We start from the raw sequence: 72,089 nt of genomic DNA, 5'->3' as shown, positions 1-72,089 counted from the left end.
ATTCAAGAGAGAGAGAGAGAGAATCCTTACGATCCCATCATCAGAAATAAACACAGTGAGAACGGTTTATAGAAAATAAGGCGGTAATACTCAAGAATACCCATGAATAAACCAAACGATGGATAGACAGACGAAAATATCTGCGGAATAACCGGAAGTCAATCGCGAACAGAAATGCATATGGATAACCCAAAAATAAAGATATACCTTATAATCCACCACAAAAAAGGAAGAAGAAACTAAAATACCAGATGATTATGCTTGGATAAACCTCTAAAGTAAAAATCTGGACAAGCCGGGCAGTTTGTGTACAAGAATCAGCTGACTGGCGGGGGACTTCCTCCTTTCATAGTTCACTGCTAATCTAACACTCTTCTGCCGCTCTATAATGCATATAAGCAAGCCCACGACATCTGGAAAACTCTATGGCTTTATACAAGCGACTCAATTACCTTGAATTATGTTCCTCTGCAGCGCCATGACCTGCTGTTGTTGACTGCTGGCTGGCTGGCTGGCTCAGATGATCGGATCCTGCTCGGCGCTCCTCGCCGCTCGGCCTATTCAGCTGTCCGCTCACCGCCAGTCCCAACTCGGCTCACCCATACACATATCTTGTTTTTTATTGGTATGCTTTTTATGATACCAGAAGGGTTTCTTTCTAGAATCCTAACGGGTGTTACTATAGTTTTCCTTTGGTCTAACACGAAAAGGAGTGCATGAAATAAATTTTTATAGTTTAGCTCAGCGGAGACGATACTATCAGGTAGTTATTATTCAAGTTAATTCTACATTCCTCACTGCGGTTGCTTGTTTGATATTTCTATTGTTTTCTTTTAGCTAGAAAAAAAAGCTTTAGTTACACATGTACATGCAGACGGCTTTTTCTTTGATAAAGGAGCTTCCGACTCCTACTTTTAGCTAAACCTACAAGGGATTTGCTTTGATGAATATTTTAGCAGAAGCTGAAATCTCACTCATGCAGATATGATTACTTAATCAATTATACGATGGAGACGAGTCTTTACATAAAAGAGCGAATTTACTAACAGTCACGTGTGTGTATATTCACCTACCTACTATTGTAAGCACGTACGTACATAGTTCGAGCGGGGCTCAGGTCCTGTCTCCATGTCTCCATTTGTCAAATTTTTCCTTAAAGTTATGAACATTATGTGCTGTAACAACTTCATTATTCAATGCATTCCACTTCTCCACCGTTCTGTATGGAAAACTGTATTTTCCAATATCCTTCACACACTGCCTCATCCTGATCTGCTTAACATGTCCTCTTGTCCTTCTATCTTCTGTCACCAGCACCAGGTCTTCCTTATCTATCTTTTCAATGCCATTAACTATCTTGTACATTATTATTAGGTCCCCTCGTTCTCTTCTATCTTGTAAAGTTGGCAGTCCCATTTCCTTCTGTCGTTCTTCATAAGTTAGGTCCTTTATTTTGGAGTCACACTACAGTTCTTTTTTTTACTTTTTTTTTTTTTTTTTTTGCTATGACGCCTCCGACTGTCATACAAGCCAGTTTTCTGTGAGTGCATATGACTGTCGTAACGACTGGGAGCATTTCAGTGCAAAAAGGACACGCAAAACGAAGGATGTCCACCTTCGTGGAGGTCTGACGGTGGATGTTCCCTCCTGGTGTTGGAGGCGGCCCCTCCATACTCATCTCCAATGGGCCTGTGATGTCTGGGACATCATACCCATCATGCCCTTTCTCTGTCCCATTGTCTTCGGTGGGTAAACCATTTGAGAGCACGGTGTGAACTGGGGCTATTTATTTATTTATTTATTTATTCTATTATTATTATTATTATTATTATTATTATTTCTTTCCTTTTTTTTTTTTTTACTGGCGGCAACGCTCGAGCGGTCACACTGGTCACGACGATTCTAGCGACAACGTTTTCGTACGTCAATGCCAAACGTATGTTGAAAGACCAGTTGTAACTCAGTATTCTAACGATTTTTTACTCGTTCGCTGTCGAACGACGTCGTTAGCAGCACGTACGACATCGTATTTCTCTATAACATCATCCTACGTCATTGTACGCCCGATGAAATGAATTTGCCTGTTGTGAATCTCTTCCCGACAGTCGAATGCAGCGCTCGATTGTCGTAATGCTTTTACGATGTCGTGTGACAACAAGGACATCTTACGACATCGTACTATATCGCCGCGTTATCGTACGACTTGACTCACGATATCTTACGACAGGTCAAAAGCCGTTAAAATGATGTCATTACTGCCGGGGACAGCCCTCCTACGACCGCCAGGGACGTCGATAGTATTAAAACAAAAAACTGTAGTGTGACGCCAGCATTATCTATATCGTGTGAAACTCGTGGTTATCATGGTAGTGTCGTACTGGAATTGTGAAAAATTATTGATAGTGTTGCGGTGACGCTGAGTAGTGAAGATAGCGTTGGCAGCGCTAGCACTTTGGTAGCGTTGCCTTTGCTGCAGAGGTGGTATTACCCGGGTGTGACAGGTGTATACTCCAGCTGTGATTTGCTCGTGAATGAGCCAATAGGAGTGGAGCAGGGGTTATAAAAGCTGGCTGCAGCCTTCCTTGCAGCGACAACAAGTTTATGGGAGTTAAAATGGCGCATCCACTCTCATCCCGAAAAATCTAAGGTCACATATTTAAAAATCAAATCCAATCCGCCCCGCCAAATTTCACTCTATAAAGACTTTCCAAATCCTGTACCCATCCCAATCAGCAGCAACAACACTGTCCTTGGCCTCACCATCGACAAAACACCAAAAGTCGGCATTGCCTCAAGGGCCATGAGCAACTTGGAACGTTTACGCGACAGTACCACTAAGACGAAACTTCACCTCTATAAAAGCTTTTATTCTTCCCCTACTAACATACTGCCCCCTTGCTCTATCTCTCTCCACCCCTTCCAATCTTCTAAAATTACAAAGGGTCCAGAACCGGGGAATTCGTTTCGCTCTTGGAACGAAGTGGTTCGACTTCCGGACCTCTCTATCTCTTCACGAGGAGTCCAGCATCCCGCCATTAAACGTCACACTCTACAACAGAATAGACAAACAACTAAGTACATTTTCAGACAGATACACAGACATATATAACTTCCTGAAAACCTTCCCCCAGCATACAGACATCTACCCCACACCACCCTCCTTGACCCTTCAGACGAACCTCCTAACCCCATCTGATAACGGACTCCTTTTCTCTTTTCTCATATTTGAATAACGGAATCGATTCCCGTATTCACCTCTCGCCTCTTTCGCCCATCTTTCTCTATACTTTTTTCTCCCAATCACCATCTTCTAACACACTTTCCTGCGGCGTGTGGGGATCAGCTGGCGTGCCATCCGACCGATGATATACCCTTGCGATCCCGGTATCCTCGGGTAAACGGGGAATCGAGTCCCTTATTCATCTCTCGTTCTGGCGGCGGCAGCAAACCCCATTCCGCCCATCTTTTTCTATACTCTTCCTCCCAATCATTATCTCCTGTATCCTTCTCACTTCTCCCTTTTTTTTCTTTTCACTCCCTAACACCTCTTACCCCTACATATTAAACTAACAGCACCACTCCAGGTGTCAGAGTGGCATCACCCCTTTCCCACTAACCACCGCCCCCCACCAAATTGACCCATTTAATCGTTCTTCTTATCTCCATAGCAGGTTGATAACTCCAGGACGAACCAGAACATCAGGATCTCCACCGCGAGCCAGCCAGCAAAGGAGATAGCAGACACCACCACCTTCACTCATCACATTCATCTATTCACAAATAAAAGTTGCACATCCCCCTTTCACCAACCTCGCAAATAAAGTTATATCATTATCACTCACCAAATCTACTACTATCTGTTGTTCGGAACCCACGTAAAATTGTATAGGTCCCTCCGCTATACGGATGTACTTCTCACTCCATCCTCTCTATTTTTCATCCTTTTCCCTTCTACTGCACCATATTCATTTTACCTCCTTCATGGTGTTTTGGTTGTTGAGGGACACTAGTATTTCGCTGCAATTTCCGTAGAAGTGCGGAGCCCTCGTTCTCTGCGTGGGCGCTTCGGCGCTTGCGTGTTCTCGGTGTTGGTGCGGTTTCCTGGCACGGCTGACTTTTTTAGAGGGTTCTGGAACGTCCCGGAAACCCGGGCCGCCCGGAGCGCGCTCTTCAACGCTTTTGGGCGCCTCCCGCTGCGTAGGGGGCTCATGTAAACAAACCTGTGCGGGCAACTTAGACGAAATGGCTCACGCACTGTCTCCTCCTGAATTAAATTGTTTACAGCTCGCTGATCTTCTCGACGTGTTTCTTGCTGGAGAGGAGGAATTGCAAGCTGCTATAATGATAGCCCAAGGAAACAATAACTTGATTGAAATGGCCCTAGAAGAGCAAGAAAGACATCAAGAACCAACTAGAGTTGAGGGATATGTGGAGCAAGTCGTTCCATTCTATAGTAACCAAGAGTTCAAAGCACACTTCAGGATGGCACTTGTAGCTATCTACTTGGGCAGCCATCTTTGTTGACATTGTGACGTCACAGCCACAGAGCGCTCCACCTCGCGAGCTTGGGCGGCCCAAAAGGTTCCGGACTGGCAGCCCGGGCGGCCCAACCCGCGTTTCTTAGGGGTCCGGGCGACCCGGGGCGTTCCGGAACCCTCTAAGAAACTCAGCTACCGGTCTCCACCCTGATCCAGCCCTCAAGACTCAAGAAGACCCCAAAAAAATAGAGTGGTACATACATCACAGAAAATCATCTTGCGCCTGGGTCAAGCCCCAGTGACTTTACTCTCCTACTAAAGCTCTCTTTTTATCACCCACCTATTCTTCCCCTATCCCCACTTCCCCTCCGCCTTTTCTATCTATATTCTATTCTATTCTATTCTCCCTTGCAGTTAAACTGTCGCGGCTTCTAGAACAACAGACACCACGTTTCAGAAGCCATACGTTCTATCGATCCAGACATTGTTCTCCTCAATCACACAGGTCTTCCACAAATCCTATCAAGCTGTATGGTTACAATACACGCTACACAGAAGGAACTCGCTATGACGGCGTAGCTGTCATGGTTAAAAGCACCTTAAAATATATTCATATTACCGACTGGCCCTCACCTCACTTCCTGGCAACCAAAATTCATACACAGCACGGACACTTTCTGGTTGCCAAAACATACTGCAGACCCGGCACTGGGCTCCCCCAGAACAGCCTCATTAATCTATTTAATCACACAAACTTTATGGGCCGCCGTGGTACAGTGCTTTGGGATCAGAGGGGTCTCCAAGCGCACGGGTTCGAATCCTGTCCACGGTCTGAGTGCAGGTTGGGCTTCCTCACTCAGAGCAACGGTTTCCTAGCGGGTGGGCTTTGAGATAGGAGGTACCCTAAAAAGTATCCCCTTTAGCCCATAAATTCCCGTGAAAAGCCCACATGGTATATATAAAAAAAAAAAAAAAAACATTCCTGTACGTGTACATTTTACCAGACATACAGCTTTCCGACACACCACCAACAACCAGCACGAACATCAACTACTACAAATAACACAACAAAAACGTCTCCGTTTTCTTGACCCAGACTTCCCTACCTGCTTTATCACAATGGGAATGGCAAGCCAGACCTCATCCTGTTCAACCGCCAATCCTTACCATACCACCACTTCATCGCTCCAGGACATCTCTGTGGTTCAGACCACATCCCCTAATCCTAAAAATATCCTCCAACCATATAATCATCCCTTCCCCACCTATTCCTGGAAAAATTTCCAAGAAACACTCACAGACATGCACCAACCAACACAGCTCGAAGGCAAACCCTATACAAAAATAGATAATGTTGCGGAGCGACTACACAATGATATACTAACATCAGCCATCAGACACATACCCAAGAAACACCACACGATCCACAGAGACTTTCGACCATCTATAAGAACACAAAGACTTCTTATATGTTATAGAACACGCTTCCAGAGAAACATGCATAATCATATACCATGTGTACAGGAATCTTCACTTTCTACGCACACATATAAACTAACATCAGCCATCAGACACATACCCAAGAAACACCACACGATCCACAGAGACTTTCGACCATCTATAAGAACACAAAGACTTCTTATATGTTATAGAACACGCTTCCAGAGAAACATGCATAATCATATACCATGTGTACAGGAATCTTCACTTTCTACGCACACATATAAACAATAGTCTTCTGCCCAGCTGGAAGATCACGACGTATACTGGAGGAATCTAGTCTGCCGCATGGACGGAACCCGCTGTAGCAACCCTACTCAGTTCTGGTGCATGGTGCACAGGCTGAGGGGATGCCAGCGAGAAAGATTTGAGTATCTTGTCCTGGTGTGGTTGAAGAAGAAACACTGGGGGCCCAGGGTTCTCAAGCGCACATGTTCGAATCCTGGCCATGGTCCGAGGTTAGGAAGGGCATCCACTCGGGGTAACAGTTCCCAAATGCCAAAACCAAAGTCCTCCTGACTTTTCTGTCAGGAGGCACCGTCCTAGCTCTAATGTAATAGGGGAACCGGACGTAAAAAAAAAAAAAAAAAAAAAAAAATATATATATATAATATATATATATATATATATATATATATATATATATATATATATATATATATATATATATATATATATATATATATATATATATATATATATATATATATATATATATATATATATATATATATATATATATATATATATATATATATATATATATATATATATATATATATATATATATATATATATATATATATATATATATATATATATATATATATATATATATATATATATATATATATATATATATATATATATATATATATATATATATATATATATATATATATATATATATATATATATATATATATATATATATATATATATATATATATATATATATATATATATATATATATATATATATATATATATATATATATATATATATATATATATATATATATATATATATATATATATATATATATATATATATATATGTATATATATATATATATATATATATATATATATATATATATATATATATATATATATATATATATATATATATATATATATATATATATTGCTCGCTGAGGCATTGCAATTATATATAGATATAAATCAAATATCCACAATTTTTTTTATCTTGATTATTTTTTCACTTCAGAACAAGCCCTAAGAAAATAATACCAACTCATATCTCTCTCTCTCTCTCTCTCTCTCTCTCTCTCTCTCTCTCTCTCTCTCTCTCTCTCTGGTGTTTGCTGGTGATCGCTGTGAAATTAGCGCGACTCATATCCTGATGTTAGTCATAGGTTTAAAATATCCATTAAGGAGAATAATGGCAAGGTAAATACACTCAGATCGATGTTGGTCACCTAGCTAGTGCAAAGTGTTGTGAGTCGCGTGGGACAGGGTAAATTATGGCTGGGAGTGCATTTGTTAGTAAGTGCTTTTAGCGTTATTTGATGGAAGAGGCGTGCTTCAGGAAGGAGGGATGGAGGGAGGGAATGTGAGCGACTTGTAAATTCATAAGAAACTTCTACAGTCACATTTACGCAGGCGACGCCAGTCCAACACTACTGACTGCTGCACACAGCTTGTTCCTGCCCTATACAACTCCATCATTATAATGAGAAGTGTCGTTGCAGCATTCTGGACTAGTAGGGAAAGTAAGGTCAATGGGATGTCGATTTAATGATAGCAATTGCACTTTCGTTTGATTTGTCCCTGATGCACACACACACACACACACACACACACACACACACACACACACACTTGTGAGTTTACATATCCGACTCGTCTTACGTTTGCAGATGGGACTTCTTTCTTAGTTTGCTTGTTTGCTTTAGCAAGTAAAATCAAATATTCTACCGTTGAACAAAACATCATTACCGGTGCTGTTTTTTCTTACCCACCCTAACATTTTAGGCACACTATAGGTACTACTTACAGCTTCCCTCACACCACATTTTAAGATAGGTCACTTTTCATCTTCCATTGCAAACTAGAGAGCACTTTTCATCTTCCATTGCAAACTAGAGAGATCATTAGGAAAGCTACGTATAGTATGTATGGTAAGTGTGTACTCATCCATAGAGGTTGGAGGAAGTTCAGAGGCGAGATTGTGGCAGGTGTTAACTAAAGTCTTTGTGTCTTCGTGTCGGGCGGCAGCGTTTCTGCTGGCAGTGGCAGTGATAGCCGGAGTGTTGGGAAATGATTCGATTCTTGTCTATGACCGGTACGTGAAGCAGGAGATTCACCCGAAAGGGGAAATCTACATCTCACTGGTGAGTTATGGTAGATATACAAGAAAAAGTTGCTAATAGCTGCTTTGTGTCCAAAAATCCTTATATAAAACTTATTTTTATTTCACGCAGCAAAGTAATGCAAAAAACCTCAGATTTGTATCCACCTATCATTAGGCATTATGTTTTTGTTTTAACCCACTACTATTCTTGTGAAGAAACAAGGGCTCTGTGAATAATGTGGCTGCATACACATCAGCAGGTGTCATCTGTGGTGCAGTGTTCCGCCGTGTGTCTGGTGCTGTCACCGCCATGCGAAGCTTTTCTGCTGCGTAATGAAGACAGCACCGTGGAGAACCAATTCGCTACAAAAAAACAGGTCTGCATAGTGTACAAGACGTTCGAAACTAGTGATGAATCTACGGCGGGACAGGGGGAAGCTGTCTACATCCGACCTCAGATTGGTAATGTTATCAAAGCACATTCCTTGATTCTTGAAGAGCTTTATGTGATAATTATAAATTATAGATTATTATGACAATTATGATAGTGATAGTGATTTGTAATGATTATGAATAATGATGAGGAGGATAGTGATCATTTTCTCTCTTGCTTGTTATAACTAATGCTACTGATTAAGCAATCAATCAATCAATCAATCAATCAATCAATCAATCAATAATAATAATAATAATAATAATAATAATAATAATGATAATATTGATAATAATAATAATATTATAATAATAATAATAATAATAATAATAATAATAATAATAATAATAATAATAATAATAATAATAATAATAATAATAATAATGATGATAACATTAATAATCATAATCATTAATTATTATTATTATTATTATTATTATTATTATTATTATTATTATTATTATTATTATTATTATTGTTATTACTATTATTATTATCATAACTATTATTATCATTACTATAATATCATTATCATTATTTGTATTATTATCATTATTGTTATCATTAGTATCATTGTTATCTATAATTGAATAGATTAATTATTTGTAGTGACTATAGGAACAAGAGGAGGGGAAATTGCTACCTATCTTGTGTATTGTATTCGCTGTCTCCTGCTGGCCATCCAGTCAGCCTTCCCCATTACGGAGCGAGCTCAAAGCTCATACTATACCGATCTTTGGGTAGAACTGAGTCCACACCATACTCCACACACCGGTAAAGCGAGGCCACAACTCCCTGAATTACACCTAGCGCCTGCTTGCTGCTAGGTGAACAGGGGCTACACATTTTTGCAAAGCCTCGCCCACTTACCTTGTCGCACCCGGCACTCGAACCCAGGCCTTCTCGGTTGTGAGCTCGATTGGTTATTTTTGTATGTAAGAGGGAAGATCGGTCAAGGGCAACAAAAAATTGTGATGGAAAAAAAAAGCCCACTGGGATGCCGGTCCCCAAACATTTTGATTTGATAATGATTAAAAGGGGTCTCCAAGGATGGTATAAAAGAGGTCATCTTTTTTTTTTTTCTATTTAATTTTTCTTTTTCGATTTTAATTTTTGCGTGAAGAGTGTGTGTGTGTATGTGTGTGTGTGTGTGTGTGTGTGTGTGTGTGTGTGTGTGTGTGTGTGTGTGTGTGTGTGTGTGTGTGTGTGTGTGTGTGTGTGTGTGTTATTCTAATATTGTGTTTAATAGTTAATAATGATTTTTTCCCACCATCAGTAACACAAACTACGACCACGCCAGAGCCCGTAGTGACGACCACGCCCATGCCTCGCAGTGAATATGAAGAACTCGATATAAGGGAAAACTTCGACAAGACTGAAGATGACTGCTCCTCGGACAAGGCCATTGCTGCCTTGGTCCTGACATCTGGAGACGAGACTATGTCCAACTTAGACTATTTTGAATGTCGCAGAATCATCTACCCCGATAAGATGAACATAGACAATAAAGATGAGGAGTTTGTGATGACAGAGGTCCCCAATGACAAAGTCTGCACCGAAAATAGAGTGTTGGTAGCATTTGAGGCATCTGACATCGACGGTAACAGTCTGAAACGGTGGGAGAATCCTAAGAGTATGAAAGGCATCTGTCACAAGATCACAAATTTCAATGTTTCTAGTGATGCTTGTGAAATCGTGGGTGTCTCGAGCGATCCATGGATTGGAGCCGATCACTTGGACTCGCTTACTTGGAACACGACCATCTACTGTCCTCAGGGAACTCTTGCTGTGGGCATGACTAGGGAAACGCTAAGTGTAGACTCCATAACCTTCAAGATAACAAGTCTTAAGTGTTGCACTATCACTTTTATCCAGTAATATTTATTTTTCTGTGATTATCAAGGAACCATGGTATCAATAATGAAATATATTTGAATACCCATTCTTTTTATCGCTAATTTTCACTTATCCTAAGCTCAACGACCTCATCTATCATTTCTAAGTGACCTAGATTATCTTAAACACATTACTTAAACTGAGTAAGTTATTTTTTTACATGCTGACCTCAAATAGAGTAATTACATATTTGCATATTGGTTATTGACTTTATGCAAATTCTCTCTCTCTCTCTCTCTCTCTCTCTCTCTCTCTCTCTCTCTCTCTCTGCCATATAATAGATTTAACTTTTCAGAGCACTTATTTAGAATTATGTGAGGTATCATGTTATTGTAGAGTTAAAAGCATCTAATTATAGATTATTATTATTATTATAATAATATTATTATAATTATAATAATTTCACTTTTCAGAGCACTTATTTAGAATTATGTAAGGTATCATGTTATTGTAGAGTTAAAAGCATCTAATTATAGATTATTATTATTATTATTATTATTGCTATTTTCACTGTCTGTCTTGTCATGCAATAAACTGCAGAATACGATCTTTTTACTAAAACTTTTTAGAAACGGCTAGCTCTCCTGGTGTATTTTTTTCGATGTTGCGATTATTTGACATAAATACCATTGATAATAGGTCGTCATAACATACTTAGGAAACTATAACGTTGTTTGTGTAAAGTTTACACAAACAACGTTATAGTTGTTTACACTATAAACCATCAATTCGTTCTTATTCTTGTCCAGTATGCAAAAAGTGATTCCTTATGGCAAGACATAGCTCAACACCCAAGATCACAATGTTTTGGGTGTATCCATCAATCCGTGAGTGATTAGTTAAACCTCTTTCTCCTTGGTAGGCGGGGACAGACCCCCCTCTGCGACACGGTGTGAATGCTCTCATGATACACGGTTATTAACTATAGGTTGCCAGGAAATAACTTTTTACAAAACCTGGATTGGCGAATCAATCGTTTACTGAGATTCCGTCGGAAATCGGGGACAGGGAGGAAGGGGGTAGAGTGCTGCACCTGTGACTTCTAATTGCTATACCCCCCTGCTCATATCCCTACACCTCCATACCGCCACACTTGCATCAAGTATCTTCGCATCACACGTTATAACTCTGACATGCTCAACATCACAACTCCTCCACCAAAACACCCCAGAATCTTTCGCCTTATACCCTTGCCTCAAGCCAGAGATGTTTCTAACTTTGTGGGGGCCCTAGGCAAGATGCTGTCTGGGGGCGGGGGTCCTAGATTTCAACTTTTCATCGGGGGCTTGGGAAATTTAAATTTTCCAAGCTACCATGGGGGCCCCCTGGTGACTGGGGGGACCCTAGGCAATCACCTAGTCCGCCTATAGCTAGAAACGGCCCTGCCTCAAGCACTCCATTAACCTTTGCCATCATCCCAAAAGCCTCCAAAAGAAACCTACATCACGTCAAAACACCTTGAAACATCTAAAACATCCCAAAACACCCGTATACGACACAGATCAAGACGGTTTATTTGGATTCAACCTCCTTGGTGCAGATTACTATACACCCACTATAGACCAAAATCCAAACTACTGAAAACCTTTATAGAATACCCAATAGTGGCGCAGGCCGGCGGGGGCAGAGGGGGCTGCCCCGGACCCACTGTTGCATGGGGGCCCACCACCAGACTGATGAGAGAGAGAGAGAGAGAGAGAGAGAGAGAGAGAGAGAGAGAGAGAGAGAGAGAGAAAGGAAAGTCCGAAAGTCACAATGTAGGACTCAGGCAGCTGTATTTGTAAAGGTGATAAAATAAAGTAGAAAAAAAAAAAAAAAGTCCTCTTCCTGTGTCTCAATCTCTGTGCGTGTGACGTTGAAGCGCACGGGCGAGTTTCGCGCAACTGGCACGTTTAAATAACGATCACATAGGCCCATCACGAATGTTCCGCCCCGTCTAGGCCTGAAAATACCCTCAACGCACCAAGACGTCCCTTAAGAAAAAAATAAATTAATAAATAAATAAAATAAAATAAATAAATAAATAAAATAAATAAATAAATAAATAAATAAATAAATAGCATATAACAATAACAATAATAAAAAAAATCCATCACCCACAAAGCATCCCAGAACAATACAATAAATACAAAATCAAATAAATACGTATATATATATATATATATATATATATATATATATATATATATATATATATATATATATATATATATATATATATATATATATATATATATATATATATGACTTGAAAAACAGGGCGTCTATAGCGCACACGGTACAGGAGAGAGAAGACCCACAAAAGGACGGTTATCTTCATTATATCCACTTCACAACGTTTCGGGAAAGTACATATCCCATCTTCAGGTTTTACAGTGTCTTATTGTACCTGAAGATGGGATATGTACTTTCCCGAAACGTTGTGAAGTGGATATAATGAAGATTACCGTCCTTTGTGGGTCTTCTCTCCTGTATATATATATATATATATATATATATATATATATATATATATATATATATATATATATATATATATATATATATATATATTTACTTATTTATTTATTTATTGTCACGGTGTGACTTTTAGGAAGTTACCCCTTTATTTCTTTTGTCCAGCTCCGCTTTCTTTGGACCACAGTGAGAGTGGGCAACTAGTAATTATGCCATATTGTACATTAGTTTAAGTTCCTTTATATTCATTATTAGTTAATAAGAGTGTGTTTCTTTAGCATGTTATGTGTTGTAGGTAAGGATGTTAGTGAGTAAGGACAAAATTCTTTATATTTGTAGCATTAAGTATGTATTTGCGGGACGATATGTTTTCCGGCCGAGGCGCTGGCAAGCCTTTAAAACAAGAAGTACGCGTGACCTCGGCCTAAAAGAACACTTTACCATAAACAAATAATACAGGGTATAGAAGAAGGAAAATACAAATACATATTCACATCAACAGCCTATGAAGAAGAGGAAATATTCGACCTACTAAAGAATAATGATATAGACTTAAACGAGGTATGGGCAATAGAAGATGACGCACGTTTCAGGAAAATACGAAATGGGCTCTACCAAGAAAAACACCACCAACCAAAGGAAGAAAACTACATAAAAGACAGAACTCCCTCTAAATTAAATACACAACCTAATTTACTCACTCATCTCCACTCATATAATCACACATCTTAAAACATCAAATATGGACAACACAGACAGCATACTAATACTACAACACAACGTAAGACACTGGGACACAAACAAACTAACACTAACCAATATATACAAAGAAATAAGCCCTGACGTGATACTAATAAATAGTCATGGTTTAAAAAATCACGAAAGCATCAAAATACAAAATTATATAACTTACCTTATAAATTCCAGCGGAGAAGCAAACGACGGCTCGGCAATTCTAGTAAAGGAACACCTGAAACACAGAGTTAAAGAAAATTACGATACCGATGTAATACTAACCACAATTGAAACAACAACAGGCCCAATAAACATAGCAACCACCTATCTACCTCCAAGAAGACCTTTCCTACCTATCACAGATTTTCACAATATAGCATCAGAAACATTTCCAACATATATAATAGGAGATTTAAATGCTCACCACCCAACAATCGATAAGAAAAAGCAACAGTGTCGGCAGATCTATAAAAATGCTCATTGATTATAATAAACTCACACATTTAGGTCCAGATTTCCCAACATTCTTAACTCATAACGCAACATCATCACCAGACATAATACTTGCCAATAACAAAACATACCATAACATCAACATAACACAAGGACCAACAACGCCATCAGATCACCTACCAATACTAATAAATATAACATCCCACCCCATACGAACACCAACACCACCCACATATATGATGAAAAAAACTAATTGGGATGAATTCAAGAATAAAGCAATAAATACAACAAAAGACATTAACACCAACCCATACATGTCACAACACACACTAGACACATCAATAAAACAGTTGCTAGATGGAATAACAACAGCAATGCAACAAAATATACCATTATCCACACACAAAACTCTGGTTAAACCAATATATAATAAAAAAGTCAAAGAATTACAATGGTGGGCAAAACAATTGCTAAATAACAGCCTCAGAAATGGCTGGACCTATACAACATACACCGCCTACAAAACCATAAAACAAAATATAATAAAAGAATGCAAAGAACAAAATAAAAGTAACTGGGAAAACAAAATAAAAACACTAAATAAACTGTATGCAGACCCACAAAAATTCTGGCAGAATATAAAAATACTAAAAGGCAACCAAACCAATACTAATTCACATCTAGTAGTAAACAATAAGAAAATACACAAAATTGAAAAAAGGAAGAAATATTTAGAGATATCTGGAGCAATGTTTTTAGAATAAACCCCATGGAAAACCTACAATATGATGCAGACACGGAACTCAGAGTTAATAACTACCTAGAAGATAACAAAGTCCAAACACTACCTAATATACAAGGAAACCCAAACAATTTATCCAATGACACTTACTACACAACACCGATCACAACACAAGAAATAAAACAAACAATAAAACAATTAAAAAACAACACACCTGGGGAAACAAAAATAAATAAAGTAATATTACAAAACTTACCAGACAACGTGCTCGAAATACTCACAAAACTATTCAACATCGCTCTCTCAATGGGATACTTTCCACAACCATTCAAACACGCCAGAATCATACTCATCCCAAAACAGAACAAACCATCAACTGATCCAATTAACTATCGCCCAATCTCACTTCTGGAAGTACCCGGAAAAATCTTCGAAAGAATAATTAACAAAAGAACAAGAACTTTCCTAGACGCCAATAAAATCCTACCAGACTCCCAACATGGTTTCAGATCAGGAAGATCAACTGACACAGCAATAGCAACAACAATAGAAGTAATCTCAAAAGCAATTTCAGCCAATAAACTCTGTTGTATTGCACTAAGGGACGTATCAAAAGCCTTTGATAAAGTTTGGCAAAACGGATTAAAGTTCAAATTAAGTCAATTAAAACTACCCAACATCCTTCACAAAATTCTATGCAGCTTTCTAGACAATCGCTCTGCCTCAATATCAATAAAAAACTACACAGGACCATCATTCCAACTTCACAGTGGGGTACCTCAAGGCAGTAGCATCTCACCCACACTCTATACCATCTACACCCACGACATTCCATTACCACTCACAGAAAGCATAAATATACAATACGCAGATGATATCACACAAATAATCACATACGCAGGCAAATCAAAAAGATGTTAGCAAAAATAACGGAAAGAGAAATAAAAAACATTAACAATTACGAGAGAAAATGGAAGATCAAAACAAATACACAAAATTTACACTACTACCCATAACGTTGAAAAAAACTGAACCAGTAAACATAGAAGGGCAACACATACAGTACGCAAAGGAAGCAAAAATATTGGGCCTAAAACTGGGAGTAAACGGATACACAAAACATGTAAAAGATATCACAAACAAAGCACAAGTAGCCTTAAACACTATCAAGAGATTCCAGTTCTTAAACACAAACATAAAATTACATCTTGAAAAAGCATGTGTACTGCCAATATTAACTTACCCGGCTTACGCTCTGAACGGTCCATCAAACTCACAAATACTAAAACTACAGAGAAAACAAAATGAAGCACTTCGTTTTGCTTATAATGAAAAATATCCATTCACCAAAAACACAGAAGAACTACATAAACTTGCAAAATTGGATCCGATCAACATAACAGTACACACAAAAGGAAATTATATTAAACACAAAATGATAAATACTCTTAAAGACACAACTTATTATATAACAATAAACGAACATGAACACTCTACAATATAATTTTATTGATTTCAATAGAGAAACTTCAATGATGAAAACGAACTATTAAGTCTCTCTCTCTCTCTCTCTCTCTCTCTCTCTCTCTCTCTCTCTATATATATATATATATATATATATATATATATATATATATATATATATATATATATATATATATATATATATATATATACATATATGAAGGATGAGAATGGAGGAGGAGAAGGAGGAGGAAATGAAAGATCAGAGAGATTGCTATTCTACATTTGCTATGTGAATGGAGAAAATGAAATAAAAATAAAGATCACACACACACACACACACAAACATTCTGAGGTCACGGGGAGGGACAGGGCATGGACCAGGAGGGGAGGGTCAAGTGGGTGGAGCTTTAAGGCTTAGTTTTTGAGGGAGTTTAACCAATCCAAGGGAACCTGAAGCCTTCACCTGGTATGGATCTGCCAGGTATTGCTACTGGAAAATATATGGGCTAAGATGGCAAGGAGTTTACTGGTCGCAACTGAACAAGGACAGGAACATAGTTGGTTTAAGAAACCAATTAACAAAATATCAAAGCAACCACCCAGACCGTTCTATACAGGGTAAAAACACTACATATATAAATAAATATTAAATAACTGGAAAAAATATATATAAATATACACACATATTCAAAGTAAAATAAATAAATAATAAACAAATATCAAAATTAATAAGCAAATGAACCAATGAATAGTTAAGGAGGAAGAAATAAAATTAACTAAATAAAAAAAATAAACAAAATAAATAAACAAAATAAATAAATAATTAAACAATCAAACAAATAAACCACTCTACATGACGGCTATTCCGTCATCTTTCACTCTTCCACTTCCTTCATACTTTATCTTCTACTCTTTATTATTCTTCCCTCTCTTCAGTCTATCCCCACACAGAACCGAACCGAACCTCGCTCTCTCGCTCGCTTTTGCCAGGGTCAAGCAGGGTCACCAGGAGGAGGCCTGCCACCTCCAGCTGAGAACAGCCACGTGGGCCACTGGAAGACCACGTGGTGTGTGTGAGTTGTGGGCTAGTAAGCCACAAAGGTGTGTTGTGTTTTATAGCCAGTAATAGGGTGTTTTAGGTGTTTTGTGCAATATTTTCACTCGTATGACTGGATTTATACGCGAGTTTTGTCAGTGTTTGTACCTGGTTTTTGTAATTGTTTTTCAAGGGTTATATTTCTGGTTGTGTCCGCATTTTTTTTTTTTTTTTTCCTACTCGTATGTTTCTCCATGTTGTGTGAGTTCGTTACGAGCCGCGTTGGTTAAAGTTCCTTTGTTGTTTTTTTTTTTTTTCCTTTGCACGTGGTTTATATCTGACCACGTGGGTACGGACTACGGAAAGTTGCGAGTGTTATCCAGGCTTAATTTTTTTCGTGACTTTTTTTTTTTCATTGTAAAATGTAAATAGTAAATTATGATTAGATTAAATAAATTATTATAAGTTTCCGTTGCCTTTGCTTCATTTCATGTGGTTATACTTTCTTTTGTGTCGTTCCCTGAACCTGGAATATATTAAATCTAAGGTGAAATAACCCGTCGGAAAGTGGGGAACGTGACAGTAATATATATATATATATATATATATATATATATATATATATATATATATATATATATATATATATATATATTGATAAAAAAAGTATAAGGAATATGAGACACTGATGTCCTTTAAGAAGTATTAATTCCCATAAAATATTAAAAGTACCGAAAAGTGTATCAATTTAACCTAGAGCATACAAAAAAAAATTTCTTACACAAAAATCTGCAAACCAATAAATGTGCATCATTATACATATGTATGAAACAAAAAAATACATGATATATGCTTAAATTACCGTTGTAACAAGTGTCACTTCACTTTCCATCTTCCTCAAAATACTTCAATTATTAAATCACAAGGCTCCAAGTCTACTCCTAGCAGAAACAATTTTTTAGTTTAACATCAATCTGAAAAAAAAAAAAAAAAAAATTCAAATGTAGCATTACAAAATCCGTTAAGAGTGGTAGTGCCAGTGCAAAGTCTGAAACAACGAGGGCTTGGGAGGGCTCTCTCTCTCTTAACATTCACAACATTCTCTTAGACCATTGTCCCTCATGAGAGCAAGAGAAGAAAGTACTACTCTTTCCCTCACTTTCTAGGGATCAATTGCACAGCTTGGACAATCTGGTCAATATGCAAAAGGAGAAATAAAACGCTTATAACTTGGGAGAGAGAAAAAAAAAAAAAAAAAAAAAAAAAAAAAAAAAAAACTAGGAGCAAGTCATGTTTAGTAATAACACAGAAAATTGTTAGAGGGATCACACAATGTGCAATGTTGAATAGTTAAAATAATGACACTTTAAAATATCCCATTCACATGTGTATAAAATTATAATTTTAAATCATGTTGAACGAGGGATAAAAGAAATATGTACATGTATACAAAAAAAAAAAAAAAAAAAAAAAAAAAAAAATAGAAGCATTTTAATAGCATTGAAAGGGACATATAATGCACCCTGTTCAGAGTTTAGTAGGCACCATTTTATCTTGTTTTGAAGTGCTTTATAATTGCAACTTCAATATTCACATCTTTGTTGCTATTGACAGTTACCTCTGCAACAGAAAAACTGGTGACTAAAATCATCATGTAATTCTTTTTAGAAATTGACATAATAAATCATCATCTCTCTCTCTCTCCCCATCTTATACATAAATTCTACAAATATCTCAAAAATTCTGTAGGTCTCAGAAAAAATAACAAAAGACTGGGAAATAAATCTGTTATGTCTACAGCACCACAAAATCAAAGTCATAATTATAATCACTGCCACTCTATCACACTACGCCAGCCATCTTAATTATGTACATCTCCAGAACAAAAACATAGTCATCACAAATAGCTCCAATCACTCATCACCATTGCATCTTATAAAGCCAGTCATCACCACTACATCTCACAAAGCCAGTCATCACCATAACATCTCACAAAGTCTCAGTCATCACCATTACATTTCAAGAACAAGGCCACAGTCGCTTATTACCACCTCACTAATGTCCTTCAGATTAACAGCTTGCTTCACTACATTCAACCCAAATTCCACCTGACCAAACCCAGCCTCATCTTTCATATCCTTCTCCCCTTGGGTGTATATGCGGAAGATAGTGCTCAGGTTCTTCTCATATCGGCCTGCCACCAAGCCTGCAGAAACAGAGACCTCTCGTGCTGCTGGGATCTGTGCTTCAATGCTGGAGGAAGAATGTGTTTTGCCTCCACTCCCATCGTTGCTCTCACAATCTCCTGTCCAGACATGTTCTCCTGGAAGGCCCTTCCACCACACCCTATGGAAGCGAGTCCCTCGGAATGAACCACCTTTTTCACCAGTGCAGAGACTGACAAATTGTCTGCCTCGGAGTGTGTCTCCTGTGAGGCGGATGTAGAGCCGGCCATGGCACTGCCCTCCCCAAGACAGATCCAAAAAGACCAGCCTTGATGTGGCATCCTGGCAAGACTTGAAGCACTGCAACTGTACATATCAAGATTCTAAATTTTGTACTTCATGGTAGTAAGTGAAGCTACTAGATGAAATGTGTTGTGGTATTTTCATATTAGATTTAGTAACAATATCAGGCACAAAACAATCTACAAACATATCATATGCTGAGTTCATATTTCAAAGCTGATAACTTGCTATCTTTGCATAGAAAGCCAATCAGGAACAAACATGAATTTATGTACCGGCAAGGCTCGAGCTTCAGGCTTGGTGGGTCTACCCTTCCTGAGGGCATGAAGATGAAATCTTCCCCCTTCAGCCCTTAGCTCTGAAAACAGCTTAGTGTCAGGAATCTGATCTGCAGCATACAAGTCTGATGTCCCATTTCTTATTGGCAATGAACTGAGGGTCCTCTTCATTAGACACTGAAATTCAATTACATGGTTATTATTTTGCTTTATCTATTTAATGCATTTATTTTTGTCCATTTTTATTTATATTATGTTTTATTATCATTATTACGTTCAGAGCTCTTGTACTTTTTCCTTTACAATGTCAACATAATGATTATATTTTTAGAATTCAACATCAAGAACCTTTAACAAAAGATATAACTGAACAGATATAGTTCCTTAAACATAGAAACAGATCAAAGTACATAATACATTATTCAAAGTAGTGTTTGCTAAAACTACATACATCTAAGGAACTTGCAATCTAGCACACTTAACTCAATACAGTACAGTAAAAATACATACCAGTAAATAAACAAAGACTATAGTTATAAGATCATAAGAGTATAAACTTTCTTTTACCACTCACCTTGAGGCAAGCAGACCTTTCCTTATCAGCACCCACAGCACTGCATTCAGCAACCGACCACTGATGGGCTTCACCTGCTATGTCCTCCATGATTTGGAATGATGCTAGTGATTCAGTAAGATTTTCAGTATTTGGCTCTATCTGCATTACATCAGAAAGTGTGTTTAGTAGTTCCCGTCCTACTTGCAGTGACTTCTTAATGTTTTCCTGTTTCTTCCCCATGCTCTCAAATGTTGCTCTCATCCAAAACTGGAAAATCTCCTCTTCATTACAATCATTTTCCAAACTCTCCACAGTTTTCTTGAGCAAATTTTGTGTTCTTTTGGCAGTCAGATTATAATTCTGCTTCATTTCTATGAGTTGATCTTTTAAGGATCTGAGGGAACACTTCCCTGTAACGTGTTCAGCTTCAGCACACTTAGCACATACCCACGCAATGCAGGCTGAGCAATAGTGGGTAGGATGCACGCCCATTGCAATACACTGACTGCCATGTGGGGATCTTGCTGGGGCATTCTCAAATTTACTCACTGACTGTTTGTTGCCACTTCTCTCTGTGCTACCATTCCCAGGTGGCAGATAATACTGCTTCCTGTCATTGGGAGTAGATGAATGTGCTACACTTTTATCAATTTCTTCCACATGCACATCTTTCTCAAATTCTTCTCCAAGTGCTGCAACTAGGAACTCATTGATTGGACACCACTGAGCCTTCTTGATATTCCATGTTTGCACTGGACAATGGGGGCAAACAACACTGAAGTCAGGGTTGATTCTCTCCTCTATGCATGATGTGCAAATTGAATGTCTACAATACAATTCTCTGGGCATTCTTTCCTTAAAATTGTATCTCTTATGGCAGGAACTGCATATTAACCTCCTGAAATATATAAAGAAAATATGATAATTTTAGTAGCAAGCTAGTACTGTACATAATGATAAAGTATTCAGGTTTCTATTGAATGTTGGTAAGCTATGACTGTCCACCCACTATAAACATGCTATGTATATGGAATGCCATCAAAATATCTACTTACCTTATACTGCCCTACAACTACTGTACTACATATATTGCTAAATATGTAAATGACTTCTCTGCACTCATCAGTATATTCTACAAGATAATGAACTGGTACCTTAATCATGGCAATGCAATACTGCCACTTTACAAAGAATTATTTTCCTGCCAACAGATACATCATCCCATCCACCATATAATTACATATGATTGATTACACTTAAGAAATTATGACAAATACTAGTAATCAATAACTGACATTTGCATATCGTTCACAATAAATGTATAAGACTAATTTTTGTTGGTCTGGACAGTTTGTTACTTAATCACAAGGACACAGTTGCATGGCACACATAACTACACACAAGAATGAAATATTATTATTCACAACTCAGTAATCAGAATATGATGCTGTAGAGATTGGAAACTAACCTTGAGGAAACACTTGCTGGAGCTCTCTGTTTCTCCTGCTGTTGTGTTTGGTGATGGTTTTTATTGGGAGGCTCCTGTCTTCTTCCAATAGAATGACTATTCTGATAGCGGTGGTGCAGGTGAGGAGAGTGGTGCTGATAGAAAGATTCAAAGGTTCTATTCCCCTTTGTTGGAAGTGTAAGGCTATGCTCTTGCTTACTTTCTTTCATTTGTGTTTTTTCCATTCTTGGGGGAGTGTTTGCCTCCATATACTGAGTCATTTGATCTTCACTTCTCACTGAAAATGATCTGTTACTTGAGTATTGCCCATCTCCAGTCACTGATACAATCTCTTCTCTGAGCTGTGCTTGGACCTATGTTTAAATTCAGTGGTGGTTGCAGCATTTTGCAGAGCATTACTCTGTGCTGACTGATTGTGCTGTTCTTCATTTTTTTCATTTGGTCTTGCACCTCTGTGATGAACATAATCTTGCTTGTGGTCTTTTGTCATTCCTTGTCTGCTTTCTTGCTCTGCAGGAAGTAATGGTTTTTCTTCTTCATTACAGCCATGGATTGTGATTTTGTTTTGTTTGTTATAGCTAACCTTTCTTTCACTGTTTTTCATAAATGGATGTTTAACATTCACTACATCAACAATTTCCTCTCAGTGCCTTTCATCAATGTATGTTTAACATCTACATCAACAGTCTCCTTCTCATCAGAAATGCTTCTGTAATTTGGCTTAAAATTTCTATATGTTTCATTTACCTTATTTATTACATGACTGTTACAGTCTTTACCTATTTCCCTAAAATAGTGTTGTTCATCTGTGGCACTGACTCCCTCCCTCTTTGTGATCTTAGGCTGAGATGGGCTTAATGGAAGATTTATGCTGCAATTTTGTGATGCCTGAGGCATTTTTGCAGCTCGCATTTCTGCCGCTAATCTTGCTGCTTCTCTTGCTTTAGCCGACTTGATTTCATCGGATCTCTCCAGTGCTTCACCTGCTTCAGCTGCTGTTCTCTTTTTGGTTTTCAGCTTTTCATCATCTGCTTTTCTTGCTGCTTCTTTTGCTTTCTGATATCTAGCTTTTGCTTCCCTTTGTCTTACTATTTCCTTTTCCTCTTCAGTTTCAAGTTGTTTGCCAAAGAAAGTATCTGCCTTATTCTCTCCCACAATATTTTTGTTTCCTATTGCATTAATTATTTCCTTTCCTTCTACAATATCATGAGATGGAACTGATGTATTTGAATAATTTCCTTCAAGTTCTGTTGCTCTTTCTGCTATTGATAGCATGAATCTTTCTACTGCTGCGAATCTTGCTGCTGTTTTTGCTTGCTCTGATTTGATTGCTTGTTTTCTTTCCAAAGCCTCACTTGCTGCAGCTGCGGCTTTTTTTTTGGCCTCAATCTCTTCTTCCTCTGCTCTCTTAATTGCCTCTCTCTCTCTCTCATCTTTAGCTCTTGCTTCTCTCTTTCTTTCTTCTTCTTCATTTGCTCTTGCTAGTGCTGCTGCTGCTACTGCTTTTGATAACACTGGGCTGTACCCTGCAGCACCAGAAGCTCTGCCATGTCCAGAACTCATCTCGGTTTTCCCTGTGGAAAAGTGCAACTTAATGACTATCTTTCTCTAGCATCTTTGAATCACAGGTACTTTTTTGTTATCTCCTCCAATGGGCATCTATCACTATATCTTAATTGTTTCCACATACTGTCTTATTACCTCCTCTATCTTATTTTGAAGTTATATTATAGTTTTGCTTAACTTTTCACAGAACATAACAGTTTCAATTTCATCTGAGTAACCTAAAGAGATCTGACAGAGCAAAATAAATTGTTCTTACATGTCTTTTTAAATGGTACTCTAACACGCAACACCTCTATTCACTCAGAGCAGTCACAAGGTTAATGAGCTACATAAAAGTATCCTGCAATAATTCTGCTTGTTTTATTGTAAGTCTGAAATGACTTGATGTTTCTCTTCTAGGTACAAGTTATGTCCCTCAATCCCCATCTCTCTTCTCTCTCTCACACACACACACACCGCATAGTGTAGTGGTTAGCACGCTCGGCTCACAACCGAGAGGGCCTGGGTTCGAGTCCCGGGAAGTGGCAAAGCAAATGGGCAAGCCTCTTAATCTGTAGCCCCTGTTCACCTAGCAGTAAATAGGTATGGGATGTAACTCAAGGGGTTGTAGACTCACTTTCCCGGTGTGTGGAGTGTGTTGTGGTCTCAGTCCTATCTGAAGATTGGTCTATGAGCTCTGAGCTCGTTCCGTAATGAGGAAGGCTGGCTGGGTGACCAGCAGATGACCGTGGTGAATTACATACATACATACATACATACATACATACACACATACACACACACACACGGCGAGGCAAATGGGCAAGCCTCTTAATGTGTGGCCCCTGTTCACCTAGCAGTAAATAGGTACGGGATGTAACTCGAGGGGTTGTGGCCTCACTTTCCCGGTGTGTTGATGTGGTCTCAGTCCTACCCAAAGATCAAACAGTGAATCAAACACACACACACACACAATCAAGGGTAATCGAAGCAAAGATGGAGGGATGGTCACAGTATACCTGGACATAAAAAAAAGAAAAAAAAAAAAAAAAAAAAAAAAAAAAAAAAAAAGACATTTGATAAAGTCCCTCATGGCAGACTACTAGACTACTTTGGAAGCTAGAGAGCATAAGAGAACTGTAAGGAACTTCATTAGACTGGATAAGGGATTATTTTAAGAGCAGGGAGATGAGAACTGTGATCAGAAATACATACTCGTCTTGAGGTAAAGTAACAACTGGAGTGCCACAAGGGTCAGTGTTAGCCCCCATTATGTTCCAGATATATGTAAACAACATTTACAATGGGGTAAACAGTTATATTAATTTGTTTGCTCATGATGCAAAGCTGCTAATACAGTAATCAAAACCTGAGAGGACTGTTTGCTGTTGCAACAAGATATAAATAAAATCTATGAGTGGAGTAAGAAGTGGAAATTGGAGTTAAACGCCAAGAAATTTCACGTAATGGAACTAGGAAAGAGTAAGAGAAGACTGGTATGGAACTATCTGATGGAAGAAAAACAAATAACGAAGACTAAAGCAGAAAAAAGATCTGGGAGTGATTATATAGGAAAATCTGAACCCTGAAAAACACATACATATTTAAGATATTTGGATTAGCATATGAAATGTTGAATAATATAAGAGTGGCATTTCAATTCATGGACAAAGATATGATGAAAAAAATTATCACAAGCATGATACATCCTAAGCTGGAATATACAGCAGTGGTGTGGTCACCGAGCTCTATAAAGGATATAAGAACATTAGAACAGATTCAGAAGATAGCTACAAAGATGGTGCCGGAGCTAAAGGACCTAACATATGAAGAAAGGCTGAAGGAAATAGGACTGCCAACCTTACAAGATAGAAGAGAAAAGGAGACCTAATAACAATGTATAAAATAGTAAATGGCATTGAAAAGATAGACAAGGAAGACCTGGTGCTGGTGACAGAAGCTAGAAAGACAAAAAGACATGTAAAGATTAGGAAGAGGCAGTGTGTGAAGGATATTGGAAAATACAGTTTTCCACACAGTGATGAAGTTGTTACAGCACATAATTTGTATAGCTTTAATGAAAAATTGAATAAATGGAGACATGGAGACAGGACACTATGAATCCTGCTCAAACCCTGTACAATACAACACTAACTAATGTATCTTAATACAAATGTGAAGAACAAGTGGATAACAAAAACTAATAGTAGTAATAATAATATTAAATCTAAAACCCATTTTCATCAGCAGGTATAGATAGCTTAACCCCTTCAGTACTATGATGCACTTCCATATCCATTCTGTTTACTATTTGATGATTTTTTACAGCTTCAGAAACTTATGTGAGGGATTGAAATGATGAAGACTGTGGCCATCAATTTTCTGACATCCAAAGACCCCTCCTAATGTCAATAAAATGCTCTAATCGACTCATACACAAATCTCAGGGAAAAAATGAGTCCCATTACTGAAAGATTTAACATCAAAGAAATAAAACGTATTGAAAGCGCAGTCTGACTAAAATATCAGTTAAAAGATAATAATTTATATTACTTGTATTTCCTAATAAGGAAAAAAAAAAAAAACTCTACTGTCTTTTTGTTTTGGCCTATGGTGAATAAGCAGTTGTAAAGTTAAGAGTATAGCCTAGAAAAGCACTTTGGTTTGCCGCGACCTTTCTTTGGTGTAACGAGTCAGACAACAGGAAGGCAACCTAGTAAAGCACCCTTGTGTATGCATTGACCTTTAAACCCGCTGTCTGCGTCAGTGTGAAGATAGCTTAGCAAGTCCTCTGATATCAGCACGGATCCCTGTAATCAATATAACGTGTTCCCTTCGTGTAAGCTGGCAGCACCTATCTGCTGCACCCTTTCCCGCTTTCTTTATGATTATAACCTCAGTACATGTTTCGTGCGATGGCAACAACAGTAGTTAGATGCATTATTGTCGGCAGTGAAGTGTGCTTGAAAAGGAAGTGAAAAAAGTGAAATACTACATATAGTGAAATTCCTTTGTTAGCTCCGTTCGGGAAAGCAACAAGTCGAAAATCTGTGCCCGAGAGAGGGAAGGGCGGGGGACTACCACCAGTTTCGATAATTTTATTTATTTATTATTATTCTTTTTAAGGCCAAGGGAAACGAAATTATAACAACAAAAATCTGAAAAAGCTCTCAGAGGCACCACAGTGAGTTTGTCATTATGATTTTTTTTTTTTATTTATTCATCTATTTTGTTATATTTTTGTGGCCCTTTGTTTGAAGGAGTTCATGTCACAGGAAGGAGTAAATACAGAACCAGGCAGGGAGATTCATATCTGTTACCAGTTCCATACGTATCACTGTCTCAGCAACTAATTCGTGTACTATACTCGTTCCGATTCTTGAACTTGACACAAACTCTAATACCGATAGAAATACAGTACAGACAAAGGGTGATAACAAACCTAAAAACCGCATTAACATCGATGATTAATGAAGCGATAATTTACTTCACGCCCACTTCATCCATTCAAATGCTCAGAGGGAGGGACGAGATACACATGCAACAAGTATTTACTCAATGCGATGATGCTTATCAAAATAATAATGTGATCAATAAACTTCAGATACAGGGTTTGTGTCGTCAAAGTACAACTGCTTAATCTAATGAAATACTCTGCTCATACTACAAATACTGATACAGCAAGTAAATATTTACCGGGTAAGGTCACGAGGAATCCGTTGGTAGGAAGTTAGCACACCTCTGTACTGGCACAAGTCCAACAAAATGTTTGCAAAACAAAGTTATACGCCGCGGCTAATAAGAACAGCCAGGCCGCACGTCTGATACCAGTGATATCCCCGATGTTATGGCGTGATACGAAAGTGACTATGATACAACCTACCAGGCTACCAGTCCCTGCTCCGCGGTAAACATTCACGTCTGATACTCGTACTTTTTATTCTTTGGTCAGCTGTTCATATTTACTGTTGATTATCATTAGTTGATATTCAAGTGTTTTTAACTCAATGTACAGTGACCGAGGTTACAATTGACTTTCCTTACCTTATGAAAATATTGTACATTTACTACTTGTGGCATTGGACGATTTAAGGGTTAATATCGAGGTTGCCCCAGTGATATACTCGGCATTTGGCACCTCTTCTCGCTCTTTCTTTCGTTCAGATGATTCTCAAGAATATTTCATTATTCTTCGTTCTTGTTTAATTGTTCTTCGTACATCATTTCATTCTTTGGCATGGCATGTTTGAGCATGTATATTCAAAGGTTAATTATTTGAATAATCTGACAAGCTTTCTTAGTTTACATAGTAATTTTCAAGCATATAAGTTTATACGTAGTTATTGCTTCCACCTCGTTTCACAATATATGTCTACATATACGTATGTGGTGCATGCAAAGAACATATCTATCTGTCTCGGCAATTTTAATTACGAATTTCAAGTGCGTATACATTATTTTTCATTCTTGTTTACTGAGTTCACTTGTCATAAATGCTTGGATACGTGAAGTTTGTGTACTGGCCATGATTCGTCCTGATAACAGGTTCTGAAATGACTGGCGATTACTTTGTTATTATAACATGCACGCTGGCGGATGTTTATTGAGATTTACCATCATCGCTAGTTGATGTGTGACACTCTAATCAGTAATACAAAACCTGATATTTTCTTTTGTCAGATAGGTATGAATTGATTTTTATTAGTGTGTGTGTGTGTGTGTGTGTGTGTGTGTGTGTGTGTGTGTGTCAGCAGGAACGTGATAAGAATTAATTACCAATCTCACCTCAACTATAATCTCTCTCTCTCTCTCTCTCTCTCTCTCTCTCTCTCTCTCTCTCTCAACATGAAAATTATTAGTCCACTAGGAAGAAATTATTCATTAGAAAAGAAAAAAATGGCATCAGAGGGAAAAAGTTAGAAGATACTGGCAATTTAAAACGGGAGCAAAATGAATAGTAGATAAAACAACTGCACTTGTAAACCTTTCGCTATCTGTCACTGGTATACAAATGTAATATAAATAAGTACTGCGTCATAATAATAGTAAAATAAATATGATAAATTGTGGAATTAATCGAAAATACATGAACTAGAAAGTATTGTCTCTTTTATTTTCAGTACAATATTAACTAAGTTTATCTACCATTTTATTAGTCTGTAGTCTTTTTCAGCATCACTATATCAAATATCTGTTATTTCTGCTCATCGTCTCTAATACATGATGCCTATATTACTGTTACCTCAGCTCAAACCCAACTGAAAGAATGTTTGAAGGACAAGAATGTGTGAGGAAGGAAAACTATCTGAGGAAAAGGGGCTGTGGCAAAAATTATAGGTAACGGTTAATAGGATAAATCAATATATACATAGTTATTATATGAAACTTCATACTGACGGATAAAGTGGTGAAAAAACAGCTAATGACGTTAATATGTGACTATTGACTTATTCGTACGGTAAGTCGGCAACTAAAGAATTCTTGCTAATGTGGTATAAGTAGAGAGGAGCCGTGTGGTTGACTCAGAGCTACGTCAGGATGGTGAGCGATCATTTGCGTAAGTTCATTCATCTAACATGGGTGAAATATAGTCTGCTGAATATTTCTTTCCAATAACTGACATTCTTGTATTCCCTGTGAAATCTACATCATGAGTGGTGACGATGGATTTATATTATCCTTTACACTAACCGTAATACCTGCTTAAGACGAACCTATTTGAAATAAAATCATATAGAATTATGGTATCGTCAGTCTGCGGTGTTATCTAAGGTTTCCAGATAATGTACTTTAGAGTAAACTATTTTAGACCATAAGCACTGAACTGTTTTCATGGTTTTATAAGACAACGTAATTCTATCAACAGATCCATTTCCCTCTAATATTTCGTTGAACAGCCGTAAAGCAACCGTGAAGAAATCATGCACCACTCTGATAAGGCAACAGGATGCAGGCTCCAGTCCCCCCTCCCCGCGCCTGTCTCTTCTTGCTCCCTGTGTGGACGTGTAGCATTCTCGTTTCGTCACTGCCTCTGTATTCTTGTCTAAAACGTATCAGATGTGTTCTCAGTTTTTGCATAGTGTCTTTATCAGCAGTACTGGCCAGATAGTGCAGTGCTAGACCGAGAGATCTCCACGTCAATAGCACTAATATCAAGATAATACATTCGAAGTAAGAAAAGAGCCTGACCTAGCAGGTAAGTTGGGAGGCTGGAGTCACTTTTGAATGTCATTTCACTTACGCACATACGCTCTTGTGTCTTAAACCAAGGAAAATAATTGTATTCACACTTTCTTAGTTGCTACGGATTTTCAAGATTAATATCCGTAAAGATGCAAATGATCCAGGAAGTGGAAGTTATACCGTAATAATATAATCAACCTTATCACTTCTCAATATCCAAATTATCATCCCAATCCACATTTCAAGGGCAAAGTTGCACCGCCACAAACGTTTCGATGATACAGAAATTACAGATCATCGCCTCAAACACTTTCAGGCAACACACCATCGCCAGAATCACTTCCAAGACTATGTATCACCACCACAACACTTCCAAGCTAAATTACCGCCACAAACACTTCCAGAGACATATCACTGCGATAAACACTATCATGACCATGTATCACCGCCACAAACTATCAGGACCATTTATCACCGTCACAGACACTTCCAGGACCATGTATCACCGCCACTATCACTTCCAGAGCCATGTATCCGCCACAAACTATCAGGACCATGTATCACCGCTACAAACATTTCCAGGGCCATGTATTACCGCCATAAACACTTTCAGGGCATTGTATCACCGCCACAAACGCTTCCAGGGCCATGTATCACCACTAAACACTTCCAGGACCATGTATCACCGCCGTAAACACTATCTAGATAGACCATGTATCACCACCACAAACACTTCCAAGACCATGTATCACCGCCACACACTATCAGGACTATGTATCACCGCCATAAACACTTCCACGACCACGTATCATCGCCACAAACACTTCCAGGACCATGTATCACCGCCGTAAACACTCTCTAGACCATGTATCACCACCACAAACACTTCCAAGACCATGTATCACCGACACAAACTATCAGGACTATGTATCACTGCCTTAAACACTTCCACGACCATGTATCACCACCACAAACACTTCCTGGGCCATGTATCACCGTCACAAACACTTCCAAGACCATGTATCACCGCCACACTATCAGGACTATGTATCACCGCCATAAACACTTCCACGACCACGTATCCGCCACAAACGCTTCCAGGACCATGTATCACCGCCGTAAACACTATCTGGACCATGTATCACCACCACAAACACTTCCAAGACCATGTATCACCGCCACACACTATCAGGACTATGTATCACCGCCATAAACACTTCCACGACCACGTATCATCGCCACAAACACTTCCAGGACCATGTATCACCGCCGTAAACACTATCTGGAGCATGTATCACCACCACAAACACTTCCAAGACCATGTATCACCGACACAAACTATCAGGACTATGTATCACCGCCTTAAACACTTCCACGACCATGTATCACCACCACAAACACTTCCTGGGCCATGTATCACCGTCACAAACACTTCCAAGACCATGTATCACCGCCACACACTATCAGGACTATGTATCACCGCCATAAACACTTCCACGACCACGTATCATCGCCACAAACAGTTCCAGGACCATGTATCACCGCCGTAAACACTATCTGGACCATGTATCACCACCACAAACACTTCCAAGACCATGTATCACCGCCACAAACTATCAGGACCATGTATCACCGCCACAAACACTTCCACGACCATGTATCACCACCACAAACTTCCTGGGCCATGTATCACTGCCAGAAACACTATCTGGACCATGTATCACCGTCACAAACACTTCCAAGGCCATGTATCACCGCCACACACTATCAGGACTATGTATCACCTCCATAAACATTTCCACGACCATGTATCATCGCCACAAACACTTCCAGGACCATATATCACCACCGTAAACACTATCTGGACCATGTATCACCACCACAAACACTTCCAAGACCATGTATCACCGCCACAAACTATCAGGACTATGCATCACCGCCTTAAACACTTCCACGATCATGTATCACCACCACAAACACTTCCTGGGCCATGTATTACCGTCACAAACACTTCCAAGGCCATGTATCACCGCCACAAACTATCAGGACCATATATCACCGCCATAAACATTTCCACGACCATGTATCATCGCCACAAACACTTCCAGGACCATGTATCACAGTCATAAACACTATCAGGACCATGTATCACCACCACAAACACTTCCAAGACCATGTATCACCGCCACACACTATCAGGACCATGTATCACCGCCACAAACACTATCAGGACCATGTATCACCGTCATAAACACTATCAGGACCATGTATCACCACCACAAACACTTCCAGGGCCATATATCACCACCACAAACACTTCCAGGACCATGTATCACCGCCACAAACACTATCAAGACCATGTATCACCACCACAAACACTTCCAGGGCCATATATCACCACCACAAACACTTCCAGGACCATGTATCACCACCACAAACATTTCCAGGGCATAGTATCAGTATGACAAACACATAGAAGTCTAGACTAAACATTTATCACATGATATATGAACAACGTGACTTAGTTGTGTATTAATTTTTATACTTATTGTGTATAGTAGTTGTAGCAGAAGTAGTAGTAGTAGTAGTAGTAGAGACTTTGCACCATGCAGCCTTGCAGTTACCACCCTGCATTATTACGTTTGTGCATTGCAGTACACTATGGGAAAGAAAAATAAGAACAAGAATAAGAATGGCTCTGGTTCATTGAGTCCCTACAATCAGCAAAGAGAGAGGGGTGGTTTGGAAGGGGCAAGTGCTGCCGTCACGCACTCTAGTGACTCGACCATCACCATGTGAGTACCGACAAGGTTGCTGTTGTTTTTTGTTCACAAATGTGGAACCTTGCATGAATATGAATATTAATTTATTCATTCGTTTATTCCATATTCCCTCAGGATGGAGTGTGAAATCTGCAAGGAGGAATATGACGCGAATATCCGTAAGCCGCGGAATCTGCTTTGTGGGCATAGTTTCTGTTCCTCCTGTTGTAAGTTACTGATTAACCACAGGAGCATCAGTTGTCCCAAATGTCGCAAGGAAACTCCAGCAAATGATGTAGAAACATTAGCGGTAAACTTCCCTGTGTTAAATATGATAGCAAGTCCTGCTGTCAACAATGCAGCGCCAAGTCCGTCCAAATATTCATCCCCTAAGGACATGTCACCACATGGAGGGAAGTGTTTGGAGGCTCAGGTAGAGATAGCTATGCATTGTGCTCACTGTAACCTATGGCTGTGTAAAGACTGTAGCCGTATCGATCATAGACACCCAGAGTGTCTCCTCATGCCTTACCAGGACACGCTGAGGGAAATGAAGCAGGCTAACGCAGCTAAGGTCAAGTCTATTGAAAACTCTTTGGAAGAATTTTCACGTGAATCAAAGCTGTACGATACCAAGTTGAAGTCCTGTGCCTCCCTCATTGAAATGGCCCTCGACTGCATCAAGAAGGAGCAAACGCACCTGGCGGGACTTAGAGACCATAGTCAGAAAATGGAGCGAGATCTACGTGACCTCCGCTCAGAGAATTTCTCTCCTGTTTTGGAGGAAGCTTTGTCTTTCCTTAAGGGAATGGAGATGGCGAACAGCGTGATGCAGAATTGGACGACTAATGCCTTCGCCATATTGAAGGGGGATCAGGTATTCAGTTTGTCCAAGGTGTGTATATATTAGTTGTGTTAATCGAATATTATTGCGTTAATTTCGCATAACTGATGGATACTATGTGCTGTAATTAAACCAGTAGACCTAGAAATAGAGACAGTAGACCAAAGAATAGTATATTGTATGTAATAATCATGTAGAACCCAAATGAAATAACAGTAATGCTGTCATATACGTATATAATACCGTTGGTTTTCACTATGTGTTACTAGCGTGTTACCTGCAATGTACATTCAGTATTTCGTGACAAATGGTGAAATATTGCTCGCTTAGAAGTATTTTTTTTTCTCTCTTCCTCTGCACAGATACTTTTGCAGACAGCAGTACAGATGCACATGCAACAGAACAACGGTAGGTTGGTGGCCGTTCACAACATTAAGGATGTTACTGTAACATTTCCGCTGGAGAAAGACGGAGGCCGCCTTCTAGTACACACCGGCTCCGCACAAAACGGACCACCTCAACCAGGCTGCAGGATGCTAAAGGTAAGACTGACTCGATCACAGATGCATATATATATATATATATATATATATATATATATATATATATATATATATATATATATATATATATATATATATATACATACATATATATATTGCGTATTTTATTTTATATTGTAAAAGGAATGATTGACAATTTGTGCACACAACGCAAGGTATTCATGAATGCATGAGTTACTTTAGAATGTCACTCATCCCATCTACCGTGTGTTTCCAGTTGGAGCACGTCAAGGCTTGCATCGATCCTTCACGCGCCCTAACCTTCTTGGAAATTAGCTTGAGAGGACAGGTATTGGGCAGAGTGTTTATACGTCTCCTGGGCTGCACCAAGCAATCCCGCTGCTTCTTGATGATGTGCATGGGTGAAATGGGAGCCAGTTTCCTCAACACTCGCTTCCATCGCCTGTGGTGGTCAGATCAGGCAGGGGAACACGTGTGGGTTGGAGACTACGACCACGGGAATGGTAGCGGAGGGACACTGCATCCTGATATCCTACACGAGATTAAGGAACTGCCGGAAAAGAAGACCCAAGTTCCCATCACGCAGGGGCTCGTGGCTGGGAGGTATGGGAAGTGTAACAGTTCAATATTCCGAGTGTACACAAGAAGCAGCGACACACTGGAAGAGGCTGCTTTTGGCCGTGTGGAGTATGGCCTTAATTTCTTGAAGGACGCTCTCCAGTGTAAGAAAAGCATAACTGAAATCATCATCTCCGCTTGTGGCGTTGTGATTGAGTCCTGACTGAGGTGCTATGGTATAAGTAGTATATACATGTTTAGTTGTGTGGTGACGAAAACGCAGCAGGCGCCATGCCAAGATTATGCATATACAGTTATACATACGTACTCATATTGTTCATACATCGGATGTGTACAAGTGGACTGACAGCGCTTGTAGTATAATGGTTTGTGGTTAATAGATATAAGGACGTTTTTTCCCTGCCGTTAACTTGTAGTTTCTCTCTCTCTCTCTCTCTCTTGTTAAGGCCTATAGCGCCTGTAGGCACACTTGAAGAGTGTATGGGAATCGCTGTACAGCCGCCCATTAGTGGGCGGCAGGCAATTTTATTTATAGTGGTACCCATATTAGGGCTCATATCACCCCGAAGCTCATCTTGGGTGTAACCACCTAGAACCTGGGTATCATGGTGACATGTAGGTAACTTTAAACCTGTACGTGGTGGGATTCGAACCTACGCGTGGACGTCTGCCCGATCCTATGCCCACCACCTTATCCACTACGCCACCGCCTCCCTATGTGATGTATATGAATGTGGGTTATTATGAAAACACTAGTGATGCCGTTTGTATGTTTTGCCAGAATTGTCACATGAAAATTATAATAGTAATGTTATGTATTGTTGACCACAAGACAAAAGGTTGACCAGTATACTAAAAGAAAACCAGATCATACTTTAAATAAAACAAAAATTTTCACAATCATGCATATGTTTCAAATAATGCCTTTTATGAAGTGATTGTCATACTTTATGCATAAGAGAATTATGTCGACTGGATGTTTGAGCCTATAGCAAATTGACCCTGTCAGAGTGCACTAGAGAACAGTCAGAAGACTACGGATACAATCTCTTGATTATTGAGGCAATACATCGCAGATATATATATATATATATATATATATATATATATATATATATATATATATATATATATATACTATATATGTTTTTTTTTATTTATTTATTTTTTTTTTCCTACATCCGGTTTCCCTTTTACATTAATGTGAGGGCTAGGACGGTGCCTCCTGATAGAGGAGTCAGGAGGACTTTGGTTTTGGCATTTGGGAACCGTTACCCGAGTGGATGCCTTCCACTATATATATATATATATATATATATATATATATATATATATATATATATATATATATATATATATATATATATATATATATATATATATATATATATATATATATATATATATATATATATATATATATATATATATATATATATATATATATATATATATATATATATATATATATATATATATATATATATATATATATATATATATATATATATATATATATATATATATATATATATATATATATATATATATATATATATATATATATATATATATATATATATATATATATATATATATATATATATATATATATATATATATATATATATATATATATATATGGGTTCATAAAGATAATCAAACTGTCATTAAAAAAAAAATGGTGTAGGGCACACCACTTGTTAACGGTAGACAGTACGTACAGTTATTCTCAACTGTCTCGTTTCTTTATAAAATTATGGTCGGTTTTTTTTTTTTTTTTTTTTTTTTTTACGCAGCCGATCCCTCTTTTTCAATTTTTCTTTTTATACTCTCCCATATATTTCTAGAGAGTGTAAAGCTGCCTCATCCATTCTGAGACTCATCCGGTACCGTGTATTCGTGAAAGCCCAATCGAGAGAGTTACGGAAACTCCAAACTTAAAGGAGTTAAAATAAACTAACGAAGAACATTGTATACTTTTATCCACTTTAGTGAGCCAGGTATGTATTATTCTCTACTGGAGGCAAATGTAAAATATTATACATATCTACTATATGTGCAATACTCTAGCAGTCGGGAGGGAGGGAACAGCTGCAAGTAATACTAACTGTACCAATTTCTAGCTCTATGTAGGCCAGTGGTTCCAAAACTTTCCCTGAGCGAGTAGCCTACCACTTGGAGGTCCCGTTCAATCCCCGCGTATCCTGCTAAAAAAAAAAAAAAAATGAAGTTCAGAAGCAGAACACAAATGAACTAATAACAAAGAACACAACTCAATTTTATTCATCTGTTTCTTCTCCACCAGCTGATCGATTCTAAATGATCTTGTGTAAGGAGGCAATAATCACTTTTCTGAGAAATGACAACCTAATTCAACTAAAAATCGCAAATGATCTCTCAAGTGCTCCCTCCGTATGGAGTACCACCAGGAAGACCTTCGCGTACAGGTTGGCAACCTCTGTTGTAGGCCAGGTGAGAGTGTACGTTCTTAAAACATTGTAATTTGAAATATGAACAGCATGTCAGATAAGATTTATTAATAAACTTTTTTCATCATAAAAGGCTCACAACTGAGAAAGCCCGCCAAACATTTATCCTGTCTAGGGAAATTATACTAGATTCTCCCTAGATTTAATAAGTCTACGCAACTTACTTAGGGTAAATCTCAACGTTGCGTAGTATGTTTGCTCAGTCTTTCAGAAATAAGCAAGTGAGCTTACCCGTGCGATATGTATAACCTACTGTAGATTTTAGTAAAATCAGTGTACCAGTTGAATGACAACACTGTAACAGGGTCGGAATTGTGGAGATGATCGAGGAACCACGCTAGGGAAGATTTTCTTTGGCTTCGCCGTGAACCGCAGAAATAATTTCGGTACATTGATACTACTCTTTCTCCTTTTTCTTCTTAAAGAGTCAAGAGGTGTGTCCAAGGGCACAAAAAAATATACTACTTCCAAATAGATCATAGGAGGAGGCTCCAAACAGTTGGCATTTTGGAGATACCTATATATAATTGATAATGATCGATACTCATCTTTTCAAACTGATCTAAAAAATGGTGGGTAGCTCAGCCTAGAGCTTATCCACAAACAAACGAGATGAACGAGTAAACCTAGGTACAGATCAAGCCAGGCTGGCATTATAGCATTGGAAAGTTAAAATTTGTCGGGGCAATTCTGAAAGTTATGTTCCTGCGGTCTGCCTGATATATATATATATATATATATATATATATATATATATATATATATATATATATATATATATATATATATATATATATATATCCAGGGTTGAAAACGCCTCAGATATCTGATATACTGATCGGATCTGACGACACTAGGAATCAAGGATCGAGATAAGATAAGCTGGAAAGTGCACTGCAACTTGTTCAAATTTAATAGAAACGAAAGCGACTTTGCTAGGGAAGTTTTCACCGAGAGTATTCCCTGTACAGCACACACACACACACACACACACACACACATCGGTCTTTGAGCTCTGAGCTCGCTCCGTAATGGGGAAGACTGACTGGGTGACCAGCAGACGACCAAGTTGAATACACACACACACACACTCTCTCTCTCTCTCTCTCTCTCTCTCTCTCTCTCTCTCTCTCATTTTTGTTGTGGGGAGACTGGGAGAGGTCTAACCTAGGTTAGGGTATAGGTTGGTTTGGTTAGGTAAATTAATTTCCAAAGCAATGGTCTATTATTTTACTTATTTATTTACTTATTTATTTATTATTTATTTATTTATTTATTTAGTATTTTAAAATCATACTAAGTACTGATGTTTTACTACTTTTACGCCATACTTTTCCTTATCTTAAGTTCATAGCCTTGTCCACTAGTGAGGCAAATCGTCACTTGGCAATGAAAGAAAGCTGTCAGATTTACTCTAATAAGATTATTATAGGTGATCGACTCTCTTGTTTGCACAACGACTAAAAACGTGTGGTTGAATTTACTTTTTTTCTTCCTTTTTTTTCAAATTGGATTACATATATCATATTCAGTAACTGAGAGTAATCAATCAGTCTGAACCAGGCTGCTAGGAGTGTGCACCTCACTGGATGCGCTACTGCAGAGAGGAGCCGAGTTACAAGCTGCTGGTGGGATTCGCCACTGCTTTCTCTTTCTCTTTCTGTGTGACTGACGAAGGCGATCGGCTACACACACACACACACACACACACACACACACACACACATAGAGAGAGAGAGAGAGAGAGAGAGAGAGAGAGAGAGAGAGAGAGAGAGAGCTATAGATATGTAATAACAATATGCAATAGTTATTCCAGTCTCATTATTTACAGCGAACCTTAACTTGTTTATATATGACAACCAAAACTTCCATTCCTTTGGTACTCACATTTCACAGCTACAGATGGAAGATTATGGCGTTTTCTGACAATCCTGTGACCTCTTGTGTCCGTGATAAACGCTTAGTTTCTATCTATGACGCTTTTGAGGTGTGAAATAATGTATTATTTGGTTCTGCTCCTCCGCCTCAGTACGTAGCTACTTTACACCATATCCAGCCAGAATTTGTCTCCAATATGATTGATTGAATTTATACAATAATATGTTAATCCAGCTTATTTCACACACATAACGCTTATAAATAAAACTAATTATTGCAATATAAATGATGCCACAAAAAACATATCCAACTAGGATTTTTTACAGTCTTCGTCAAGCATTTAGTATGGATCAAACAATAATCTGTATTGGAAAGTGCAATATATATATATATATATATATATATATATATATATATATATATATATATATATATATATATATATATATATATATAAACATGGTAATTAAGATACTTGCCAGAAGGAAATTTCCACCGCCTTTACACTTTTTCGTGGAGTGCGCCTTTCTCTTTTCGCTATAATATAGCTAGTGTTTTTTTTTTTTTTTTTCTAGCTAGGTAGCTTTCTTTTGGTGCGTAAAACCTACAGTAGTTTTTTTTTTTCTTCTTCTTTTTATGGAATAACTACTTTTTTCAGTACCTATCGTTAGAATGGTGTTTTAGCTACTGGTAGATAAATTATACGTACCTACCCACGGTAGATAAGACAAGTTGATTTATTCATTTTTTTCACTTATATCATCCTTAACGGATAAGTGTTTTAAATTTATTATATTCTTTAAATTAGTCAATGATGAAGACCGGATTTCATAAGTAAATAATGTGCTAAGAATGCTGTTCTATTTTCTTTATCGATAATAAAATCGTTGCTTCTTGAAATGAACATTTATCAAGTGTGTGCATTCAACTGTACCTTCCTACTCGGGTAGGTAGGTACAGTACGTACCTAAAAGTAGGTAGGTACAGTACGTATGGGTAGAGGTAGGTATCTATGGGTACAGGACACGTGTGAGGTTGAGATATTCATTTACTTACTTTTGTTTATTTATTTATTTTTTACAAGGCTTTCTTTGCTAGTTCTTTTTTTTCGATAATTTTAGTTGTTTATTAATCAAACAAATGTTTAATAAGTTGGAACATACGATGTAAGAAACACGTACGTGAAGGCATGCAAATACTTAGCTAGGGTAGTTTCTTTCAGCAGGAATCCTTGTTAGGGAAGTTTTGACGGTGAGTGTGGCTTCAGTCGAGTCGAGTTGCTCCCTAGTAGTTGAAAGTGTTCCCAGTCACCAGTGTCAGTCTACCGCCCATGTGAGGGACGTGTGGGGACCTCACCATGCTTCCCACTACGCACGAAACCCTGAGTTCCTTGCAGTTTTCCAAGGTAAGCAGTATGCATGATTTACCAGAAGTATCAAGCGAACGAAAGAAGTGCAGGAGGAAGAGGAATTTGAGTGGGGAAGAGTGAATGTCGGTGAAGCGAGGCAGGGAGAGGGAACGTGGGAGGCCATCTGCTGCTGCTGGCCGCCCTTCCCTCCCTAGCCTTTCACAACACACGATTCATAACTTTGGCTAGCCGTGTTTGCTTCGCCATTCATGATTAATAGTAGTATGCACTGGCATGATGGAATAGAGAATATGTGTTTTACTATTGCTCTCGTCAACTTTATTTGTGCTGTTATATATATATATATATATATATATATATATATATATATATATATATATATATATATATATATATATATACCAATATAGCAGCACATGATTCATTATTCGCTCCCTTCTTCACTCTGCGATTCATATTCAACGGTTTTAGGAAAAGGATGGATGGTCTTAGCACTACTACTATTTTTACTACTGCTGCATCAACAACTACAACCAATGAATCATAACTCGTGTATTAGCTCTCCTATGCCTTTTTATGGATGTTCGTGTCATCACTACTGATACTGCCTCCCAGGTCCAAACCTCTTCAGTTATTCCATATCCATAACTTGCCTTGCATTTTCCACCCATTATCGTGTTATCATGAGTAGTAATGTTTTGTTCCTAAGAAAATAGGTGGGTATATGTTCTCTGGTGTGGCTGGAGTCATTTATAATATTATCTTGATTAGTGATGGCATTTTTCTCCAGTGAGTTGATGAATGTGCTTGTCTGTGGTATTATCAGGATAAGTGGCTGGAGTTGTTATTGTGTTATCTTGAATGTGAAAGAGGGGATGGCTGGCTTCCTGTGCCCATCTTCTGCTGTTGGTGGCTAGGGATTTGTGAACCAGTTATTTAATGTCTGCTATCCTTCAGTGATGCTTTTTTTTTTTTTTTTTTTTTTTTTTTTTTCCCCTCTCTCTCTCTCCAGTCAGTGAACATGGTTTTGTGTATGTTGATAGAATCTGCTTTTACTTTGGAGTTCAAGCTGTGGGAACATTAACTTTTAGCTTAATTTGTTGAAAAAATTGTTACAGCACCAAGTGGGTTATTCTTATTTGTTTAAAACTCACTAATTTCAATAATTGTAGAAAAACTGGAAGAAAGTTGTAGGATAATGCTGTAATTGAAAAGTTAGGAAATGTTGCAATACTAGGATAAGTTTATTTTCCAAGAATCAAAATGTTCTCAGGCTTGTACTTCCCATTTTTCTTCAGTCTTCTATTCCTGTCCTGACCTTTTTTGTCCCCTTGTCACCCTCAGTTCCTGCCGGAGTATCTTGAATATGCCGAGCGTATCCGCAAGACTCTTTACTATGGGCGGCTGCCATCCACTGACCGCCCATCTTTACCCTTCACAAGTGAGTACATTATTACTTAGTGTATCTCAATAATTCTTTCAGTCTACCATTGATTGATATTTTTCAAACTAAACTTGAACCTAATACTTTTCTTGCATTCTTTCATGTCATCGATATTTTGTCTTAGAGGTAATTGTTTTTCATTATTTATAAGTTAACCCTTAAGAGGTCAACCACGTACATGTACGTGGAGTCTTTGTTTACTATCTGTGGTCAATCACGTACAAGTACGTTCGCCCCTTTCTCGGTTTCCATGCGTTTGAAATTCCCTCCAGCTTCAAGATTTATATTCTTTGAAGTGTCTAGCATATATCAGCACAGTTTCCCGTCATTCTGACATGGATTAGTCATCCCCCTCCCCCACCCCTCCCTACCGCATTAGCGTGACCCCAAAAAAACGGAGCGACATTTGGTATTACTGTCATGAATGTGATGTAGCTCTATGCATTGAGCCTTGTTTTGAAGAATATCACACCCTGCTGCAATACTAAAAGCTTAGATACTGAAAGAAAAAATAATAAACAATATTTTGTGGTAAACTGAGCAAATTATTTTTTACATTATATTTACAGTATTTACAAATATTTTTTTGTATTTTTCATTTCATAAAACATGGGTTAATTTATGAATATGTAACCATCATACACATATCTCGTAGGAGAAAAATATTGATAAAACGATTAAAAAAGTCTCATTCAGAAGTTGTACGTCTGGCAGCATCACTAAGCGAGGTAAATTTAAAGCTCCAGGTGGACATTAAAAATGGCAATTTCGAACTTTAATTCTTATTTTTACTTTTCTATGCCCATTTTGAGTTTTATGGAATAAAAAAAGAAAGTGGAATTTTTGGTGACCTGGATGAGTATTCAGAGGTAAATCAGTGCTGACCTCTTACGGGTTAATGAAGATTCTCCTGACACTTGTTCTTTTTCCGTTATTTAGATGTTTTGTTGACATTTTATGATATTTTGTAGTTAACTGATTTATGGTTTAGGTATTTCTCATATTGATCTCTTTTCAAACATTGTAGGCATGTCGGTTGAAAAGTTCAGTGAGATATGCCGCCAAGATGGACTAGAGAAGCTGGACACACGCTATGCTTCTTCAGTGTGTTATGATGCATGTGTCACCCGTGCTCCCTCATTGTGGCATTGCTCTACCTGGACCGTCTACGCACTCAGAACCCTGATTACCTGGCCAACACCTCTCCCTCACAGGTGTTTTTAGTGGCAACGGTGAGTTCCACCTCACAGATTTTTTTTTTTTTTTTTTTTTTTTTCTCCCCAACTAGGAATATTGTAACTTAATGTGTAATTCAGCCATTCTTTACAGTTATAATACAGGAGAAATTAGCACAATTTTTTTTTATTTCTTGTTGCTGGAAATAACAACATTTAGCCATGGTTTTCCTCTTAGCTCATGTTTATAGCAACTTTTCTTACATTGTAAAATAAGAACACTGATAAAGATCACAATATATGATATAAGCAAAAACAGTTGAAAGCTTCATAAGAATGCTAATCCAAGATCATGTTAATTGCTATGTTCCTGACTGTGCCATATTCCTCAGATGGTTGCCAGCAAGTACCTGTATGATGATGGTGAGGAAGATGAGGTGTTTAATGACGAGTGGGCCACCTCTGCTGCCTTGTCCCTGACCGACCTCAATCAGGCAGAGCGAGAGTTTCTTATTGCTATTGTGAGTCCATGTTACTACCTGGAACATGGTTGACAGATGTGACTTGGAAGGGTGGAGGGATTCAACTTTGGTCATTAGCAATCTTCCCATTATTGACTTTTCATTCATTACTACAGAGAACATGCCTAAATTGTTGCTTAGAATGCCAGAGGGATTCATCTTCAGTTGTTATTTACGATTTTATTATTATTTTTTGTATCTTTATTTATTTATTTATTCTATTTATTTATTTATTTATTATTATTATTATTTTTTTTATAAGATATTGGCATCTTTCTTTCATATAGTGCTATTACTTATATGTTCACTAAATGATTTCTTCTACTCTATCTTAGGACTGGAACCTCTTCGTTGATGCTGATGCTTTCCTGAGTGTGTTTGAACGGGTAGAAGCTGAGGTGTCCTGGCGTGAAGGCGTGAAGAGAGGATACTTCACCTACACAGATTTGCTCTCCCTCACCCAGACTCTGCCTTCATCCACTTGCACCACTGTTTTGAATCTGGTGAGAACCTCTTGCGTTTGTTTGAAATTCATGAATTGGTGAGAAGGAAAGGTGGTAGCATAATGGTATTATGCATCCTCTAACTCTTCACTTATAGGTCTTCCTCAAAGAAAGCCTATAGTAAAGACATCAGAGCATAGTACTCCTACTTCTACCTGAGTTTCTTTATATATCTTTCTCGTTCATTTGCCTCCTGTTTTGTTCAGTGTGAATTGTAGTATTAAGAAGGGAATTATGACAATTTTAGGACATAGTGATCATGTCAGTACATATCTTATTTCCATGAGAGTATTTTGACATGATTTGCCATCTAGTTAATTTGTAGTCATAAAATGAGTTTTAGTAGTGACTAATAATACATGAAGGATTATTCAATACTGAGTAGCTATAACTGAAGTTGCACTTAGGCGTTCAGGTTATATTCACTATATCTTCTAATTATTCATTTTGTTTCAGTTGAACCAAGTATTGGCTGTTTGTATTGTTGGCTACACAGCTGCAATGGTGAGTGTGGTTGCTGGCACTGTCTTGGCGCAGGAATGCAGTCAACAGATCAACACAATGATGCAACACCTCACCTCCATTGATGCTACCTCAGTGCCCAACAACACTCTTGCACCTTGCCCTGAGGAGCCCATGGCAGAGTCTCTCCCCAGCTTAATTGTTGACTCCCTCCACTCCTTGGCAGGTCTGGGGCAAATGTTTATTGTCACAAGAATGCATCAAGTTGTTTTTAAAGAGTTATTTGTCACAGAGATTGATCTGAAGATAATTTTGGTTCCCCTGAAGACCCTAGGAAACTTCTTTCCTCCAGTGTATTTCCTATTACTCATTCAATATGTCTAGTTTCATTCAATTATTGTTAAACTACTATCTTTTATCAGTTTCTATTCCTTGTTAAGATTGTATCTCTTGGTTTTACTTAAAATGATATCCTATCTCCATCTTTCCTTCTCACTAAGTACATAAGTTGGATATCAGAATGGTACTATTATCCCTATCCTTCTTTGCAGATGCCAATGAGAGCCTTGTGCAGGACAGTGATAACAGTATTCCAAACCTTCCTGGCCTACCTTCTCGTGCCCTCACCACCCTCACTACCTCCATCCTGTTGGCCATGTCTTCCCCCAGCAGCACCCTTGAGCCTCATCACTGGAAGGGCCGGTCACATCATCCATCTCTCCAGGGTCAAGTCAGGCAGGAGAGACATTCCATGGAGCCTGGGGAAGAGGGGGAGGAGGTGGAGTGTGACCCTACAGACATACATTTGCCCTTCACCACTGGATCGTACTGGCTTCCTTCAAGCTATATCAGCAAATCAGGCCATGTTATGAGTCATTTCTCCCTGGACTCCATCAACTTTGACCTTGGACTGAAAGATGAACTCATCAGTGGACAGAAGGAAGACTGGGTGTACTCCAATCCTTGGGTCATTCCATGGCTGTCATGGCATGGTGCTCCAGTGTACAGCATGATTCAGAACTTCTCAGGAATTGGGGCTCCAAACCTGCAAAGCTACAAGAGGAATGAGATCAGTTGGGTGGATCGATTGGCCGTGATGTCTACCTCACTGATTGATCTGGTAGCAGAACTGACTCCTGGCACAATTAGCTTGTCATTGCCCCAAACACCCATGCTTTCTGCTGCTGCTGCTTCTATGGCTCAGTCTGGTCCAGAACCTGTGCCTTGGGTGATGTAATATCCTGGAAAGATTCTAGGATGCCAAGTGGACAGTTGTTAGTAAGAGCTCCAAGATACATTATAATAGTAACCAGTAACCTTGTCACAGCACAAAGACTTATCTTTGTGAATGTTTTATGGCTTCTGAGGTAGATGGGATACTTTGTTGGCTGAAACTTTTGTATGATGATGATGATATAGATTTGTCTCAAAACTCAGTATTGTAAGGTTTCTCCAAGCTGTGTTTTACCAGCACAGCTTGGTGGGCTTCTTGGGATGCTGTTTTATTGCCTCAGTGTGCCCTTCTGTCTGGTTGTTCATATTCTCAGTTCTGTTAATGTTATCATTTGGAGGAATATATTTGTTATTATGTATGTGAGCAATTTGTGATAATTATGCAAGATGGTGTTTATTGATCTTTAAAGAAATAGAATACTGGTGAAACACACATTTCATTAATCATGTATATATAGGTGTACTGAATGCAGTCCTGAGGTGATATGTAATGTTTTAGTTACTGACGATAGATTTAACAATGTTAGATAATTACTCTTCCATATGTTCATCACATACCAGCTGCTGTTAACAAAATAATTGTAGAGATTAGTAGGTTCAGTGCAACATTGCTGATCTGACTGCTTGTTGGATTGATGATTGGACTCCCATCTACCTAAATAAAGAGGCCTATAGTGATATGCAAGTGATAATAAAAGATGCACGATTATTTGTTACCTAAAAGAAGGTTACTAGGTGCTCGCAAAGACAGGGATGATGCATCCTTGGACTCCTGCTGCAGGCAGTCTTGCTTGGTTGTAAGATGAGCATGCCTAGAGGAGGCATATTAGTTGGACCTTCAGGAAATACAATTCTAGAGGAAGTTAGCATTTTAGGATCATACTGAATATATCAATGTTCTTTACCTATTGATGTATTTTGAATAACAAAAGTATTTAGTTACACATGAGTAACCATTTTTGTGAGCTACAAAAATGCTAATAAAGTAATTACCATGTACATTTTTTTCAATATTTTGTCTTTTGTGTACTACTAATGGAGTCTCTCTCTCTCTCTCTCTCTCTCAAAAGAATATAGGAAACTAAGGAAAACTACATGAACACATGAAACTTCTATCAGGAAACATACCCGCCTGTTTCCGTCTATCATTTTCATCTATATAATCATATAATGACTCAGATCCAAAGCCCTGAGTACGGAGTCTTCCATTATCTCCCACTATTTAAGAACCATCTTCATATATATGTTTCTTTCTATTAACTAGTCAAGTTTGAACCCTTTATTTCTTGTCTTATTTTGATTGCTGACCCTGAAGATTTTTCTCTTGTCACCTTTGTTATATTTCTTATATATATATATATATATATATATATATATATATATATATATATATATATATATATATATATATATATATATATATATATATATATATATATGTGTGTGTGTGTGTGTGTGTTACGGTCTGGCAAATAAATGAATGAACAACTTGCTGTACCTCACGATAATCTGCAATGTCAGGCCCATTTCATCAAATCAGTGCAATTCAAAAATTAAGTAGCCCTATTATGGGCTAGTAATCCCTCAATCCAAACTAGACTGGTGAAGCGAATGAAACACACACGTGGAGTTACACACCTTCCCGCGAATCAGCGTTGCTGGGGCTTGCAGACGTGTTTCTGTAATCCGAAAAACTTCCGTGTTTGTCGCGTCAACACTGCGTCACTCACCATGAGCCTGCTATGTGAACAGTGAACACGAGCACGCAACGCAGTAACGAAGCAGGAAGTTCTAGTAAGTTTCTTTCGGGAAGCATACAGAAGCGAAAGCGGGGCAAGCAACGTCACGTGCATGGGACAAAAACTACGAGTATTGATAACAACAATAATAAATTAACAAAGTAAAGAGAAAAAAAAAATGTATGTACAGGTAATGCTTTACATTTATCTCGCATCTTGGAACAGATGAACCATTTAATTGTCTCAGGAAGAATACTACCCTCTAGCTATCATACGTCCTATTATGGCTTCTTGACTAACACTACTTAATGACTGATCCTTAACCAAGTTTCAGAAATCGCATTATCAAAGACCGTTTTTTTCTACACCTTCAGCATAGAGGTTTCAAGGGTATCTTTATCATCTTGTTGAATGTTGATAGTGTAACACAAATTTTACGTCACTTTATTACTTTTTTTTATATAATTAGCCATTTGAAAACGCCTTGCGAGGGCATTAAGAGTTTGAAATTATAAGATCAACATAATCTGTATTTCTTTTCATCGTTATTTTTTTGGCAACCCTTACACCACTATTATTTGTTATATCCTATTTGTGCATGCTTCATAAATATGATATATCTTTGAAGCGTGAACAAACAGGTGTGAACAAAAGGTGTCATATCATAAGACGTATCCATAGCGTGAAGTAAGTGTTGTATACTATAATAACACCTCTAGTTCATATCAGACTACAGCTGTTAAGCTCGTTGTTTGAAGTCTATACATCTCTATTCATAGTTTCGAGGTAAAGGCATACTTGCATTTTTTGTCCACACATGAATATTTAGATTTTACAAAGTGAAATGGGATTAAAAGCATCCACTACAAGCAACATATTCAATCTGTCTTTTTCATCCAAGTCATCCATTTGTTCACCGTCAAGTTAAGCTCGCCTCACGAGGCAGCGGTAGCCCCTCAAGTGCGTCCAGGTGAGGGGGCTTCTCGCGGTGCCTCCTTGACCTTCACGATAAAGTAACCAGATTTCAAGCTAAGTGAAAATGCAAAAAAGATTGAATTTGATCCCCACCCAATTCCCCCCCCCCCTACAACCCCGGTCTCTCTCTCTCTCTCTCTCTCTCTCTCTCTCTCGAGAGAGAGAGAGAGAGAGAGAAACAGTGTAGTCAAGTGGGAACTTTCAATTGAAAGGTTATAGGAGCGCACATTTCGGAACTGTGGTATGATAGTTGAAATAGGGATGTAATACACAGACTGCCACGTGCATGTAGGCCTTCAAGGTTTCTTCCAGTTTCCCTCTTGTTGGTAATTTATTTCTCCTCTACGTAGGTCTTCCCGCACGTGTGCCTCAGAACAGGAAGAACCCGAGTTCCGTCTAACACTGAGTTTGTCTCCTATAGTGAAACAAAGACGAATGCCCAAGAGACAAGCTTATTGTTATCACACACCTTTTATTTATTTATTTATTTTTTTTTTTTTTTACTCTATCATCATTGATATGAGCGGAATTTTTTTTCTCTTTAATGTGTGTGTGTGTGTGTGTGTGTGTGTGTGTGTGTGTGTGTGTGTGTAGTATATATATATATATATATATATATATATATATATATATATATATATATATATATATATATATATATATATATATATATATATATACTCAAAGTGCACAAGAATTAATTTGCTTCTCTATCTTTTCAATGCATTCATCATAAAACAAACTACTGGTTCAGGATACGATTGACGGATTTCGAATATGATTGATTTGATAAAATAATTATCTTGTACTCTCAGATGGCTTGGTCTGTCAGTGCGACTATTTAGTTTTTTTTTTTTTTTTTTAAGATGATGTATATTTATTTGAATTTTCAAGAGTGTTTTTCCATTGGTATTGCAAGCCCAGTGTGAAAATATGACTCGATTGATGGAAACACATCAATCCAACAAGGAATTATAAAAATGTAGACAGGATGATGCCAAAGCGTTCGAGACTGCTAAGGAATATGCCATTGTGTTAACACGATCCAAAGGACAGGAGAGTTCTATATGCGTACTTGGCATAATCGTTTTAGCCTTTCTGAACCTTTCGGGAACTATGCTCTGCTATCCTCTTTTCCTTCATTATGCAGGCGAGATCGAGTTTACTTACTTCTCTCTTACGATGAGATGATCGACTTAATTTGTTGCGTTTGAATCATAACTATTATGATTGAAAATCGAGTCACTTCCACTGTGAGTTACTTTTCTTTTTTTGTCTCTCGATTACATTGCCCTGATCCGCTAAGAATCTATCACTTGTCATGTTCAGTTTGTTAGGTGACTGTCGAGATTGTCAACAGATCATAGAACTCAAGACTGAAGGGAAATGCCAAACATTGGAAGTTAGTACTGTTTACTCAACTTAAGTATAAACTAACTTCTTTACAGTCTCCTCAGAAACGTCCACACAAACAAGTCCAACATTTAACCGGAGCGGATATGAGATAACCATGATTAACAGTGGGAGTGAAGTGGGTAGTCCCACATAAACAATTCTGCAGAATACCTATAAATCACAAAGCACAACTTTTCTCCTAATTGTATTGCTGATCTACGTATGTATCTAAAATGGCCCAAATGACATTTTTATTCTATTTTTGCTGATAAGTTTGTGTCCCATGTTCCGAAACGCTTTGATGTAATTCATGCATGGGCGACTCATTTCAAACACCTCAGAGACGATTAGAGATAATAGAAACGTTAATTTCTATAATCATATAGACAAAACTTACAGCGGCAGCATACTGTATAAAAGCAGCCGTAATAATGCAAGACGTAATAAAAAATCTAATAGTAAATAGTGTACTCTAAAAGTTGAGTATTGTACGGTAGCATGTAAATTAGCCGTATAAGCAATGTTGAAGTGAACTGTGTAATTACGTCACTCTATACTCACATCTCCTTTCCTATATCCACCCCTTACTAACATCTTATCAGTTTCACGACACACACACACACACACACACACACACACACACATATCCAGTTCTAAGTTAAATTGGTTGTTCCAGTTAAATAATTAATAAATGCAATATTATCGCCAATCTCCAGGTCTTGAAATAAGATTCTTAGTCTGATATTTAAGGAAAAAATATTTTCGATATTACAGCTATTAAAACAACAACAACAACAACAACTTCTATTACTACTAATACTACTGCTGGTGCTGGTGCTGGTGCTGGTGCTGCTGTAACGATCCGAACAGTAGATAATGCTACATGAAGCGTTCTGAACCCTCCTTGGATTTGATATCTATCTCGAGCGCGTGCCTTTAGTGTATCGCCGCTTTGTGGCAGCTTCGTTCCTGCTCGAGATGGAAGGCTCTGCCATTACCCAGGTGCCTTCTATACCAGCCACGTTTACATTTTGGTCAGTAACCCAGGCCGATATCCGTCCTCCCACCAATTATCGTACTTTAGAAGTATCCGTGCATTCTTAGGAAAAGTTAATGTAAAACTGTAATTGTAGAACCCTGGTGAAATGGCAGAAATAGACTAACATATGTTTTATTTTCACCAGAGAGGAAGAGATGTGGGGAGGAAAAACCCCTAGTGCCAAACATATGGTCTGAGATAGGTGTTAGAGTAGAGGTTTCACTCATTGATGAGGTCAATTTGACCCTCCTTGCGTAAACCCAGGTTGTGTTGGGAGTAGGTACACCAGGTAGGGTTGTTAGGTTAGTGGGATATTTCGTTGTGAGAGCGTGCTGTAGGGTGCCGTGACGTATCAGTCCCAGTTTTGTATGTGCTGTGAACCAATGTATCATTAAATGTAAGGTATACAGAAAAACACCCTTTGATTTTTACCTCATTGGTGGTGTGGAACAAAAGCTATAATTCCGGAACTAACTTAGAAACACGAAGAAAGAAAGACAGAAGTAGAGGTTAAGTCGTTTGAGAGGCTAGTTTGGAGAAAGTAGACGGTGATAATGGTGACACTAGGGGAATCCCAGGCCCTTTCCAGTTTCACGCCCTACCGGCCATTTCTCGATACGGTGAGTATAGAATAGTTTTGACCCTTAATTCACAACGACAAAAAACAAAGCCTTAGTTTGTAAACCAAAAAAGAGAGTTGTGGTATTAACTAGGCTACACAAAATCCGTCTACTGTTCATGTCCTAGCTCGACTGCGTGGTTCTCATAGAAAAGAAACCTTGTAAGCAGTGAGCACCGTGATGCCAGCTTTGGTTTTCTTCTCGCTAGGTTGTCTTTCGAGTTGAATTATATTTTTTGGAAAGCAGCGTGAAGTTAGAACCTTAATATACGTAGTCTAGTTTTAATTGTGCTCGTCAATGAAGTGATAAGCGGCAAATTGTTAAAAGTTTACATTCTAGGTATAATTAAGTCCTTACGTAACATGTGCACTATCAGTCGAGCCACTATGATTATCTTTAGTCTTGAATGTCCAGTCACCACGGTACTAACGTAGCTTATCATGGCCCCAGCGCCTGATCTGACGTGATTCCAACTCACTAGTCAAGGTCACAGGGAACACCAGGAAGACACGGTACTCCCCATGGCAATAATTATGCAGGTATTTTAGTAAGAAACTAAAAATTTACGGCGATTATGTAATGATAGCAGTTTATTTTGTGTATGCATTTTAATTTATTTGTATGTATCATTTATCTTAAAATCTAAAAAAAAATGAGTTCGGATGGGTCAGAACAGCGTTGGAGTGGTCCCTCGCCGCCGGAGCATGACGTTAAGGGGACGATCGCTTTATAGCCAGGAAGGTTGTTCACCCCCAGCTGCTGCTAAAAGACGCGAGTGATCGAGTTCCTCTGGGTGAACCGTTCACCACACAGTCGCCTCTGAGGCAGCCTGTATTCTGCTCTTGATGGTTCAATGAGGAATGGCTAAAATGCTTTTCATTCGTGAAATGCCTGATCTTTTTAATCCATTGCATAATGATTAACGTGATTAACTCATCATGAAACACACGCACACACACACACACACACACGTGTGTGTGTGTGTGTGTGTGTGTGTGTGTAATTTCACCTCGGTCGTCTGCTGGTCACCCAGCCAGTCTTTCCCATTACGGGGCGAGCTCAGAGCTCATAGACCGATCTTCGGGTAGGACTGAGACCACAACACACTCCATACACCGGGAAAGCGAGGCCACAACCTATAGGTTATAGGTGAACAGGGGCCACACATAAATAAGCTTGCCCATTTGCTTCACCGCTTCCCGGGACTCGAACCCGGCCCTCTCGATTGTGATTCGAGCGTGCTAACCACTACCTACACTACGTGTGTGTGTGTTTCACTGTTTGATCTGCTGCAGTTTCTGACGAGACAGCCAGACGTTACCCTACGGAGCGAGTTCAGAGCTCATTATTTCCGATCTTTGGATAGGCCTGAGACCAGGCACACACCACACACCGGCGGAATAAGGTCACAACTCCTCGATTTACATCCCGTACCTATTCACTGTTAGGTGAACAGGGGCTACACGTGAAAGGGGAGACACCCAAATATGTGTGTGTGTGTGTGTGTATAAGGCAGATGACCTGTCTCCGCCAACTGGGATAATATATGGGTGACATAAGTAATTCCCTGGTGTAACTTTACTCCCATGGCACGACGTTTTGATTGTAGATAACCTACAACAGTATCAGATTGTTGAGAGCAACGTTGCGGATTGTTCACTACCTATTGTCTTCAAGCAGCTCATTGATGGTGTATGGAGATTTCCTTAAGACATTAGCGTGTGATAACGCTTGACACTGAATAGGAAACTCACTTATTTGTATCTACATAAGACTTTACCATATTTATGTCAACACACCAAACAAACCCGATGACAACAGTATAAACTAAGCTCCAAACACACTCTCTTCCTTGGTAATTCAACTGTCAAAAACAACATTCCTCTCCTTTTTGACAAGGCTGTATATTAGCGTTGTTGTATTTAGCTATGGTCATCACGGCAAGCTGCTGTCATGATTGCTTTCTGTTCCCGCGACGATTGACATAGGGAGAAATTTGCTTCCTACCAAAACTTGACTTCCTACCTTCCTTCTTTTCAAGCCCCCAAACATGTCCCCAAGGATGATATTATACATAAAACAATCCCTGAGTATATGGCGGGGATGGGAACCCTAGCTGGTGATGAGTATAGAGGATAATAAAGTGTAGGCTTTGAGAACCGGATCGAGCGCGCCTTTCCCATGATGCAACGAGGGACGGAGGCACAATATGGCGGACACTCTTGAAAGCGAATTAGGTATTTTCAGCAATAGTTTTGTTCCCATGTGTTCTCAGTGGTTGTGGTTGTGTTGCCGTGGCCACCAGATATCAGTGTGCCTGTGGGATGATGTGGAAGGTCGTTAGATAAGGCGAAGGGCTAAAATGGGTAGTGTTTACATCCTGCTCCTCCAGTTATGGCGTAAGACTCAAATGCAAAAATACCCTGGAATACCTTGATAGTCTTCCCAGTGTCGTGCCACAGCCATCATATTGGTCTGCTACCGGTACAGGGTGTCTCGTGATTACCAGATGCGTGTGGGTGGGAAAGTGGTCATAAATTGAGAACTGTTGTGTATTATGTCTCTAATCTTCAACCCTGTCTGACCTAATTGCTAAAAGGAAGCATTTTGGAAAGACTGTGGTAAGATTGCAAGGCTCATGAACTCATTACTTATTCGTTGAATGGTGTGTCATTACTCTGTGGTAAATGAGATGTGGCTAACAGAACAGATGTCAAGTGCACAGGTGTTTAAAGTTTGTGAACCATTTTAGTATACTCCTTGTTGGTCTGAAACACTCAGTGGTGCAGGATGTACCCTTTTCCTGCCCCCCACACTCCCTCTGGCGTCCGAGTACACCATGGGTTGTATTTTAGAGGTTACTTTTTCTGTTAGGTTGTAGGGTAAAGATAAATCCCAATGAGTTGAATGATTTAAGGTATGATATGCAGTGTTAGATTAGTCAACTTATATTTTTTGCTATGTTGTTCTAATTTATGGTTAGGTAAAGGTCATGTTTTGTGCTTAGAGTTCATATGAATTTGGTAAGTGGTGGTAAATGTCTGAGTAGTGATTGAAGAGGTCATGATATATTGCAAATATAAATTAGATTATATATGTATTTTTATTTCATGATGTTGTGTTAAGCTAACTTCATTTGAGATGCTTCTGGCCTCATTGATTTATAGGGAGATGGAAAACATAAATGAAGTTAATTATTAAAAGAACAGGACAGTGTTATATTGGTTTTGTAAATTTTCACTATTATGATCATTAATATTAGCTCATGCTGCTAACTGTATAAGATGAGAGGTGATTCTACTCTTGGATGTAGAGAGGAAAGAATATCAACATGCGTCAGACAAACAATGGTGTAATCAAATATTAATTTATTCTGCACAACATCCTAAAGTGGAATCATTGCCCAGCTTGTATAATTAGTATCTACACTTTTCATATATTTGATAGTAGAATCATTATTTATTATCTTAATAGTCCTAATTATTGGTACGAGTGAAAATGATAATGCATAGATTGATAGACAATTTCATTACATTTTTTATATCTTCCATATAGAATTGTAGTAGCTTTTTAAATGTATATCCTGGTATATTTAAATCTGCCTTTGTGTAGGTGAAAATAGTAACTTTGAATTAACTGAAGTATGGGACCACAGTAAAAGAAGTCTTGTGGCTCTGGTCAAATTTACAAGAAAAGCATTACATATCTCACTGAAAAATGGCTGTGAGCCTCAGTCAAGCTCGTTATCCATTTTGCTGCCACCACTTTGCTAGCTGAACCTTTTGAGCAGGAGGAGGAAGGAAGAGTGGAATGGGGAGCAGGAAGAATAATACAAGGTTAGGTCAAAGAAGAGATCAGTAATGTTTGCATAATTTTTTATACAATATCAATCTTCTGTGGAATTGGCAATCTACAATGATAAAAAGTTATGGCATGTGGAAAAAAAGAAAATTCCTCAGGACTGGATGGTATATTAAAACTGTTAATAGTGCAGAAAAGAAGGTGAGGAACCATCTTGTGGCAAGGGAATAGAGGGAAGGAGGCAAGGTGCACGGTATTGAAACATAGGTAGTAATGGTGTGAATTGCAATGCTGGAAATATTATATCAGGAAAGGCAGCAGGCATTTTAAATCTCATTGTGTGCAGCTCTATTAATGTCATCAGTTATTAGACATCATGACATGTAAATCATCAATAGATAAATTAAATAGCAATACATACGCACATACACATGCTAAGGTTCTCCCTGAAAATAGGGTAAGGCAAGACACTATGTACAGTTTTTCCATTCACACCATTATTAGCTCCTTGGTCTCTGATAGAAAAGAGAAAATACATACACCTACCAAATTGTAATAGTAACAGTAATTAAGAAAAGATGTAATTACTTATGCACCAGGCCAGCAGTTCCACCTAGGTAAAGCTCATTGATATACTCACAGAGAGAGAGAGAGAGAGAGAGAGAGAGAGAGAGAGAGAGAGAGAGATCCGAGTCCTGAGTCCTTACTATTGTTTCCACTTAACAAATGGCTTTAATGAGGAAATTTATACATCATCAGTAGCTTTGAATTACTCTACCTGTACACACACACACACACACACACACACACACACACACACACACACACACACACACACACACACACACACACACACACACACACACACACACACACATGGAATGGATGAAGTAGATAATGAGAAACTGATCCTGAGAGAAGAATATGACTTTAGAAGCACAAGATCGCATAGTAAGAAACTAAGGAAGGGACGATGTCTGAGAGATGTTAAAAAATTTAGTTTCCCGCAAAGATGTGTTGAGAGCAAGAAGTGGTGTCAGCAAAGAGTGTGCATAGTTTTAAAGAAAAATTGGATAAGTGTAGATATGGAGACGGGACCACACAAGCATAAAGCCCAGGCCCTGTAAAACTACAACTAGGTAAATACAACTAGGTAAATACACACATATACCTCATAGTGTAGTGGTTAGCACACTTGGCTCACAACTGAGATGGTCTGTGTTCAAGTCTCGGGAAGCAGTGAGGCAAATGGGCAAGCCTCTTAATGTGTAGCCCCTGTTCACTTAGCAGCAAGTTGGTATGGGTTGTAACTTGAGGGGTTGTGGCCTCGCTTTACCAGTGTATGGAGTGTTTTGTGGTCACAGTCCTACCTGAAGATCGGTCTGTGAGCTCTGAGCTTGCTCTGTAGTTGGGAAGACTTGCTGGGTGACAAGCAGGTGACCGTGGTGAATTACACGTGTAGTGTAGTGGTTAGCACACTTGGCTTGGGTTCGAGTCTCAGTAGTGGTGAGGCAAATGGGCAAGCTTCTTAATGTGTGGCCCCTGTTCACCTAGCAGTAGATAGGTACAGGGAGTAACTTGAGGAGTTGTGGCCTCGGTGTCCTGGTGTGATGTGGTCCCAGTCCCACCTGAAGACCTTTCAGTATGAGCTATAAGCTTGCACTGTAATAGGGAAGGTTGGGTGGATGACCAGCAGACAACTGTGGTGAATAATCCCTTCTTCATGAAACAGATAATTTCACATATTTAGTTTTAACATGATTTAACATCTATGATAGGACAAACTATTATGGTATAGCAGAGTTGTCTTGGAGTTAATGGTAGTTTTATTTCCTGCACAGGTCAGTCAGCAGAGCAGCAAGCTGAGCTGCTCCTCACTTTAAAAAATGGTGGCTTTTCCTCTTCATCCTCATCTTCCTCCTCCTCAGCCTTTTCACAGCCACAGGAGCCACAGCAGGTATGCACACATTTATTTCTATTGTAGTGGTACAAGGCTCTTGCTGTGCTTTGTAGTGGATTATTATCTGGAAAGGAATAAAGGATGTGAACTGAGCTATGTAAGAAATTGACTGGAGAATACATGACTGTTCATGGAGTTGAGAAGTCCAATGAAAAGAAAAAAAAAAACAACCAATATCAAAAGTAAATCATGATTTTCATTTATGTATTATCCTTTTGCCTCTCAGGACTTCTCGCCGTTGTCCGCTCTTGGCCTCCACAGGGTTGGAGAAGACCGGCCATCTCCCTCCAAAGAGCCCAGCATCCAACTTAACCGGCGGGGCATGGTAAGGCAGCCAGGCACAGAACACAGGTGTACTCAGCTAGTCCTGCTCTCCTCAAGCATTGTTGATCCTCTCAGTTGAGATATCTTTACCATTTCTCAAGTATTAGGGATTGGTGCCTTCTTTTATTATTTATATTCATTGTCCTTTCCTTTACTCATTGTATATCTATCACAAGTCTGTCTTTCATATCTGTCTCTGTCACTCTTGCAATTTTCTTCATTTGGTGTTATCATGGCTTTTCCTATCTTTTATTCTTATGTTCCAGCCCAAGATATGAAACACCACATAGATTTTTAAGTTATCAATGATTCCTTGTTGCTTTTTCTCTCGTGAAGTAAGGCTGTGTTGTATCTTACAGCCGGCTCGGATGAGGAAGAAAAACCGTCTATATTTTGATGATGACTTGGTTAGTACTCCTACTCAAGTAAAATCACCAAAGAAGGCTGCACGAGGCACTCCTAAGAAGCAAGCGAATCCTCAGCCCTTGCCTGTTGCTCCTGTCAAGTTGGTAAGTAAAGAACTCTGCACTGCTTTTAAAAGGGAATGAAGACTTATGAGTCAAGATGGACAGAATTGTGAAATAATGTAGTAAGAAGTGGAAAGTGAATGTTGTTTCAAATTCTATAATATATACTTAAGTTAAAAGTATTTATTGAATTACCCAAAGTGTTCTTATATTAGTTACAGAAGTGTAACTTAACTTTTCGTTCACCAAATACACAATCAGATTCAGACATGTATATTGTAGGATCTTGTGCATCAGCACATATGGTCATCTGCTTTGAGTATTGATGAATTGTTCTTTTGTCAGATATACACATACAGGGGATCCTCGCAATTCGATGGGGTTAGGGAGGTTTTTCATCGGTCGAATCAGCATTTATTTGAATCGTGAAACAATTTTTCCCATAAGATACTTAAGAATTAGGAGGGGGATAGGGACCAACCTCCAGCCTAGATCCCCCAAAACATCACTATACCCTCTAAAAACACTAATTTAGATTAAATCAGTACTATTAAAGGCTTCATTTATATCTAACTTTTTTATTAAACACATTAGGGTACTGTACAGTACATTTTTGGAAATAAAAACACTTGCAGCGGTCTTGCGGTACTTGTCCCTGTTCTTCCAAATTGTTGATACTGTTGATCTAGGGACACCCATTTGCACTGCAACGACACTGTGAACTATACCTGCCTCACACTTTCTTATAACCTCAAGCTTATCTGTGAAAGGCAGGAAATTGTGGTTCTTAGGGCTGGGGCTGGAGGTGGCTTTCCATCATCTTGAGTCAGACGAAATGCTCGTTTTCCTCTGGTGTTGATTTTTAGTCAAATTAAGATCTATGGTTTCTAATTAACACTTTTGTAATAAAATTAATTTTTTTGTTAATTGAAATGATGCTATATTCTCAAATCAATAGAATCTTGATAAATAGATGTAAATATATTTGTATATGTATTTTTTTTATCCTAGCTTAACAGTGAAAAGTAGTTCAGTTATTTGTTTACATTTGTCTGGGACTGCGACACTCCAAGGCAGAACTTCCAAGGAACAACTGGCCAAGATGAGCAGCTCTGTTGTTTATGAGTGAACAAAGCTGTCTGAAGAGTTTCTCGTAGGGAGTGTTAAAGGCCAAAAATAGCAATGGCTTGCTTGGGGTGAAGGGGCCGCCATGTTTGTTTACAGTTGACAAACGTGACAAAGGCGGAAGCGAGCTTGTGTGTGACTACCAGCGTCAACAAAAGTTGACGGAAAAGTGCTAGTGTAACGGTGCCTTAGTGACAACACAGGGTAGCATGGGTTTACACTTCTGCCTGGGAGTTTGCGGCAAATTTGGGGTGGCGGCGAATTTTGACTGGGTGGGTGGTACGCTAAATATGAATGTTGAATTGGCGAGTCAGTCGGTCGAACCTTGAGGATTGGGTATTTATTAACTGAGTTTGAATTGGTGATAATTTGAACTGCGAACAGTAGAATCACGAGGATCCCCTGTATAATACAGAATGCAGTATCCCATATGCCAATACACACAGTTTTTTTATTTTGAATACCAGTGAAATGGCTTACTGTCATACAGTGGACCACCTCTTTCACCAACACACATGTGCTTGCATTGTAGTTAAGGATAATTTCACTAGCCACTGCATGACAGATGGTGAGTGCACCCTGAGCAGATGTGGTGGACAGATTATCACTTTTTTGTCATTCTCTGGGATTTGCATGACAGGTATGACTTTTGCTTCCAGAGCGATGGTCCAGGAGGGCTGCAGTACACCTCAGCCTTGTCTGCGGTAATACTTTGTGTGGTGCTCTGAGCTTGTGTCCCTCAGGCTTTTGCTCCTCTTGAATCACTACTGTCCAACATCATGCTTCAGATGATAAAAAAAAAAAAAAAAAAAAAAAAAAATATATATATATATATATATATATATATATATATATATATATATATATATATATATATATATATATATATATATATATATATATAGTTCGACTTTCAAATCCAGATTTCTTTGAGAAATAAATTGTGATAATCTTAGTCTGTCAGTTTGAATTGTGGTGTTGGATATGATATTTTTTCCTTCTAACAACCACACTCCTTTGGGCTGCATTATTTTATTTGACTCACCATAAACTTGTCCCATTTCATAGGAACAGTTACAAGTTAGATTGCATTGAAGTCAATGTAGTGATGCTGAAATTAACTTTCTAAGCTTGTCCTCACTGTTGGAACTTGATTTGTAGTGAACAGATAACAAGTTTATTATTAGAATATTGGAAAATACAGGAGACTCACTCACATAATAATATCTGTAGTAGATCACATGACATTATTCAAATCCTAATAATGATGTGACTGCAGCAGCCTACCTGAGTCAGTAGTCATTAACTTCATAGTTGCCATTCTTCTTTGATGATTTAAAACTTTGTAATACTGAAGGAAAATGATCAATCAGTTTGATTTTATGCAGGGTTGCTATGATCACATTCATCCAAGTATGTTTCTCAGCTGTCCTGTGGTGAACAGCCAACTGCTTCTCTTATGTGGAACTTTATAATGGCCCTGCTATTAGTGGTTTATGCCATCAGTCATCAAGAGAATCAATCAGTCATTGAATGATTGATTGATTCTCTTGATTTGAATTAAACTGGTTATAGCTGTTGAAATTGGCGAGTTGTTAATAGCTACTTGTGTTACATCAGTATATTTCATGAAATGCATTAATATTTTGGCCATAGATATTTAAAGCATTATTACCTAAAAATTTTGGTAACTTTTTGAAATACAGAGCATTGTTATTGATAATTTTTAAGCCGCAGGCATGAATCTGGCAGATCATTCAGCTATTCAGGTGACATACTTTTGTACTTAATATAAATAAAAACATTTCACAACAAAGGTTCCAAACTGGGATAAATTACTCCTTGAAGAAAGAGGCAGCATATTCATTGTGTCCTATTATTTGTGTAGAGTGGAGAAAAGGTTTATTAACAAGAATCTTTTCTACAAAAGAGTTTGAAACAACATGTGTCTTCTCACAGGAACCTCCAACCATCACCACTCCAGACAAGAAGGTGGCACAGCAGAATGGAGTCAGGCTCAGGAACTTCCTCAAGCTTCCACAAGCACACAAATGGGTCTACTTTGAGTGGTTCTACTCTAATATTGACAAGTATGTGAACGAGACCATTTCAGTTTGTAACATTTATAACTAAGCTTGTTACACCTCAGGATGTAATGGGAGCTTTTGGTTATAGTGTGATGATATTTCAGTGTATCAGTTTAGTGGTGAGAACCATTGTTGTTTATCATGATGTACTAATGGAATACTTTGATTTATGCCGCACTTTTCTCATAAAGAGTTGATTTGTAATGTTGATGTTTTCCAGGCCTTTGTTTGGAGGGGAGAATGACTTTCAGATAGTGTTAAAGGAGGCTTTCCCAGATCTTCGCACGAGGAGACTCACGCGGCGGCAGTGGGGCATGATCCGTCGCATGATGGGCAAGCCGCGCCGCTGCTCACAGGTGGGTGTGGGCCTGGTAGCTGTGGGGCTGGAGCTAGGTGGTGCAGGACTTAACAGTTGATGTATAGTTATTCCTCTTTACAGAACTGACTTTCCATCAATGTCATTGTCGACTTAATACAGTCAACTCTTGATTAATATAAGTTTCAAATAATGCAATTTCAATTTAGTGCGACGATATTTAAAGGAGATACAATTAGATAATGTGATTTATTCAATTTAATGTCGGGTAATTCTATTCTGTGACATCATGCGCATCTATGCTGCTTCTGGGGGAACCGCACTGAGATGCGCTCGGCCAGTTTCTTAAATAATACCTTCCATCTTCAATTGTTGAAGGATATCATGCAGGAAAAATCGGTATTCTTAAGAGCGAATGCTGCCTTCCTGCAGCTTGGGAAGGCAACAAATGGGGCAGAGTTTACCTTCTCTGTGAAGGTGAACCAAGATCCATGTCTTTGTCACTACCTTGTCATAAATTTTGCCAAAATACCTATTATTGTTAGTTTTTTTGTGAACTAATTGACTTCAGAAACATGAAAATAAATAGATTATCATTCAAATAGCTTTACAAAACCTTTAGATTTGAACCAAACCTAGGGGTGGAATCCATGAAACTTGTTGGTAGCGTGTCAATAATAACAAAGCTGTAATGAACGAACAGATCTAAGGAACAACAAAATCGCTGCCTCCAGTGGTGGTGGACTGTCCTTATGCCATTGATTGCACAGTTGAAAGAGGTTGCAATGCTATCCTGTGTTAAGGCCACTGTACGGCCATCTGTGCTTTTATTTAGAAGCACTTTTCCTGGCTCACCAAGTCTATTAATAAATCACACTCAGTAGCAATAATAGGGCTGGTTCTCTTCATAAAATTATCCATGTTGCTTGTGGTGGAACGGTGAGGCAGCGTAGTCTGGATTGTGTGGCTCAAATCAACTGAGGTGATGGTAAACAAATACTGATACCAACCTCCACCAAATTATATTCATGGTTTATTTTTGTTAAATGCACTAGTAGTAAATGTTTGAATATTGGATAATGTTTCTGGCATATAAGACTATATGACAAATCATGTTGAATAATAATTTTCTAATTTCCCGGACTAGAAAGATGTGCAGGTTAGAATGTGTGTTTTTATTATTTCTGTGACCAAGTGATGTTTAAGGTTTGAGTAACAAAATCCCAAAATAGGCAGACCTTCCCAGTGGCGAGGAATGTAACATCCCTATTACCATTACCATATTTGATGAGTCATAAGCAAGGCATGTACTGTATGGTACAATTGATTTATCGTAATTTGTACCAAAGAAAAATACAGTACTGTAATTTAATACTGTACCAGTAAATCACTCTCATACCGTACTAGTATGCTAGAATATCGTACCGTAATTTTGTACCTTATTTCGTACCATTGCAGGCTGCCACTCCACCCTTAATCCCCTGGGAAGGCTGAGACCTTACTGACCTGACATTAATGACCTTGTCACTCCACTCCAGATCCTACGGGAGTGCCAGCACATGACCTCACCCATTTCATTAGTCACCTGAATGACTTGATTGCAAGCAACATCCAGGTGTTTGTCTATATTGATACGAAAAGGGTATGAAAAAGGTACGAAAAAATATCGTACTTCCATACAGTACCGTACTATTAGAAAAATATCGTACCATGATATTGTACCATACTTTTGCCATCCTCAGATTCGTATCATACTGTAATTTTGTACCGTACCGTATTGTACTACATGCCTTGGTCATAAGATGCACCTTTCCTCCAAAAAAAGTCCCAGGAAATGAGCCTGCGTCCTATGAGGCCAAGGTTCAGTATTGAGGGAGTGGTTGGTGTTCAGTCTTTGGCAACAGAGGCACTAAAATCAAACCCCAGACATCTTTGCACTTGTGAACAGTGATGAGAGGCACTACACCACAAAACAACTTTCCTTAAAGGTAACAGTATGTAATAGGTCACACATACTGGTAATTCACATAGAATGACACTAATCAGGAAGAATTTGCCATACACCACATGAAGCAAAACAAAATATGCGATCGGCCATCTTGATCTTGACATGGGCAAGACTCATTGCATTCTTTTACAGTGCGATGCTGTTACTCCTTGAGGTGAGACACACTTTCATACAATTAGAATTGCATCCATCTATTAACATTCTTACCTTACATACATGTAAAAAAAATTAGGCCTGTAGTCTCTCACACCATACATATGCCAGGTACATGTTTACATCTCACAACAAGATTATAATGTAGGCCACTAGTTAATATTAAAATTTTTAAATACAAAATGCTGGGATCTAATAATTATTTAAATGCAGGAGTCTTCAAATGTCAGGTGAAATCCTTCAATTCATGTTCAGAACTTAAATTTCTCTCTCTCTCTCTCTCTCTCTCTCTCTCTCTCTCTCTCTCTCTCTCTCTCTCTCTCTCTCTCTCTCTCTCTCTCTCTCTCTCTCTCTCTCTGCCAAAACTGGGTATGTCTTATGAGCCATCAAATACAGTATTTTGTATGATAAAATTACATTTGAATAATGCGACGTCTCCTGGAATGTAACCCTTGTGTTAATCAAGAGTTGACTATAGATAGTCATTGTGTCCCTCTCTTCAGGCCTTCTTCCAAGAGGAGTGTCAGTCCCTGGATAAGAAAAGACATGTACTGAGACTGTTGCAGCAGCGAAAGATCACAGATATCAACTCTCTAAAGGATTTCCCACTGCCAGACCAGATCCCAATGCAGCTGGTCATTGGCACTAAGGTGAGGGACATGCTACTGGCTGTTGGCATCAAGTTTTGAGTCATTGCATACATAATTATTTGCAGGTCAGTATAACCAGGCATCTGAAGGCAGTCAGGTCACAGGGGTGGATAAGTGGATTAAGAGGGTGATAATGAGTAGTGAAATAAGAGAAGGAACAGGCAAGTTTTAAACTATTCATTAATGAAATGCTGGATCATGACAACTTGAAGAATTCTGTTGAGGCCACTCCTTTGAGGAAAGCTTCTTGAAATCATTGAAGCATCAGAAATTAAAATAGATTACTGTACAAAAGTAGGATCACAGACAAATGAGAAAGCAGTTGTGAAGTACTTGTTCCACCCACAGGTCACAGCCCGCATAAGAAAACCTGAGAATGGGTTGTATACAGGTGTGATTGATGCTGTTGACACCTCAGACAACACCTACAGGATCACCTTTGATCGCCATGGCATTGGCACACACTCCATTCCAGATTATGAAGTCCTGGTGAGTCTGGCATTCGTGTCACTCTTATCTTAGCATTATATATAGATTTTGTTGAACTGATTAAATGTGCCACAATGAAATCAGATTATTGTTGAAAAATTAGAATATTGTCAGTTTTTTTTTTTTTTTTTTTTTTTTTTCTCTCTCTCTCTATTTTTTTTTATGTCCTGGCCTATAGCACTTCTAGGTAACTTGAAGAGTATTGGAAGCACTGTTCAGCTTCCACCCATTAGTGCCGCAGGCCATTTTATTTATAGTGGTACCCATATTAGGATCCCTATCACTAACCAAGTGCATCTTTAGTGTGACTATCTAGAACTTGGGTACCATGGTGACATGTAGGTAACTTTAAACCACTTGATAAATGGCAGAGTTTTTAAGGCGATATGTGGTGGGACTTTATGTGTGGACGCCTGCCTGATCCCACCACCATCACCTTATCAACTATGCCACTGCCTCCCTCCACTGTTCTTATATGGATCTTGCACTCTTCAGAAACTATGTAAATCCAATTTATTGGACTTTCTTTCAGCTTGTGGATCAATCCATGCAATTACTGTTCTCATGTTTGCCATTGGACTTGATTGGAAGTTAAAGAGAATAATAGTATCTCTTTCCAATTATGAGAGTACAGATCGGTCATCATTTGATACATTTCTTTCAGTCAAGTGAGGTGGCAGAGATCATGCCTCTGTCTAGCTTCTCTCAGAAGTTCCGTCCTCGGCTGGGCCTGGTCACCCCGCCCAGACCACTGCTGCCTAAGTTGGAGCCAGGAAGCATTGGAGCAGATAGTCCAGCACTCTCTCTTACCAATGATCCCATCCTGGCACAGTCTCCACTTAAGTCCTCCAAGATATCAATGGATGACACACTGGGAGGCTTTCCTGTCAAATGCCTTGTACAGATTGTAAGGAATCTGTGTTGTCATGTGTTGATAGTTTCTTACATCAAGAAAACAGTAAAAAATTAGAGGATAAGTTTCTTGAAACACTCTCTGAATTGAATTATTGTTATTATCTCTATTTACTGTTTTCCTTAATGCCTTATGTGTACTGCTGCATTAACAAGCATTGTGCCTCCAGGTCCACCTCTCAAAAATTCTCCGTGCAAAACGGGAGAAGATTGGTGCCCTACGGGACATGAACAGCCAGGCAGAGAAACAGAGAAGCTATGGACAGGAGTTAAATGTGGAGTTCCAGAGGAAGTACGCTGCTTTAGTTTTAGAACTGGAAAAGCTGAACAGGGACCTGAACCAACACCTCCTTGCTGTGCAGCAATTTTGTCAGGAGGTGAGTCTGAAATTGCAAGATTAACTTTGTGATTGTTTGATTTATTTACATTGTACACTTCACTGACTCGTACAAACATTAAAATTATTTTGTATAATTAATATTCCCTTTATTCAATCAAGATTTGCTTTCACTAATTTTCTTTGTATAAGTCTTTTACATATGGACAGTTGCATATTCTCTCTCTCTCTCTCTCTCTCTCTCTCTCTCTCTCTCTCTCTCTCTCTCTCTCTCTCTCTCTCTCTCTCTCTCTCTCTCGACAGTATTTGATATACGTAAAATTCTCACCTCTGCCAGATTGCCCCTGAACAGTCTGGGCCGACCCTGCTGCCTTGTCAGATCAAGGAGAGGTGTTATGAGGAGGCAGCGACCATTGTGGACGTCACCAACAATGCCTCAGGATCACCACAGGTGTCCAGCCCGGCCATCATCAATCTGATCACTAAGCTCACCTCCCTAATGCTGCAGGTGAAGGTACTTATAACGAGTTCTCTTCATGTTGAGACGGATGTGCTGTAGTGATGGCGGCAATATTTTGCTGGAACTCATCTAGTGTTGGCATGGGCTTAAGAGAGGGAAAAGAAAAATAAACAAATAAATAAAAATAAATATAAAATAAATAAATAAATAATAGTGCCTCATTGTAAGTGATGATAGAAAGGGTCTGGTATCCCCTCTTCTGTGACTAATACTCGGCAAATAGGCAAGGCATATAAGAAGGGGAAGGAAGAGATTTTGTTTACTGACCTCTTAAAGTTATGAGGTATGCACTTTGTCCTAGCTACCCTCCTTTAGTGGGAGAAAGCCTAGATAGATACATATGTTATTGTTTTTTTTTTAATGGGGCATGGAAAAGACAGGCAGACAATGAGAGGTAGACAGTTTGAGGGAGATAGTATTGTTTTTGCATTGGATTCTTTAGAACTTAAAGATGATAAGGAGGAGGATAATGATATGTGGATCTTTATCTCATGCTTTGCAGAATTTAGCTGAGACGGAAGTGAGTGCCTTTGAGCTGACCTCCATCCAGGAAACACTAAATGAAATCCGCAATTCCTTGGACGAGTCAAACCGTGCCGCCTTCCAGAACAACATTGAGGTCCACCTGACGCACATCATGTCAGCTGTCTCCCAGATGGGCACACTGCAAGCCTTCAGCAGCCACAATGGGACACAGGTGTAATGCAGCCCACCCACTCGACCAGGTGATGGATGGGCAATCTTTCCTTGGCAGTTGTGCTTTAATTTTATGGGTATTTTGTGTTTGAAAGAAACATACGTAGCTTACATTATAGATGCATATTTAAAGAATTTCTCTTCAAATATAAATGAATGAGTTGCTTCCCTCCTTGTATATAATTGTTGTCATTTAGTTAAGTAATGAAAGTTGTGTTGCTCAGTGGGTGACACTATCTCTATGTGGTGACTCGGCATGGTGAGGCATACCTGCTTCAGAGCTGGGCAATGCCATGTTATGTAAATAGTGAATATATGCAATTTTTTATATAAAATGATATAATGGTTTATAAATCTATTGTTAAAGTCTTGCATGATCTCGCCTTTAGTTGAAATATTATAAAGACTACATTAAAGACCTGAATGATTGTAAAAATTTATATATGCATATTATATATTGCATTATAATTGAAAATAGAAAAGAGTAAGATAAGTGATAGTTTTGTGAGGAGACAGTTAATGTAGCATAAAAATCATATATAGATGGGGATGGCATCACATCTTTATGGTGTCTACTCTGAAGGAAAAAACAAATGACCAGTTTGACACAAAAATGTCGAGGATCCTAATTGGATGCACACTAGAGTCCCTGCATTTATAACAGGTTGGTTAAATGACTGGGTATAACTAAAAAAAAGCATTAGTACTATGCACCAAATAAAATACTTGTGTAAATATTTAATAGCAATTAGGACAATATACAATATATTATAGTGAGAATGGGATGTGCGCAATAAAAGATGGACTCACTGTTGATACAGAGCAGTGAGCAGTGGTACAGAATGATGTCTTTTCCTCCTTTCACAACTTTTCCCACACTCTTTTTCCTTCCTGCTTATGCCTGATGATAATGGTGAAACAAATGTTCAGCAAAACAGTGGTGATGATTGATGGAATTGAATGATAAGTGAAGATAAAGGATGAGATGAACTAGACAACTAGACAACTCTTCAGACTCATGAATTTTTGTGACTCCCATTATGACAGACAGCATGGGAGATAGAATGCACATCACCATTCATCATTTCCTCACTATCATCATACTGGTGATTTGAGGATAGGAGTCCTGATGTAACGGTGGTTTGGTGCTGGGGTAGCAGGAGGGTTTGATTTGCTTTCTGCTTGACATTTTTCTCTTAGTGGGGTTAGAGTAGGGGCAATCTGTATGTTGTCCACAGTTTTATTGATTTATTATATTTTTTTTTCATTCAAGCATAGAGTGTAGAAGCACTCCAAAATCTTTAAGGAACAGCATAAATGTTCTGATCTTTGCACATATTGATCATACATTAGATTTAGATTATTTCACATCAACTCTGCTAATCTTTTCAGCTTTGCCACTTTTTCTTTGTTAATAGTTTCTTCTCATACCAAAGTCCCTTTAGTTAGTGTCTCTGGTGTTGTCACAATCTTCAGTGTGGCAGTGAAATTGTGAGAATTGTGTGTATGTATAGTTCAAATTGAATTTGTGTTTCTTTGTTTTGCTCAAAAGTATGAACTTATTTTACTAATTGGTGCATGCAAAAATTTGCAGGTACTAAGTTCTTGGATGCAGGGGCTCTAGTGTTTTTTTTTTTTTTTGACAATTTGTGCTATTGCTATTATTACACTCCATCCTCTCATAACCATTTTACTTGCTTCCAGAAACACTTATAAGGAGTAGATATTGTACAGCTCTGTCTTGAAGTCTGTAGTAGTAACATGACCCATAGTCACTTTTTTTCAGTTTCTCTTGGTAAATAAGTGCTCGGTCTTTTCACTGTTTGTTATTGAATTAATAAATGCCTCATAAACTTAGCCTTGAGATGCAAAATGAGTGTGTTTGATGAACTTGAGATGAATTATCAATTGTGATTGATGTGTAATTACAATATAGATGAAGCAAAAAAAATAATCTTTGGGTTGATGCTGCCTGGGCTAGTGTAAGTTTTGGGGCTGGTGTAATTTTTTCTAATTTGATTCAGCTAGATTTACATTTTGTTTGCATTTCATGTTGAACATCATTGTCAGTTATGGAATGTATGTATGCATTATAATACTACTTGAGTGCTGTTTGTATTGTGTGAAAGGGAAATGAGTTTCTCATGCTACTTTGCTTTTACATTTTACCAGTCATTGCAGGATCTCTGGTGACATTTTAGTTCACTATACGTAGTAGTAACAACTCTCTCTCTCTCTCTCTCTCTCTCTCTCTCTCTCTCTCTCTCTCTCTCTCTCTCTCTCTCTCTCTCTCTCTCTCTCTCTCTCTCTCTCTCTCTCTCTCTCTCTCTCTCTCTCTCTCTCTCTCTCTCTCTCTCACTCACTCACTCACTCACTCACTCTCTCTCTCTCTCTCTCTCTCTCTCTCTCTCTCTCTCTCTCTCTCTCTCTCTCTCTCTCTCTCTCTCTCTCTCTCTCTCTCTCTCTCTCTCTCTCTCTCTCTCTCTCTCTCTCCTTCCTGTGAGAGTCAAAAAGGAGCAAAGCATCTGGCAACACCATGCATTAGAATCCTGAGGCTGAGGCTTTGTGAAAAATGTAAAAAAAACTTATTTGGAATTGAGAGTATGGAGTGTTAATTTATTCATCAGGATAACAAAATTAGTGTTATGAATGAGGCAATTAGTTATTGACCCATTATTGTGGAGCCAGTTGGCCCTTGTAAGAATAAACTTGTATAGATTATTCAATAGGTGTAAGAGGGAAACAAAAAACAAGTGAGAAGCCCACTGATTGGGCAGGACTTATTGTAAACACATTAATGTCTGCTTCTTTGATAGCAGTAGGTATTATGAAACTTGATCGGGATTAATTGAAATTCAACAAAATCTCCGGCCAAGTCCCAAGTGCCTCATTGTCATGCACTGCTATTAATTTTGCTCTGACCAACCAAACCTGATTTTGTTATCATTACAAAAGTGTCATCAGTGGAGTGAAGTGTGAAGTGGTATGGGAAAGCGTATTCAAGCTCTTGGTAGCATCAAGAGGTTATTGTATCTGATTTTTTCTTCTTTTTTTATAGTCATATTGCTCATTGAAAATAGTAGGCACTATTGAGCATTCTCCAGGTTCACTGTGTGTACATAAAGTACAGATGTAAAGACTTGTAATTATTTGTGTAAACTTCATTAACAAGGCATGCAAGGTCTTGTGTTGAAGGCTTGAGCAGAAAACCATGCTTACATGAGACAATCTGAATGTGAGTAATGTGTAGCTACATGAAATCTTGTTGCAGCCTTTCTTCCATCATTATGTTTGTTTGCCATGCTTCAAAAGCCTTCTAGTTAGTGCTGACACCTGTATCTATCTTCATTGTTAAGATCATCTATAGACATGACTGGGAGGTTTGATATCAAAAGCACTTGACTAAGAACCTTTAAAACTATTTTTCAAAAATTGTTATGGTCAGTCTGAATCACAAGGGAAAACCAGGAATGGTGTTGATGGATATTTTGAAGGAAGCATTAGATATAAGAGGCATATTTGTGGAGCAAAAAAGAGTGGTAGTTCATTTTAAGGATGAAGGGAAAGCTGCTGTAAATGCATGAATGATGATGCAGTCATAAAGTGAGATTCCCTGCATCTGGTTGGGTCAGGTGATTGAGTTAGCTCTTGGGAAAGAGAATGAATCTTTATGATGCAGCAGGAGCAACCAGTTTCCTGGGTGACTGGTTTTTATGCAGTGTGTTGTGGTGGTGAGGCTTGGTCCTCTCCCTTGAAGGCCTAAAGGCAAAGGTATAAGGTAATTTCTCTCTCTCTCTCTCTCTCTCTCTCTCTCTCTCTCTCTCTCTCTCTCTTTTAGGTCCTGGAGTTCTGAAAATGTATTGGTATAGCTACATATTATTGTATACCTGTGTTTTAGGACATAAATGGATTGATACTGCACCTGATTGTCAGGCTACCATTACTCATTACAGCTAGAGGTGCCAGGAGAGCAGTGGTGGCTCTGTGCACATGAGGGAAATGGTAGTGGGGTGCCAGATAGCTTTGGAGATTTTGCTGTTTTGCTTGAGTGTATTATTTTATTCATTTATGTATATTTTCATTCTTGATCAGTTGTGTTTTGGAGTACAAGTAACTTTGCTCAAAAGAAACTCAGCCTCTTTTGTTGATGGACTTGCAATGAGTTTTGTACCATAGAGATGTAAATTTTGTGAAGTAGTGACTTCTTCTGTGCTTATGTATATATGATAAGCTTATTAGTCTATGTATATAGTGATTAAGTTTACTTCATCATCTTTCTTTGAAAATTTTTAATATTTTGGAAACATTATCAAAATTATTGATTTCAATTTTTTTTTTTTTTATTATTATAGTGTCTTTTTTTGCCTCCATAGTTTTGTGAGGTGTGTATAAATTTCATTTGCATGGGAAATCAGTTGCACTTCTCCCAAATTCTGTCACTAAAGTTTGCTTTTATCCTAAATCAAATTTACCACCAACTTACATATTTTTTCCTTATATTTGTTTCTCTGTCATTCACCACAAAAGATAAGTTGTCATGTAGGATAGTGCTTGTTACCCTCCCTTCTCCCCATCACCATCTTCATCCCAAACTCGTAGTACTCACCTGATTTGTGTGCAATAACAAGCTGAATCAAGTAGATTGGTTTCATGTATTTGTGTGTTGATTACAAAGATA

The 72,089-nt window shown here is 38.4% G+C and overlaps 6 protein-coding genes across 11 annotated transcripts in view; 4 read left to right on the top strand and 2 right to left on the bottom strand.

The window, feature by feature from the left end:
* The window catches only part of LOC123505521 (NADH dehydrogenase [ubiquinone] 1 alpha subcomplex subunit 9, mitochondrial-like), a 13,839-nt gene extending 13,231 nt beyond the window's left edge, over positions 1-608 (bottom strand). The window contains exon 1 of the mRNA XM_045256910.1: positions 453-608. Within this exon, the coding sequence (XP_045112845.1) occupies positions 453-480 (28 nt within the window). The 5' untranslated portion in view covers positions 481-608. The remainder of the gene's footprint in view (positions 1-452) is intronic.
* Positions 609-8,485: 7,877 nt separating this feature from the next.
* On the top strand, positions 8,486-10,866 carry LOC123505750. The gene is made up of 2 exons (XM_045257405.1): positions 8,486-8,757; positions 10,005-10,866. The coding sequence occupies exons 1-2, from the start codon at positions 8,532-8,534 to the stop codon at positions 10,604-10,606; spliced, it is 828 nt and encodes a 275-aa protein (XP_045113340.1). The 5' UTR covers positions 8,486-8,531; the 3' UTR covers positions 10,607-10,866.
* A 7,339-nt stretch (positions 10,867-18,205) lies between these two features.
* On the bottom strand, positions 18,206-28,475 carry LOC123505537. 4 transcript variants are annotated; one of them, XM_045256973.1, is made up of 5 exons: positions 27,874-28,475; positions 22,285-23,858; positions 20,835-21,714; positions 20,258-20,437; positions 18,206-20,045 (listed from the first exon to the last, which is right to left on the bottom strand). In XM_045256973.1, exons 2-5 carry the CDS (start codon positions 22,542-22,544, stop codon positions 19,527-19,529), a joined length of 1,839 nt encoding a protein of 612 aa, XP_045112908.1. In that variant the 5' UTR covers positions 22,545-23,858; positions 27,874-28,475; the 3' UTR covers positions 18,206-19,526. The 4 variants fall into 4 exon arrangements, with proteins under 4 accessions (XP_045112908.1, XP_045112907.1, XP_045112905.1 ...); XM_045256972.1 differs by lacking the exon at positions 27,874-28,475 and adding an exon at positions 27,713-27,755; XM_045256970.1 differs by lacking the exon at positions 27,874-28,475 and adding an exon at positions 27,526-27,660.
* On the top strand, positions 27,598-35,624 carry LOC123505538. Of its 2 annotated transcripts, none has more exons than XM_045256976.1 (5): positions 27,598-27,736; positions 32,668-32,807; positions 32,910-33,669; positions 33,981-34,160; positions 34,399-35,624. In XM_045256976.1, exons 2-5 carry the CDS (start codon positions 32,674-32,676, stop codon positions 34,921-34,923), a joined length of 1,599 nt encoding a protein of 532 aa, XP_045112911.1. In that variant the 5' UTR covers positions 27,598-27,736; positions 32,668-32,673; the 3' UTR covers positions 34,924-35,624. The 2 variants fall into 2 exon arrangements, with proteins under 2 accessions (XP_045112911.1, XP_045112910.1); XM_045256975.1 differs by lacking the exon at positions 27,598-27,736 and adding an exon at positions 29,380-30,025.
* A 4,714-nt stretch (positions 35,625-40,338) lies between these two features.
* Positions 40,339-46,797, top strand: LOC123505667 (protein CNPPD1-like). The gene is given in 8 exon segments (XM_045257298.1): positions 40,339-40,496; positions 41,805-41,901; positions 42,932-43,027; positions 43,030-43,136; positions 43,472-43,600; positions 43,936-44,103; positions 44,560-44,791; positions 45,117-46,797. Coding segments are annotated over 8 exon segments (1,563 nt in total). The 5' UTR covers positions 40,339-40,448; the 3' UTR covers positions 45,803-46,797.
* Positions 46,798-53,722: 6,925 nt separating this feature from the next.
* LOC123505702 (protein lin-9 homolog) lies at positions 53,723-68,254 on the top strand. Of its 2 annotated transcripts, XM_045257350.1 has the most exons (13): positions 53,723-53,803; positions 57,209-57,324; positions 57,554-57,652; positions 58,011-58,160; positions 59,903-59,947; positions 61,203-61,333; positions 61,551-61,686; positions 64,311-64,457; positions 64,806-64,946; positions 65,611-65,853; positions 66,029-66,235; positions 66,533-66,709; positions 67,218-68,254. In XM_045257350.1, the coding sequence occupies exons 1-13, from the start codon at positions 53,776-53,778 to the stop codon at positions 67,416-67,418; spliced, it is 1,821 nt and encodes a 606-aa protein (XP_045113285.1). In that variant the 5' UTR covers positions 53,723-53,775; the 3' UTR covers positions 67,419-68,254. The 2 variants fall into 2 exon arrangements, with proteins under 2 accessions (XP_045113285.1, XP_045113286.1); XM_045257351.1 differs by lacking the exon at positions 59,903-59,947.
* The last annotated feature ends 3,835 nt before the right edge of the window (positions 68,255-72,089 follow it).

The sequence above is a fragment of the Portunus trituberculatus genome, chromosome 18, assembly GCF_017591435.1.
Source record: "Portunus trituberculatus isolate SZX2019 chromosome 18, ASM1759143v1, whole genome shotgun sequence".
Lineage (NCBI taxonomy): Eukaryota > Metazoa > Arthropoda > Malacostraca > Decapoda > Portunidae > Portunus > Portunus trituberculatus.
This window is presented reverse-complemented; position numbering and strand designations above follow the sequence as displayed.

Excerpts from the sequence above, each read along its gene's own strand:
- LOC123505750 (XM_045257405.1), top strand. The coding sequence starts at position 8,532 with ATGTGGCTGCATACACATCAGCAGGTGTCATCTGTGGTGCAGTGTTCC. Across the intron at positions 8,758-10,004 it reads CTACATCCGACCTCAGATTG|TAACACAAACTACGACCACG; the intron begins GTAATGTTATCA and ends TCCCACCATCAG.
- LOC123505537 (XM_045256973.1), bottom strand. The coding sequence starts at position 22,544 with ATGACTCAGTATATGGAGGCAAACACTCCCCCAAGAATGGAAAAAACA. Across the intron at positions 21,715-22,284 it reads CCAGCAAGTGTTTCCTCAAG|GAGGTTAATATGCAGTTCCT; the intron begins GTTAGTTTCCAA and ends TATATATTTCAG. Across the intron at positions 20,046-20,257 it reads CTGAAGCTCGAGCCTTGCCG|TTGCAGTGCTTCAAGTCTTG; the intron begins GTACATAAATTC and ends TGATATGTACAG.
- LOC123505538 (XM_045256976.1), top strand. The coding sequence starts at position 32,674 with ATGGGAAAGAAAAATAAGAACAAGAATAAGAATGGCTCTGGTTCATTG. Across the intron at positions 32,808-32,909 it reads AGTGACTCGACCATCACCAT|GATGGAGTGTGAAATCTGCA; the intron begins GTGAGTACCGAC and ends ATATTCCCTCAG. Across the intron at positions 34,161-34,398 it reads CAGGCTGCAGGATGCTAAAG|TTGGAGCACGTCAAGGCTTG; the intron begins GTAAGACTGACT and ends GTGTGTTTCCAG.
- LOC123505702 (XM_045257350.1), top strand. The coding sequence starts at position 53,776 with ATGGCGGACACTCTTGAAAGCGAATTAG. Across the intron at positions 65,854-66,028 it reads TCAAATGCCTTGTACAGATT|GTCCACCTCTCAAAAATTCT; the intron begins GTAAGGAATCTG and ends TTGTGCCTCCAG. Across the intron at positions 66,710-67,217 it reads CCCTAATGCTGCAGGTGAAG|AATTTAGCTGAGACGGAAGT; the intron begins GTACTTATAACG and ends CATGCTTTGCAG.